The 72,089-nt window shown below is 45.0% G+C and overlaps 1 protein-coding gene across 1 annotated transcript; it reads right to left on the bottom strand.

Annotated features, from left to right (window-relative positions):
* Positions 1–24,377: 24,377 nt before the first annotated feature.
* LOC143934487 (indolethylamine N-methyltransferase-like) lies at positions 24,378–38,936 on the bottom strand. Its single transcript, XM_077458145.1, has 3 exons — positions 38,730–38,936; positions 28,501–28,708; positions 24,378–25,047 (listed from the first exon to the last, which is right to left on the bottom strand). Exons 1-3 carry the CDS (start codon positions 38,881–38,883, stop codon positions 24,600–24,602), a joined length of 810 nt encoding a protein of 269 aa, XP_077314271.1. The 5' UTR covers positions 38,884–38,936; the 3' UTR covers positions 24,378–24,599.
* Between the last annotated feature and the right edge of the window lie 33,153 nt (positions 38,937–72,089).

The following is a 72,089-nucleotide window of genomic DNA, read 5'->3' as shown; positions in this document are numbered from 1 at the left end:
AAGATGATCAGTGATGTCACACGCCAAGCCACACCCCCTACAGTAAAAAAAAACACACATACACTTAACCCCTACACGGCCCCCTAGTGGTTAACCCCTTCACTGCCAGTGACATTTTTACAGTAATCGGTGCATTTTTAATCGCACTGATCGCTGTATTAATGCCAATTGTCCCAAAAATGTTGCAAAATTGTCCGATGTGTCCGCCATAATGTTGCAGTCACAATAAAAATTGCTGATCGCTGCCATTACTAGTAAATAAAAATTATTAATAAAAATGCCCTAAAACTATCCCCTATTTTGTAGACGCTATAACTTCAATATCAATATTCAATAACCGCTTATTGCGTTTTTTTTTACCAAAAATATATAGAAGAATACGTATCGGCCTAAACTGAGAAAAATAAATGTTCTTTTTATATATTTTTGGGGGATATTTATTATAGCAAAAAGTAGAAAATATTGAATTTTTTTTCAAAATTGACACTCTATTTTTGTTTATAGCACAAAAAAAAAAAAAAAAACACAGATCAACTACCACCAAAAGAAAGCTCTATTTGTGGGAAAAAAAGGACACCAATTTTGTTTGGGAGTCACGTCGCATGACCGCGCAATTGTCAGTTAAAGCGACGCAGTGCCGAATCGCAAAAAGGGGCTTGGTCCTTTAGCTTCATATTGGTCTGGGGCTTAAGTGGTTAAAAATCGCAGATTTTTTTTTTTTTTTTTTTTGAGAAAATCGCCCAGTTCTAACTGGAGGGTTATAGACAAAGGTCCAAAAACCTACTCAGCAGGAGCCAAACGGGTGGGTTGGGGAAAGCAACGTGTTCCTGGGTGAATATTCTCCTTTGTCAAGCTTCTGTACAGATGTACTGATCACATGAAAAAATGAACTGCTTGTCGACTGTATAACCTAGATATTTACGGTGGCAAGGCGGCTTGGCCGTGCCAGATCACGTACCTAGTACTTGTCCTGACACTTCTGGGTAGGGCTGGTCATGAAGGGTAAATCTTCCAGAACTCAAGTTGTTAATAAATGTACATTTTTACCTTGTAAAAATATATTATTTTATTCTTTTTTTCTTAAAGGTAAACTTAAACTGACCATAGATAGTTTATTATTATTTTTTATCATCCAGCTAACCAACTTGTTTAAAAAAAAATAAAAATGAATTCCCCCATCCACATATTCAAGGTAGATGAAGGATTCCGTCCCACTGCCCTATTTTATTCTGAGAGGGGGACCCCTCTAATGTCAGAATACATTCATCAGCACTGTAGCAGGCACTGATCAAATGAAACATTTCCAAATTCTGGTTCAAGAGAAGTCGATCTTTAGATCTCTCTCTCTCTAGTGGGAAGAGATGGATCAAAATTCAAGCAGCTGAATTCTTAACCATATATGCCCAGCTTTAGCCTTTACATAGTTGCCAACGTTGTGAAAAAATGTATAGGGGGGAATTCTTATTATTATTCGTTTTTTTTATAGAAGGAAAATATGGGGGGTGTATAGTAGGAATATATGGGGGTGTGTATAGAAGGAATATATGGGGGGTGTGTATAGAAGGAATATATGGGGGGTGTATAGTAGGAATATATGGGGGGTGTGTATAGAAGGAATATATGGGGGGGGGGAGTGTATAGTAGGAATATATGGGGGGGTGTGTATAGTAGGAATATATGGGGGGTGTATAGTAGGAATATATGGGGGGTGTATAGTAGGAATATATGGGGGGTGTGTATAGTAGGAATATATGGGGGGTGTATAGTAGGAATATATGGGGGGTGTGTATAGTAGGAATATATGGGGGGTGTGTATAGAAGGAATATATGGGGGTGTATAGTAGGAATATATGAGGGGTGTATAGTAGGAATATATGGGGGGTGTATAGTGGGAATATATGGGGGGTGTATAGTAGGAATATATGGGGGGTGTATAGTAGGAATATATGGGGGGTGTATAGTGGGAATATATGGGGGGTGTAACTTGAGAGACCATCTGTGAGCTGGTGTACTAACATAGCCTTCAGTTGTTTGTATAGTAGGAATATATGGGGGGGGGGGTGGTATATAGCAGGAATATATGGGGGGTGTATAGTAGGAATATATATGGGGTGGTGTATAGTAGGACTATATGGGGGGTGGTGTATAGTATGAATATATGGGGGGGGGGTTTATAGTAGGAATATATATGGGGGGGTTATAGTAGGAATATATATGGGGGTGTGTATAGTAGGAATATATATGGGGGGTGTATAGTAGGAATATATGGGGGGGGCAAAAAGCCATGTGGGGGACACAGCAAACATGTGGAAGAAGGTGCTCTGGTCAGATGAGTTCAAAATTGAACTTTTTGGCCTAAAAGCAAAATGCTATGTGTGGTGGAAAACAGACTGCACATCACCCGGAACACACCATCCCCACCATGAAACATGGTGGTGGCAGCATCATGTGGTGGGGATGCTTTTCTTCAGCAGGGACAGGGAAGCTGGTCAGAGTTGATGGGAAGATGGATGGAGCCAAATACAGGGCAATCTTAGAAGAAAACCTGTTAGAGTCTGCAAAAGATTTGAGACCGGGGCGGAGGTTCATCTTCCAGCAGGACAACGACCCCAAACATCCAGCCAGAGCTACAATGGAATGGTTTAGATCAAAGCATATTCATGTGTTAGAATGGCCCAGTCACAGTCCAGGCAAATCTAATTGAGAATCTGTGGCAACACTTGAAAATTGCTGTTCACAGACGCTCTCCATCCAATCTGACAGAGCTTGAGCCATTTTGCAAAGAAGAATGAGCAAAAATGTCCCTCTCTAGATGTGCAAAGCTGGTAGAGACATCCCCAAAAAGACTTGCTGTGAAAGGTGGTTCTACAAAGTATTGACTCAGGGCGGCTGAATACATATGCATGCCACACTTTTCACATATTTATTTGTAAAAAAAAAAAATTGAAAACCATTTATCATGTTCCTTCCACGCCACAATTATGTGCCACGTTGTGTTGGTTTATCAAATAAAATCCCAATAAAATACATTTACGTTTTTGATTGTAATATAACAAACTGTGGAAAATTTCAAGGGGAATGAATACTTTTTCAAGGCCGCTCAGGTCCACTCACGTGATCTCTCCTCAGCAGCTTCAGAAGAATAGAGAGAACCTACTACAATAACTGGTAATCTTGCACAAAAAATAGGGACAGAGCTAGGGTCTCTCTCACCCCCTGGGGTAGGTCTGTGTATTATGCCCTGTACCTGATGGCCAGCAGAGGCAGCGCCCAGTTTCCTTCTTGATCGGAGGTGCTCTTCCCCTTCCAGTGGCTCCCTGACAGCCTCCTCCTCCTGCCCGTCCTCATCTTCCAGGCCCCCAGTCAGCATGGCCTCACTGTTGATATTGGGGTGGAGAGAAAATTTGAGGAGTCCAGGTTCTGTGATTCTAAGCCAGCTGCTGCTCGAATCTTCAGAGGTCATGGAGAGTGGTGGAGCTCTTTTCCTTCCCAGGCTCTTACAGGCCTAGCTGCCCTCACTGTACACCTTCCCTGTGGCCTCCATCTGCAGGGCCGCCAGGCGCCCGCATTCTGAGGATGTCACTGTTTGCTGCAACCGAACTCTCCATGACAACAAGGGGCTGTGCACTTGGCAAATTAGGTCGGCTGCAAGGCCCCTGTGAGTGCAAGGCCCTAGGCGACCGCCTAACATTCCTAATTAAAGAGCCTCTTCTGAGAATATCTTGTGGTGGAACAGAGGTACTGTCGAGGAAAGCTCCGAATTAATGGAGAGTATTGAAGCTTGAGACCCTTTTTAATCCCACCTAAGGGACCTTAAACGAAAAAAAAATAGCTTACATTTGGCTTTGGTTTAGACAAAATCATGAGAAATGCATGCCATCCCTCCATGGTAAAAATTAACAACCTGCATACATTTACACAACATAAAGTTTAAATAATACGTTTATGTAAGTTGAACTGACAAATCTGGTCTGCCTGTAAATTATCTCCGGACATTAAGAAATTAAATCTTGTGCAACACACTACAGGCTTTTGTGCCAGTTATATGAGTGTTGTTATTTGTTCCCTGAACAGCAGCCAAACCCTGGAGTTCATTTGGCAGTAGTTTACATTTCAGAACTATAGCAGTCAGATTTGTACTTTTTGAGCTATCTCAGATTGATCATATTTCACAGAGTAAACAAGCACTAATAAGCTGGATTTTGTTTTGTATGGCATATTGCTCAATGCTGTGTTTGAACATTTTATTCTTTCTTGCCCTGTATTTAAAGTGGTCCTAAAGCCTAAATATTTTCGCCTTAACGCATTCCTTACATCAGGGCAAAAAATGTTTAGGTACCAGTATACCCCCTCATCATACTTACCTAAAGTCGTCACTTGATCCAGTGCTGTGCCCATCTATAGCGGCTCTTTTCCTACTCCTTGTTCTTGAGAGCAGCAGAAGTTATTGGCTCTCGTTGCTGCCAGTCAAATCCTGTGAGAGGGGGCGGGGCCAAGTCACAATATCTGTGTCTGTAGATGTAGGCAACTTGGCTCCGGAGTGAGCCCACATGTATGCCATGATACGGAAGAGGCTTCCTATGGGGGTGCATCAAGAGGAGGAGGAGGCAGGAGCACCAGCGGGGGACCAGAGTGGAGGAGGATCAGGGCCACTCTGTGCAAATCTATTGCACAAAGCAGGTAGATATAAGCCTGTTTGTTATATAAAATAAAATGAAAAAAACTCAATTTACAAGCAATTTAATTCATATAAAATGGCTGATCATTGAACAGCGTATCACATACATATTATACATTTCAAAACACATATATTATCCAATCATTTAAAGCAAAACTCTAGGATATTAGCAACCCCCCCAGTTTACACTTCCCCAGTTGAAAAGATTAGGGTTAAATATGTTTCCCGGTTCTTTTCTTGGCGGGATTTCATGGGTTCTGTGTATTAGGCCGGGTTCACACCGCTGCGATGCGGGAACGCCGCGAATCCGCGGCGTTTTCCCGCATCGCATTACTCCCGCCGGCAGTTCACACTGCCCTATGCGGACGGCTGGGAGTGTCAATGATATGTTAATGACACCCCCAGATCCGTCCGCATATCGCAGTGCGATCTGCCGACTCGCACAGGAATCGGATCGCATGGTGTGAACCCCCATGCGATCCGATTCTGTTGCGGACCAAAAAAAGGGTCCCGTGCGAGTTTGCTGCGGGAGCGATGCGAATTCAGCCATACTATCTGTATGGCTGAACTCGCATCGCTACGGAGATCGGATGTGATTTGCGGTGCGAATCACATCCGGATCTCCCCCCGCAGCAGTGTGAACCCAGCCTTATAAAAGGGACAGGGGTCCATACCCAGAGGGCTGAGAGCTGAGGGGGTTTGGGCATCCTCACGCACATGTGAAATTGTTGGTACCTTTACTGCCCTCCGTCCTATTACCCTGCTGGTCCATCTGGGCTCGCCAGGTAAGCTGACTCTTTCCATTGGTTGTGAGATATATCTTTTTTAACCCCAAGTTATAATATGATTTTTTATAACATATCATATATACTGTATTATTTTATATCTACTGTCTTTTACAGATACAGTACTATCTCAAATACTCCTGAAGAAGCGGCAGAACCGCAAAACATGTTGAGAAGAACTGGCTAATCCAAGATTGTACCATCTGAATTGTGGTGCTTACTAGTACCAACTATTGATGATAATAATAGTTCAATTTTGAAAACAACAAAAAAAAAGGAATAAAGCAAAGTACTGGCACTTACGATTGTCAACTATAATCCTAGATAAGAAAGATGAATACATAAAGTATAATAAAAGAGCATGCAAAATGTAATTTCACTACATTGTTAAAATCTTGAAATAAAAAGACATATTGAAAGTACATTGAGTCAAGTGTATATTACATTCCCTGTAGGCTGACAGCTGATATTGTGCATACATATACATTGAGACCTGTCTACATGACCCAGTCTGTTAGGGAGGTAGTAGTAGAGGAGTGAATGAGAAAGGGTCTTCCTTTTGCAGGGCAAGATGCAGGAATCAATCAGGGCCGTTTTTAAGGCAGGGCAAAAGGGGCAGCTGCCCTGGGCCCTGTCATTGTTGTGGGGCCCAGAGCAGCTGCTTCATACTTGCCAACTATCCTGGTTTAAATTCCCTCATCCCTTGAGGTTTTAGTCCTGTGCCGTGTCCCAATATCTCAGTGTGAAGTGCTGCTACTAATGATGCCCAGCTCTTCCCTATTGTTGTGTAAAGATGACTCAACTGTGGAACCTGTGTTTACATGTACATTACCGGCATTCATATGTAAATAGGGGCGGCCGGCGGCATTGATATGTATATTATGCCCCCCTGAGGTCACATCCACAGTAATCTCTAGCAACCAATCAACAAGCAGAAATCATGTGCTGTAACCTCTAGCAACTAATCAGTGAGCCGCAATGTGTGCTGTAACCTCTAGCAACCAGTCAGTGAGTGGTAATGATAAAATGTAACCTCTAGTCTAGCTGCTATTTATTGTATGTCTCAGAGCAGATGGAGAGCAAAACTGCATGGGGGGGCCCCAAGAAAAGCTTTGCCCAGGATCCAATCAATATTAAAGAGGGGCCTGGAAAGTTAAAAAGCCGGGATAAAAAGCCCTAGAGGGGTCTATAGTGAGAGAGGAGGAGAGGGGAGGGCACACACATCCATTTCAGCAAGGGAAGACACCGCATCAGGATCAATGCAGCTTGAGAGGATCTTCACTGAGGCAAAACCTTACTTTAGAAAGGGTGAAAATAGTAAGCTCCTGGATCCAAAGATTAAGAGATCACTATGTATCCACAGGTGGACAGATTGTCCAAACATAAGATTTTCCATTCAAATGCTCAGGAAAGAAACTCCTCCGAACTGGTCCTGGTCGTTGTCTCCATCATCTCAAAAAAAGGGGTGTGATAGTCCAGTTTTGTGAGAGTTATTAATGTGAATTTTTTTGGATATACTAATTTGTCTATAAAAAAAATATTAAAAATTACATTAAAAAAAAATATTGTGTTTATCAATCTACAGAATCTCACAAAAGTGAGTACATCCCTTACATTTTTTTTTACATATTTTATTATATCTTTTCATGTGACAACACTGAAGAAAGGACACTTTGCTATAATGTAAAGTAAGTGAGTGTACAGCTTGTATAACAGTGTAAATTTGCTGTCCCCTCAAAATAACTCAAAAGTGAGTACACCTGTAAGTGAAAATGTCCGAATTGGGCCCAATTAGCCATTTTCCCTTCCTGGTGTCATGTGACTCATTAGTGTTACAAGGTTTCAGGTGTGAATGGGGAGCAGGTGTGTTAATTTTGGTGTTATCGCTCTCAATCTCTCATACTGGTCACTGGAAGTTCAACATGGCACCTCATGGCAAAGAACTCTCTGAAGATCTGAAAAAAAAAGAATTGTTGCTCTACATAAAGATGGCCTAGGCTATAAGAAGATTGCCAAGACGCTGAAACTGAGCTGCAGCACGGTGGCCAAGACCATACAGCGGTTTAACAGGACAGGTTTCACTCAGAACAGGTCTCACCATCAGGGCCGCTGATAGGCCAGTACAACTGGCCCTGCTGTACCGGGCCTGACCAGCAGGGGGGGCCCGGGCAACCTGAACTGCAAAGTAAATAAAAAAAATAAAAAAAAAAAGATTCTCCTCCACCGATCATCGTCCGCACAACCCCACCCCCGTTCGGTAAGGTTTTTTTTTTTATTAGATGTGATTAGTCTGTGCTGTATGAGGCTGCAGGGGAGGGACTATTTGTTGTATTTCGGGCGCGGAAGAATACGCCTTCTGCGCCCGCTCCTCCTGCTCCGCACACAGCACAAGTCCAGGCCAGCATATCCTATGGTGTTGCGGAGTGATATTCCTCTCTCTCTCTCTCCGCGTGAGAAGAAGTAGCAGAGTGAGAGGAGCAGAGAGTGCAGTGGCCGGGCGATCGAGCTATTGTGGACACTCAAGAAGAGGGAGGAAGTGATCTCTGCTGCCCTGCTGGAGCTAACAATTACACAGGTGAGGTGTATGCTTGAAGTTCAACATCTACTACTACTCTGCAAATACTCTGCAATACATACTCTGCAATACTCTGCAATATATACTCTGCAATACATACTCTGCAATACTCTGCAATATATACTCTGCAATATATACTCTGCAATACATACTCTGCAATATATACTCTGCAATATATACTCTGCAATATATACTCTGCAATATATACTCTGCAATATATTCTCTGCAATACATACTCTGCAATACATACTCTGCAATATATACTCTGCAATACATACTCTGCAATATATACTCTGCAATACATACTCTGCAATATATACTCTGCAATACATACTCTGCAATATATACTCTGCAATATATACTCTGCAATACATACTCTGCAATACATACTCTGCAATACATACTCTGCAATACATACTCTGCAATACATACCCTGCCAATACATACCCTGCCAATACTCTGCAATACATACTCTGCCAATACTCTGCAAGACTTTATACCTACCCTGCCAATACTCTGCAATACTTACCCTGCCAATACTCTGCCAATGCTCTGCAATACTTACTCTGCCAATACCCTGCAATACTTACCCTGCCAATACTCTGCAATACTTACCCTGCCAATACTCTGCCAATGCTCTGCAATACTTACTCTGCCAATACCCTGCAATACTTACCCTGCCAATACTCTGCAATACTTACCCTGCCAATACTCTGCAATACTTACCCCGCCAATACTCTGCAATACATACCCCGCCAATACTCTGCAATACTTACCCCGCCAATACTCTGCAATACTTACCCCGCCAATACTCTGCAATACATACCCCGCCAATACTCTGCAATACATACCCCGCCAATACCCCGCCAATACCCTGGCAATACTCTGCAATACTTACCCTGCCAATACTCTGCAATACATACCCCGCCAATACTCTGCAATACATACCCCGCCAATACCCTGGCAATACTCTGCAATACTTACCCTGCCAATACTCTGCAATACTTACCCTGCCAATACTCTGCAATACTTACCCTGCCAATACTCTGCAATTAATACCCTGCCAATACTCTCCAAAATACCATTTTATTTATTCATTAATGGTTTGTATTACATATAGATATTAAAGAGGTATGTTCTCATCTGAAAACAGTATTTCTTTTGGATAATCAAACCTATAACTGACTGGAGAAAAACAAATATCACTTGTAGACAAACCTACACTTTGTTTCAAGGCGGGGTCTGGGGAGGGGCAATGGGTGGGGCCAGGGGTGGGGCTAAAGGAGGGACCAGGGGCGGGGCCAGGGTGGAGCTGAAGGGGGCCCCGTCAGATAGGCTGTACGGGGCCCCATGATTTCTATCAGCGGCCCTGCTCACCATGGTCGACCAAAGAAGTTGAGTGCACGTGCTCAGCCTCATATCCAGAGGTCGTCTTTGGGAAATAGACGTATGAGTGCTGTCAGCATTGCTGCAGAGGTTGAATGGGTGGGGGGGGGGTCAGCCTTTCAGTGCCCAGATCATACGCTGCACACTGCATCAAATTGGTCTGCGTGGCTGTAGTCCCAGAAGGAAGCCTCTTCTAAAGATGATGCACAAGAAAGCCCACAAACAGTTTGCTGAAGACAAGCAGACTAAGGGCATGGATTACTGGAACCATGTCCTGTGGTCTGATGAGACCAAGATAAACTTATTTGGTTCAGATGGTGTCAAGCGTGTGTGGCTGCAACCAGTACAAAGACAAGTGTGTCTTGCCTACAGTCAAGCATGGTGTTGGGAGTGTCATGCATAGTTGCCAATAGTCCTGAAAATCACGGGACAATCCCAAATTTTCGAGACTTGTCCCGATTTTAATTTGTCCCGTTAATTGTCCCGAATTTTGCCGCTTGTCCCGGGCATCTGAAATTTCAGGCAATCAAGTGTTAAAGTTTTGCCGCTTTTAGAACAGCCTGGGTCCTCCCTCTACCCTAGAGTGTCCCCTCTTGCCTTATTTTGTCCTCCTTGTCTCTATTGGACAAGGAGGACACATGCTATTGTCATCATGTCATTTATTTGTCAAAACTGCAAGTGGGGGAGTGGCGGGGGCGTGGCTAGCTAAGTGACTACGCCGGCCCGCCCAAATGAGGAGGAGGACGAGGAACGAGAACGACTGTGTGTTACTAACTAGCCAGGCTGCAGAGACTCAGGCTGGACCACAGACACTCGGCCGTCGCCGTGGACGACTGGAGGGACGAGGGAGCGAGCGAGGAGACAGTGACTCTGACTCTAAACTGGGCAGGTAAGTGCTCGGCTCTGCCTCAGAAACTGTGTGTTCTCTAGGGATCATTTTTTATAAGTAATCAAAAATTGAGCAGGCGGCTCCTCCCTTGAATCATGTCTGTGTATGTGGGGGCCAGTCTGGAGATGTGGGGGCCAGTCTGTGTATGTGGGGGCCTGTCTGTGTATGTGGGGGCCAGTCTGTGTATGTGGGGGCCAGTCTGTGGATTTCGGGGGCCAGTCTGGAGATGTGGAGGGCCAGTCTGGAGATGTGGAGGGCCGGTCTGTGTATGTGGGGGCCAGTCTGTGTATGTGGGGGCCAGTCTGTGTATGTGGGGGCCAGTCTGTGGATTTCGGGGGGGGGGGGGGGCGGTCTGTGGATGTCAGGGGGGGGGGCTGTGGATGTGCGGGGCCAGTCTGGATGTCAGAGGGCGCAGTCTGGATGTCAGAGGGGCACCAGATGTAAGGAGGGGCTCCGCTGATGGACACAGATGTGAGGAAGGTACCTCTGATGGGGCACCTGATGTAAGGAGGGACTCTGCTGGGGGCACCTGATGGCATCTGGTGGCAGGCAACGTGGCTAGTGACGTGCTCATAGCTCCCACTGATTCTGCATTATGGTGAGTTGAATGATTTAATTTCATATTACAATGTAATAATAGAAATAATGCGCTTCAAACATCCTGACTCCATAACAATCATGGCGCCGGGATGATTGAAGCGCCAACACCAGGTATTTGGAGTATCTTTATCTGCTGATTGTCAAACTCTGGAAAACACATATTGCTATTGTGGTGTAGGATCGGGGGGGGGGCTCCCCCTCCTTCCCCCCCCCTCCTTTCCCTCCCCCCTCCTTTCCCTCCCTCCATCCCCCTCCTTTCCCTCTCTCCACCCCCCTCCTTTCCCTCTCTCCATCCCCCTCCTTTCCCTCTCCATCCCGCATTAATCTCAGACTCTAACCACACCCCTTTGAGCCACACCCCATGTAAGCCACGCCCACTATTTTACGTAAACCACGCCCATAATTCGCCGCAACGCAATTTTTACCTTTTCTTGTGCCACACCTATAAACACATGCCCCGCCCCCTAATTATACCATGACTACGCCCACTGCCAAAGAAGTGTCCCGATTTTTTTTTTTACAATGTTGGCAACTATGGTCATGGTCAGTGGGTGCATGAGTGTTGCCAGCCCTGGGGAGCTACAGTTCATTAAGGGAACCATGAATGTCAACAGGTTCTCTCTGCTGATGCCTGCTGAGTAGGTAGAGGGTAGGTCCGTGTCTGCTCCACTGATGCAGAGCAGACAACCTGAATCCCCACAGCGGAGCCAAGTACTGGAATAAGTTGTGGTACTTAATGTCACTAATCCCCCTGTTTGGTGTGCGTTGCTCCACGCTGCAGCTGGCAAGGCTGAGGCTTGCTCAGTGCACAGCCCGCCCATTCAGCTGCCCATCGGCTCTACATACACTACATGTACAAGGAGGGAGGAGAAGGTAGGCTAGTTCTCCTCCACCTCCTCCCTATTTACCCCTGTGCTCTCCCTTAACCAACGGCGTGCAGCCAATGCTGTGTTGTGAAGGGGTTGTGTGGGTGGGAACTTTAGAGCAGCCAGTGTATACAATGCCAGCCTGAGTCTGGGGAGAGTGTACAGAGTGCAGGGTTGATGATTGCGCAACATACTCTATGGACTGCAGGGTTTAGGGGTGTGCTATGCACAGTGTGCAGGTTTCTGGCTGAAAAAAAGCCCTAGGTGCGACAGCCACACAAAATTGTCTGGTGGGCCGGATTTGGCCCCCGGGCCATGTGTTTGACACATGTGCCCCAAAGCTTGGACCAGTGGCGTAGCGTGGGGGGGTGCAAGTGGTGCCGTGGCCCCAGGCCCGACATTTAGGGGGGTGCCAGTATGTGTCACTGGCTGCCTACTCCTAATTTTAAATTCCTGTGTCCCCACGCTCTGGCCGCCATGTTCAGTGTCCAGCTCCCTGTGATTGGGCGTATGGGGGTCATGTGAGGCATAGGGCTGGCCTGTCTGCGATCGCTCCTGAAGTCCCGCCTCCGCACATGACCCCCCATACGCCCAATCACAGTGCGCTGCGCCGGACACTGAACATGGCAACTAGAACGCGGGGGAGTGAAGCAATGTGAGCCGCCGCTGTCTTCTCCTCCTATCCTCCGGACTGATGCAGGCCAGCCAGACAAGAAGGGGAGTGAGTGAGACTCCCCCGTGAGAGTCGTATTACTGGGCCGGGGGGGGGGGGGGGGAGAGAAGGTCAATGTAGTGTAGTATGGTGGTCTGTCAGTGTAGTGTAGTATGGTGGTCAGTGTAGTGTAGTATGGTGGTTAGTGTAGTGGCCAGTGTAGTGTAGTATGGTCGTCAGTATAGTGGTCAGTGTAGTGTAGTATGGTGGTTAGTGTAGTGGCCAGTGTAGTGTAGTATGGTCGTCAGTATAGTGGTCAGTGTAGTGTAGTGTGGTGGTCGGTGTAGTGTAGTGTGGTGGTCGGTGTAGTGTAGTGTGGTGGTCGGTGTAGTGTAGTGTGGTGGTCGGTGTAGTGTAGTGTGGTGGTCGGTGTAGTGTAGTGTGGTGGTCGGTGTAGTGTAGTATAGTGGACAGTGTAGTATGGTGGTTAGTGTAGTATAGTGGACAGTGTAGTATGGTGGTTAGTGTAGTATAGTGGACAGTGTAGTATGGTGGTGCTGGGGAACCCATAGAGTTTCGGGGATTCCAATAACATGTTGACTGCTGAACCACATTATAAAAGATGTATTTAATATTCAAGCCTATGGTTTTAGCCATAGGCAGGGGAGCAAGCATATACAGTACATACAGTACATGGTGAAGTCATTGCTCTACCTGAGGCAGGGAGCCTTAAAACATTTATACAATTCTAAAAGGGGGGTGGAAATCTTGTGAGTCTTCTTTGAAGGTCTGATCAAGTTGTAATTATATTTATATTCACAAAGGGATGGTCACTTCGCACCTAGGTGTCACTTCCAGATTCTCTGGGAAAATACCCCTCACAGCTGGAGGTGTGAATGGCATTTGGACACTCTCAAGACAGCTATGAAAACACATCCTGTGTATTTGAAACAAATACACTTGCTTAATCAGAATACATGTTTTTGATAATCATGACAAAATTGTTTATAAATAAATGGCGATTCCATTTACCCGCTCAGTGGTTAGTGTAGTATAGTGGTCAGTGTAGTGTAGTATGGTGGTCAGTGTAGTGTAGTGTGGTGGTCAGTGTAGTGTAGTGTGGTGGTCAGTGTAGTATGGTGGTTAGTGTAGTATAGTGGTCAATGTAGTGTAGTATGGTGGTCAGTGTAGTGTAGTATGGTGGTTAGTGTAGTATAGTGGTCAATGTAGTGTAGTGTGGTGGTCGGTGTAGTGTAGTGTGGTGGTCAGTGTAGTGTAATGTGGTGGTCAGTGTAGTGTAGTGTGGTGGTCAGTGTAGTATGGTGGTTAGTGTAGTATAGTGGTCAATGTAGTGTAGTATGGTGGTCAGTGTAGTGTAGTATGGTGGTCAGTGTAGTGTAATGTGGTGGTCAGTGTAGTGTAGTGTGGTGGTCAGTGTAGTATGGTGGTTATGTGTAGTATAGTGGTCAGTGTAGTGTAGTATGGTGGAGAGTGTAGTGGTCAGTGTAGTGTAGTATGGTGGTCAGTGTAGTGGTCAGTGTAGTGTAGTATGGTGGTCAGTCAGTGTAGTGTAGTATGGTGGTCAGTGTAGTGGTCATTGTAGTGTAGTATGGTGGTCAGTGTAGTGTAGTATAGTGGTCAGTGTAGCAGAGTGGTCAGTGTAGTATGGTGGCTAGTGTAGTTTAGTGTCAGTATAGTATAGTGGTTAGTGTAGTGGACAATATAGTGGACAGTGTATGGTAGTTCTCAGTGTAGTGTAGTGGTCAATATAGTGTAGTTGACATTGTATTTCTCAGTGTAGTTGTCATTGTAGTGGTCAATGTATTGTAGTAGGGTGGTCAGTGTAGTGTAGTGTAGTGTAGTATAGTGGTCAGTGTAGTGTAGGATGGTGGTTAGTGTAGTATAGTGGTCAGTGTAGTGTAGTATGGTGGTCAGTGTAGTGTAGTATAGTGGACAGTGTAGTGTAGGATGGTGGTTAGTGTAGTATAGTGGTCAGTGTAGTATAGTGGTCAGTGTAGTGTAGTATGGTGGTTAGTGTAGTATGGTGGTTAGTGTAGTATGGTGGTCAGTGTAGTATAGTGGTCAGTGTAGTATAGTGGTCAGTGTAGTGTAGGATGGTGGTTAGTGTAGTATGGTGGTCAGTGTAGTATAGTGGTCAGTGTAGTGTAGTGTAGTGTAGTATGGTGGTCAGTGTAGTAGCCAGTATAGTGTAGTGAACAGTGTATTTCTCAGTGTAGTGGTCAGTATAGTGGACAGTGTAGTGTAGTGGACATTATAGTGGTCAGTGTAGTGGACAGTACAGTATAGTGGTCAGTGTAGTGGACAGTACAGTATAGTGGTCAGTGTAGTGGACAGTATAGTGGACAATATAGTGGTCAGTGTAGTATAGGGGTCAGTGTAGTGGACAGTATAGTGTAGTGGACAGTATAGTGTAGTAGACAGTATAGTGGTCAGTGTAGTGTAGTGGACAGTATAGTATAGAGGTCAGTGTAGTTCTCAGTGTAGTGGACAGTACAGTATAATGGTCAGTGTAGTGTGTAATGGTCAGTAAAGGAATCAGGTTGGTCAGTGTTGAAATCAAGTAGGTTAGTGTAGTGGTCAGTATAGGAATCAGGTAGGTCAGTACTATTGTATTGGAAGGGACTCGGGGGAGCGCTAAAAGTCTGCAGGTTAGGGGGCACAAATTACTTGCCTTGCCCCGGGTGCTGACAGCCCACGCTACGCCACTGGCTTGGACTCAACTGATTTGAAACAATTAGTACTATTGATTGTGATTAGTACAACGTATGTAGATCAAGAATTATGTACTGTATTTCCTTTGACTTTGCTAGTTGCATGCGTGTTTTTGTGTCAGTAACTAAGAATATATTGAGGCCGGAGACAGCCGGACAACTAGCATTTTCTGGAGTAAATTGGCGATGGCGGCCTCCATAATTCTCTCAGTACTGGCTTTCTTTAAAGTGATATCAAACCTTGAGCTTTAAACACTTTCAGCAGCTGATTTAAGTACTAACTAAGCAGGCCGCGTACACACCATCGGACTTTCCGACGGGAAATGTTCGATGTCAGGCTGTTGGCGGTAAATCTGACCGTGTGTACGCTCCATGGGACATTTGTTGTCGGACTTTCCGCGGACAAATGTCTGTTGTCGGATTTTCCGAGCGTGTGTACACAAGTCCGTCGGACAAAAGTCCAAAGTACAAACACGCATGCTCGGAAGCAAGGACGAGCCGGAAGCAGTCGGTCTTGTAAACTAGCGCTCGTAATGGAGAATTAATATTTGTGACCGGCCAAATTATGAAATCTGGAAATGCAGCGCACACTTCTCTTCTTCTTTAATGGGATAATAATGAAGCTGCTTTGCTGGTGATACCGATGGAGTTATTGCAAACAAATTTCCAAAGGTTTTTTTTTCTAGTGATATCAAGAATAATATTATTATGCTTTTTTCTTTTTGTTTGGGCAAGTTACCACAACACCATTATCCCGTAGTTTTTAAGATCTAAGATACAACTATGTTGGTGTCCCTTGTCAAATTTACATTGTATTTTCTAAAATGTAACTGCCTACTCCCAAACTGTCATTTGAAGTAAAACACATAGCCAAATATTATTCTACACAATTTTTTTTATTGTGCATTAAAAAAAAAAGAAAACAAATACAATTAGACACACTATCTGCCAATAGAACTTAACCAAAAAGTGCATTCTATGCATCCAAAAATATAGAAAATATAACAAATCAAATCATTATTATTCAACCAAAAAAAGAATGTCAAAGCAAAAACTCCAAGGCCAATAATAAATAACATGTTAGCGCCTGCGATTCCGCAACATGGCTGGTTGACGAACGGCCGTTCAGAAACGAACTGAAAAGTGCGAAATGAAAAGCGCAAATCAACACTCACCAAACTTCTACTAACATGAAATTAGCAGAAGGAGCCCAAAGGGTGGTGCTAAAGGGCTGAAAAACAGTGTAGTACATAACTACGTTTGTAATTGTTGGCCAACAATTATGTGGCCGTGTGTATGCAAGATAAGTTTGGGCCAATGCCCTTCGGACAAAATTCTACGGTTTTGTTAGCCAACAATCCGATCGTGTGTACGAGGCTTCAATCCTTGCCTATATTTCACTTTAAAGCGGGAGTCTGCCGGGACTCCGCGTTTTTTTTTTTTTTAAAAGCCAGCAGCTACAAATACTGCAGCTGCTGACTTTTAAAATAGTGACACTTACCTGTCCAGCGCGCCCGCGATGTCGGCACCCGAAGCCGATCTCTAGATCGTCTGTCGGGTGCTGCCGCCGCCATCTTGGGTATGGGAATCAGGAAATGGAGCCTTTCAGGTTCATTTCCCGGTTCCCTACTGCGCATGCGCGAGCCACGCTGCGCAATAAGGACGGTCCCCACTGCCTCTGGGATCTGTGTGTTTCCCAGCAGGCAGCTGGGCACTTGCGGAAAGGGGCGTAATCTACGCCCCTTTCCGCAGAGAGCTATCCCGGAAGTGGGTGCAGAATACCTGTACTGTACAGGTATCTGCACCCCCCTCCCCCCTGAAAGGTGCCAATTGTGGCGCCGGAGGGGGGGAGGGTTCCGATGAGCGGAAGGTCCACTTTAGGGTGGACCTCCGCTTTAAGCTGATACCATGAGCACTGCACCAGATTCCCATTTCCGTACACTGTGTGCATCAATAAAAACATACAGCCCTGGAGCCAGGGGAATTGCTAGATGCATACTAGCACATTATGGCTTTATGTTGCAGGCCAGGAAAAAAATGAACCCTGCGGTTTACTTCCTCTTTAAAGGGGTTGTAAAGGTTTGTTTTTTTATTTTCTAAATAGGTTTCTTTAAGCTAGTGCATTGTTGGTTCACTTACCTTTTCCTTCGATTTCCCTTCTAAATGTTTTTTTTCTTTGTTTTCTTTGTCTGAATTTCTCACTTCCTGTTCCTCCTCCGTAAGCTGTTCTGGCTGACTAAACACCGCTCGGATGATGGTGAGAAAGTTTACTGAGGAGAAACAGGAAGTGAGAAATTCAGACAAAGAAAAAAAACATTTAGAAGGGAAATCAAAGGAAAAGGTAAGTGAACCAACAATGCACTAGCTTAAAGGAACCTATTTAGAAAATAAAAAATTAAGCTTTACAACCCCTTTAAGTAGGAAAGTTAATCGGACATAAGAAAACTCAGAGCTCCCTCTTGTGGTTAATCCCCAAAGCTTTCTATTTATTTTTAATTTTTTTTAGTTCTATTTAAACATTTGGTCTCTGCTCTTTAACATTGTTAGGACTTGTGTAGACGGGCATCATTTTCCCACATTTGACATGCATTTAAAATTCACATCAAACATGGGTGAGCTGATTTACTTTAACCCCGGAAGCTTTTAACTCCTTCCTGACCAGAGCACTTTTTGCGATTCAGCACTGCGTCACTTTAACTGACAATTGCGCGGTCGTGCGGCGTTGCACCCAAACAAAGTTTATATACTTTTTTTTTATCACAAATAGAGCTTTCTTTTGGTGGTATTTCATCACCACTGCGGTTTTTATTTTTTGCGCTATAAACAAAAAAGGAGCAACAATTTTGAAAAAAACACATTATTTTTTACTTTTTGCTATAATAAATATCCCCAAAAATATGTAAAAATTTTTTTTTTTCCTCAGTTTAGGCCGATACGTATTCTACATGGTTTTGGTAAAAAAAAAAAACGCAATAAGCGTATATTGATTGGTTTGCGCAAAAGTTATAGCGTCTACAAAATAGGGCATAGTTTTATGGCATTTTTATTATTATTTTTTTTTTGTACTAGCAATGGCTGTGATCTGCGAATTTTATCGGGACTGTGACATTATGGCAGAAACGTCGGACAATTTTGACTCATTTTTGGGACCATTGGCATTTTTACAGCGATCAGTGCTATAAAATTGCATTGATTACTGTAAAAATGTCACTGGCATGGAAGGGGTTAACCACTAGGGGGCAGTGAAGGGGTTAAGTGTGTCCTAGTTTGTGTTTTAACTGAAGGAGGGAGGGGACTGTACAGGGGAGATGACAGATCACTGTTCATACTCTGTATGAACAGATAATCTGCCTGTTCTCCCCTCAGAGAACCGGAATCTGTGTGTTTACACACACAGATCCCGGTTCTCTGTGTGCCCCAAGCGATCGCAGGAGCCCGGCTGGGATCGCGACTGCCGGGCCTTTGCATTGGTTCCATGGGCGAGCAGGGGGCCACATGGCAAAGTGACGTTACACAACGCAGTTTTCACCCAGCGTCACACACGCTTCTCTGCTGGGTCCCTAGCTTGGCACTTCAGATACTTATCAAGCTTCACCCCAGCCAACCGGTTCGGTCCCTGGCTTCACTCACAAAGCTGCTCTGCAAGCGTCACCTTCGCTGGTTGGGTCCCTGACTTGATCACCGCCTGAAGTTTCCAGATTCTCCACCGTGCCCGTTCGGTGAGAATGCTGCTCTGGTACTTGCTTCAGTTACTCACTGTGGTCCCTGGTAAAGGTGATTGGTCTCTTTGTGGCGACAGCTTCCCTTCTGCCTCCGACCACTGACAGGTTCTCCAGTCAGCAGGACCGTCCCTTAGGCTGGGTTCACACTGCTGCGGCTACGAGAACCGGATGTGATTCGCACCGCACTGCAGTGCAAATCACATCCGATCTCTGTGCGATGCGAGTTCAGCCATACAGATAGTATGGCTGAATTCGCATCGCACCCGCCACAAACTCGCACAGGACCCTTTTTTTGGTCCGCAGCAGAATCGGATCGCATGGGTGTTCACACCATGCGATCCGATTCCTGTCCGAGTTTGCAGATCGCACTGCTACATGCGAACTGATCTGGGGGTGTCATTAAGGTTTCACTGACACTTCCAGCAGTTCGCATAGGGCAGTGTGAACTGCTGGCGGGAGGCATGCGATGCGGGAACCCGCCGCGGATTCGCGGCGTTCCCGCATCGCTTCAGTGTGAACCCAGCCTTATGGTTGGACTGCAAGCCGCAATCCCAACTCTGCGCTGCTCTCTTACTTCTGGATAGGCTCTCACACAGCCTAGCAGCCAGATGCCCCAATCTCCGACCTAGCAGCCCAGGGCGTACAACACCCATCCACCCAGACAGCCGTCCAGGTGGCACAGAACACAGATCACCTGACCTCACCCGAATATATAGGCTCTCCCAGCAGGCCAAGGGATTCAAGAAAACCCCTGCCCATTGGCTGAGATACCCCATATACCCATAACCTGACCTTGTGTTGCCCTTCTCGTATTTAGTCCCACCAAGTACCCGGTCACCTAGCGGTAGAAGAGAAAAGTACAACAAGGCCAAACTTAGGGAGAAATCAATGGATCTCTAATGCCGCGTACACACGATCGGAATTTCGGCCAGCAAAAGACCGATGAGAGCTTTTCATCGGAAAATGGGACTGTGTGTATGCTCCATCGGAATTTAGCTGTCCGAATTTCCGCCAGCAAAAAATTTATAGCACGTTCTCAATTTTCCAGACGGAAAAACTTTCTATCGGAAATTCCGATCATGTGTAAAAACTCACACATGCTCAGATTCAGCTACGAGATGGAAGCTATTGGCTACTGGGTATTGAATTTCCTTTTTCTAGTCCCGACGTACTTGTACGTCACCGTGCTCTTGAGGGTTGGAATTTGGTGTGACCGTGTGTATGCAAGACAGCTTGAGCGAAATCCTGTTGGAAGTCCGTCGAGAAAACCATCAGCTCTTTTTCCGATGAGAATTCCGATCGTGTGTACGCGGCATAACAATCATCCAGGATAACTTCTCCTGGAAAGTAAATTTGCGAGGAGCTCCCCGACTAAACCCCAGGCCGCTACAAACATAAAACAAGCTATAAGAAGTGATAGGCCAAACCATCTATTGGAGGCTGTATGTACCAATGTCATAGGGCTCATTAACTGCTTGCTGTGGTGCAGCTCTTGTCTTCACCATGGCTGTCATCAGTGCCCTGATTATCGGTGCCCTGATTTCAATAAAGAAATACAGTGTCACAATACAGTGCCCACCTTTGCCCACCAATGCCAGCATACAGTGCCCACCAGTGGTAGCCATCAGTGCCCACCACTGCCAACAAGTGCCACCAATCAGTGCCCATTAGCCATGTCCTTCAATGCAGGCAATCAGTGCCACCTATTAGTGCTGCCCATCAACTCCTATCACTGCTGTCCATCAATGCCCATCAATGTCGCCCATCAGTGCCATCCATCAATGCCCATATGTACCGCCTATCTGTGCTGACTATCCATGACCACTAGTGCTGCCTACCAGTGCCCGCCACTGCTGCCTATCAGTGCCCACCAGTGCTGCCAATTAGTGGCCATCAGTGCCACCTAACAGTGCCCATCAGTGCCACCTATCAAAGCTCATTAGTGCCACATATCAGTTCCCATAAGTGCACCATTTTAGTGCCTCCTCATCAGTGCCGCCTCCTCAATGTCTATAAGTGCCGACTCACCAGTGTACATCAGTGAAGGCTGAGTTCCATCCAATTTTGAGAGGTGGTCTTAAATGAAAGACCACCTCTCCACCCCTTGTTTTTGGATATTTAAAAAATGTTTTCTTTCTCTAGTACCTTTTTTGGAAGTACTAAGAGTACTTCCGATCTAGCCGAGCTGCAGCCCAGGGCGTCACATCCTCTTATGCGGTGAGCCCCCTGTTGTCTTTTGGGACCTGTGTGTGTCCCAGAAGACAAGCTGGTCATTCACAAAGCGCCGCGCGACTCGCACATGCGCAGTCAGAAACCGGCAGTGACTCCACTGCCAGTTTCCCTTAGTTGGAATGGCAGCGCCTGCACCCGATCCGATGGACGGATTGGCCTCAGGGGGGCTGCATCGTGGGCCAAAATCAATAGAAATCCATTCGCCCGGCTCTCTGAGTGTAGGTTAGGGGGCCAGGTGCATGGATTAGGGGGACGGCACCCATGCACCCCTAATGAGTGGCCGCCACTGCTTCACTTTAAAGAGAAGTATGGGATACCCTCCCCCCCCCCAAAAAAAACACCTTATATGCACCTAGGTAGATGCAGCATTGATCCAATACTGGATCTGTCGTCCCCCACATCTGTATTGAGAACTGAGAGATTAAACACTGCTGATCACTCAGTTCTCCCCAAGACTCTCAGTCACTGGCTCTCTGCTCTGCCCCTCCAGGGCTCAGTGGAGTGCCGGACTGGATAGGGAGCAGCTGGCTCAGTCTCTATGTAGTGCAGCTTAGAGGCTTAGCAGGCTACTAGTCCAGGCACCTCAGTGAATTCGGACTGTAAAGCCAGGATTTTTCCCCAGCTTGGACCGGCGGAGTGACATCAGCCAACAATTGGTCACAGGACTTTAGAACAAAATACACTCCTGTGATCCATAGGAGAAGTATGGCCAGAAAAGCTTTGGCCATACCTCACCTTTAGTGACTCTAGCCAAACCTGCCAGGCAGCTTGTATTTTCAGAAGGGTCTCAGCAATGTTAACCTCTAAATTTCTCCTAGTGCAGACCTCTTTGTAGTGCTAAGAGTATGTCTTTGCTAACCCAGAACTCCTTGGTGACGGTTATGCAAAAGAATATAATACAACCTTCAACTTGCTTTGTATGCAGTCTCTGTTCATTTCTATAGCTTTCCTGGCTGGACTTCACCTCCTTGGAGAGCCTGGATAGTAATCCGCCCAGTGTGAGAGAAAGCTGATTTGCTTTGACATAGGTATATTAAGGCTAGGTTCATAGCTACAGTTTGTGGTTTGCGCGGGCATGACAGCCCATTCATTTGGGCTGCCATGCCCTGGGAAAAGCAGGAAAAAAGTCCCTGCGCGACTTTGGAAATCGCAGCCTGCATGGGAACCGCGAGTACAGCGCAGTTCCCAGTGCTGCTGTTATTTCCAGTGCAGGCCTTGTGCCATAAGGATTAAAGTGGATGTAAACCTGATATATGTGCTTAGGTCAAATTTCATGTATCTTTAGTGTTTTCTTATCTCTCTCCAAAGCCCTGAGTCCTGTGTCTTTCTGCTATTTCGTTGTTCTGTTATCGGCCTGATAACTTCTAAAAAGTTCTCTGTCAACCAAGATAAAACCAGTCGGAAATGTGTCGAGTGGGTGCTGTAAATAGATTAGCAGAGAGCTGGTCTATTCACAGCACAGCTCTGCAAGGTTCTGCATGTGGAGAGGGTGCGTGCCTTTCCTCCAATCAGCTGTCTTGGCTGTATGCCAAGAATCTATTCCCAGTGCTGAACAGGAAGAGAAGATCTCTAGCATGATCTGCACTTTCTAAAGACTATATAAAGATAGACATGTAAAACTTATGTAGGGAGATTTATTTCATCTCTGTGTATCATCTGGGGCTGTTCACTTCCCTGCTTATTGGAGAGGGTTTACATACACATTAACCACTTGCTGACTGCCTAACGTACATTTACTGCAGCAGGGTGGCCGCTCTGTGCCAGATCCCGTACCTAGCACAGGATCTGACACCTCCGGGTCCTGGGTGCAAGCACCGTCAAAAACTTGCTCCCGCTGTGTGTGCCAGCGTGAGCTCAGTGGCGGGTACCGCAGAGTCGATGTCAGCCAGCACACGCCCATTACACAGGACACAGGCAGAAAGACAACCTGCCCATATAAACAAGGCAGATTGTCGTGCTGTCAGTAGGGAACATATCGATCCTGTATTTCTGCAAGACAGGAACATGGATCAATGCCTTCCCCTAGCCAGTTCCCGACCGGCGCACGCTGATGTACGTCAGCAGAATGGCACGGGCAGGCATAATGGTGTACAGGTACGTCCATTTCTACATGCTGCCCTGCCATCCTGTGCCGGTTGGGACCCCCGTGAGTCCGGTCGCGGATCCCGCGGACTTGATCGCCGTGGGGATACCCGCGATCGTCTCATGGGGAGATGCCGTTGTAAACAGCATCTCCCCGTTCTGCCTAGCAACAAGTGACGCTGATCTCTGCTCCATGTGATTGGAGCAGAGATCAGTGTTTACTAACACAAAGCCCAGCCCCCCACAGTTAGTAACACACCCCTAGGAAAACTTAACCCCTACACTGCCACCCCCTGGTTAACCACTTCACTGTCAGTGTCATTTACACAGGAATCAGTGCATTTGTATAGCACTGATTGCTGTATAAATGACAATGGTCCCAAAAATGTGTCAAAAATGTTCGATGTGTCCGCCATAATGTCGCAGTCACAAAAAATAAATAAATAAATCGCTGATCGCCGCCATTACTAGTAAAAAAACAAATTATTAATAAAAATGCCATAAAATTATCCCCTATTTTGTAAACACTATAAATTTTGCGCAAACTAATCAATAATCGCTTATTGCATTTTTTTTTTACCAAAAATATGTAGAAGAATACGTATCGGCCTAAACTGAGGAAAAAAATTTTTTTTATATATTTTTGGGGGATATTTAACAAAAAGTAAAAAATAATGCATTTTTTTCAAAATTGTCGCTCTGTTTTTGTTTATAGCGCAAAAAATAAAAACCGCAGGGGTGATCAAATACCACCAAAAGAAAGCTCTATTTGTGGGAAAAAAAAGACGTCAATTTTGTTTGGGAGCCACGTCGCACGACCGCGCAATTGTCAGTTAAAGTGACGCAGTGCCGAATTGCAAAAAGTGGTCTGGTCTTAAGCCAGCAAAATGGTCCGGGGCTGAAAGTGGCCATTCAAAGCACTTCATACACAGTGAGTAAGCACAGGTTAGGCACACAGTTAACCCCTTTGATCGCCCCTGATCTTAACCCCTTCCCAGCCAATATTCCTTCTTTTATATATTGTGAAAATCACTCTATTGTATTTGGTCTGACCAGCTGCATACATTGTGTCCAGCTTAACATGTGGCCAACTAAAAATTGTAGTTTGTTAGTGCACCATGATGAACCGCTTTTATGTAGCATATGTATTTTTTTTTTATAGAAGAAAAACTACAGGACATTGTAGATTATAATGTTTATTACAAGATCAAATCATCAATATTTATTAAACCAAGATTAAAAATTAGTAGTACATTTTGCCATAACACGATTTGTTTTACAATTTTGTAAATTCTTTTTAATATTTAATTTCAAAATTACTTAGAAACTTATTCAATTTCCAGTTTCAAATCAGAGCTTTGCTTCCACCTTGTGGTAAATAATAAGTATTGACCTGCCGGTTATGCTTTCCCTACGTCTTTGACCTTGCGTGCCAGGATAAAAATGCCAGAGGTGTGATTGCAGATATCAAACATGGGTTTGTCGAACTCTCTAGGCAGAACTTCTAAGTCCTCAATAACAAAGCCTGTATCAGTTATGACTTTCCTAAGGAAAGCTTCGCTCAGATTTATGAGAGAGAACTGCATGTTTCCACATCTGAATATGGTGCTCCCTAATATACTACCAATGATTAGGTGGCCCCCTACTTTAATCAAGGAGGAGAGGTTTTTGATAACATTTCCATAAGCCGCCTCATCTTTACAGGCACATTCCAGGCAGCCAACGGTCAGGACACAATCCACTTTAGGCAGAAGGAGTGGATGGAGAGGATTACTTTTGGTGACATCACAAGGTACCACTTTTTTTAGTGTCTTCCTCAGCTTTTCCTCCTTCTCAGCCAGCTTTCCACTACAGAAATAAAAAGTGAGATAGCCTGTAAGAAACAAGTCTGCTGTGTTGCACAAACCAACTTGCTATGAATTCTGTTAAACTGTCTTCAAAGGCAAAAAAACTTTTTTTTTTTAATTTTGGATATTGTAAGGAGGATTAGATCCCCTGTCAGTTTTTTTGCCCTTTGTGTCCCACTGAGGAGATTTCGCTTCACTTCCTGTCCCATAGCTGAAACAGGAAGGAAGAGGAAATAGTGTTGCCACCTGTCCGAGATTCACACGGACAGTCCAGATTTTGAATCATGTGCCCAGGTTTCAGTCCGACTGAAAACTGGACACAATATAGATGAGGTGTCACTGATGGGCTGCACTGGTGGGCACTGATGAGGTGGCACCGATGGGCACAAATGGGCTGCACTGATAGACACCGATAGGCTGCATTGGTGGGCACTGATGAGGTGGCACTGAAGGACACTAATTGACACTGATAGGCTGCACTGATGGACACTAATGGGCTGCACTGGTAGTCACTATTGAGGTGGTATTACTTGACACTGATGGTCACTGATAGGCTGTACTGATGGACATTGATGGGCTGCACTGGTGGGCACTGAAGGACACTAATTGACACTGATAGGCTGCACTGATGGACACTAATGGGCTGCACTGGTAGTCACTATTGAGGTGGCATTACTTGACACTGATGGTCACTGATAGGCTGCACTGATGGACATTGATGGGCTGTGCTGGTAGGCACTAATGATGTGGCACTGGACAAATAGATGGGGGCACCGACAGCATTAAAAAACTGACAGGTGCTCTAATCCCTCTTCACTCCATCTAAAACTAAAATAAAATTGACTTTATGCTCTTAACTGGCCATTCGAACTACGCAAATAATTGAAGATTCATTCCATCACTCATTTAGCTCCAACAAACCCAGTACTTTAGGCTTATGCTACCCCCTGCTATGGTAATACCAGTTTATAAGTCCTTCTGTTCTGGGTGAGTGTTCCAAAAAGTGGCAAAAAAAGGGGAAAAATAAAGACTTTTTGTACAAGGGAATTAGTAAATAGAATCTTTAGATCTCTTACCTGTTCATCATAAAAAAAAAGTAAAAAGCAAAAGTTATAAAAACAGATTTATTCGCTACCTACTTTATTAAAATGACTACATGTAGGTCTTCTAGATCTCTGTTCAGCACCAAGTCTCCTTGACAATGACAACCACGTCCAAGGTTCATTTTGGGGGACAAAACTTTCCCAACCGCTTTAGTTTGGCGTCCTAGACTTCAGCATGAGTGAATCTTAAAGCTGAGCTTCACCTAAAGGGAAAACTATAATGTCCCTCTCCCCCGCCTCTTTCAGAAATGGCACTTTTGGGAGGTGGGTCCCCGATTTTGACAGGTACCCGCTCCCACTTCTGCTCCAATTGCCTAGGAGATCAGAAACGGAAGTTCTCCTCCCCGCAGTCTTCTGGGACACGTGACGGGTCCCAGAAGACTATGGGGGCATTCGCAATTTGCAACTCGCGCTTACTCAGCAGGCACCCGGCTTTGAAGTCGTAATCTGTCACAGCCAGGTGCCCACACTTAGGATGCCGGCTCCGAACATAGAAGATGAGATGAGATCAACGTTGATTCGTGGAAAAAAAAAAGGTAAGTGGCTGTTTATTAAAAGTCAGTAGCTACAGTTTTTGTAGCTGCTGTCTTTTAATTTTTACATAGGAGCATTGGAATTTAAATTTAACACAAACTATTCTTAATCACTTTCATGACCAGGCCATTTTTTGCTATTTAGCACTGCGCTACTTTAACTAGTAATTGCACAGTCATGCAATGCTGTACCGAAACTAAATTTAGTTAATTTTATTTTTTTATACAAATAGAGCTTTTTTTTAAATGTGTGCCTAACAATGTGTAATGTGTGCTGCTTTTTACTACAGAACTCTTTGTTTCCTATCTTCTGCTTTGTAGGGATGAGAAACAGAGAGATGGTTTCCTCTGTACAGATCCCTGTGTTGACACAGGGCCCTGGGCTGTGATTGCACACCGCCAGGGGTGTAATTATAGGGGGTGCAGCAGTCGCTACCGCAACTGGGCCCTGTGCTGCAGGGGGCCCATGCAGCCCCCTCTACATATGGCCGGCAGCAGCATAGGCAGCTAGGGGTACCAGTGCACCATGCACACGGGTGGCTGGAGGATGACTATCAGAGCTCCATGCTCGACTATCGCACTGGCTGCTCTTTAGTTGTGCATTCCCCGCATGGCCTGTGTCCCCCCGGAGGACACTGCAGGCATGTCTGCCAGCCCCCCTCCTCCCCCGTCATACACAAATGATGAAAGGTCTTTCTGAGAGATATCGCACTGGCTGCTCTTTAGTTGTGCATTCCCCGCATGACCTGTGCCCTCGGCCGGCTCCTCAGAGTACCCCTCTCCTGCTCCATGCATTGCCGCTCAGTCCGATGTCTGTTCTCCCCAGCCAGAGTCCCGCCCCCCCCCCCAAGTCCGGCCCACACTGCACTGCATACTTCTCCCGGGTAAACAAACTTTAAGCACACAGATGCAGTGCAGCCCTATGAGAGCCCCCCAGAGGACACTGCAGGCTTGTCTGCCAGCCCCCCTCCTCCCCCGTCATACACAGATGATGAAAGGTCTTTCTGGTAGATATGCTGATCACCCGTCCAGCACACTGGATGGAGCCCAGGCCAACATGGATGAGTGCGTGGCCTACAGCTTGGTCATGGCGAGTGAGAGGACCCCCTCCATCTCCCCCTGGGGACAGGGGCCCCTTCTCACGTGGGGACAGGGACCCCCATCTCCCCTGGGGACAGGGACCCCTTCTCACCTGGGGGCAGTAACTTCATATGTCCTGGAGAAAAGGACCTAATCTCTTCTGGGGACAGGGACCCCATCCTGCCTAGGGACAGTCCCCCAATGGGGCACCTAAAAATAAAAAAAAATTAAAATAATAAAAAAAACTACTGATGCCAGTGGTGGAACTACAGGGCTCACAAAGGCCATACCTGTGACCACTCCCTGGAGTTCCACCGGCGGACTCGGAGGGAAGGGCCCTGGCTGGGGTTCAGGGGGGCCCTTCATGGTTTCTTGCATCAGGGCCCTGAAGGTTCTAGTTACACCACTGCACACCGCCGATCAGCAGGTAACAGCCATGAATCATTGGCCAGAACTTGCTGAAAAGTTCCCGTTTAATACAATCACAGTGGGTGTCGGCAGGGGGGCTTGCACTCGCTCTATACCCTGAAGCAGGCGGTAACATATGGGTACATCGCTTTGCCCACTTTGTCAGTCCTGTCACCTGATCCTGCACCTTCAGCTTTCCTATTTCAATGACCAGAGCTGCAGATAAAACAAAAGGTTCTGAATGATAAATTTACCGGACCAAAAGGAACTCATTGAGAGAAGTTCACTGTTAGGATTTACATATATCTTAAACTACATTTACTTTCATACCTGCGACCTTCTAGATCACAAACAAGCTTCAAAGCCGGTGTCCAGTCGAATAGCCCTGGCTCGTTTTTCCTCCATTTCTCTAGGTATTCTCTGTTGCGGTCAGTGAAATCAGCTGCAGTGATCTCCTTAAAAGCCTCACATGCGGACAACTCTTGGTAAATAGCAGGGCCAGGACCAATATCAATCATCATCTCCCCTCTAACACCACCTTGTGCAACAGAACAAAACATGAATGTGGAACACAAATGAAATGATGGAAATATAAACATAAGTCATTCGATATAGTTTGGGGTTAATGAAAAATCATTGGGGGTCCATTTCTAAAACATTTGTTGGGCAAGTATCAGAAGCATTCAGGCAAGTTGGCTGAATTGTTCCTGTAATTTTTCTAATAATTACTTTGTCAGCTCCATCTGGTGACCATCTAGTACAGTGATTCTCAACCAAGATTCCATGGAACCCTAGGGTTCCTCCAGAGGTTGCTAGGGGTTCCTTCAGCATTGGGTAATTTCTGCCTCTCAGATAGGTTCCCACAGACACCATTGATCTTTTTAGCTATCTGTAAAGAGGTAATTCTTTCCAATGACCACAAGTGTAAGGACCATTCTTCCCACTGACCACAATTGTAAGGACCATTATTCCCAATGACCACAAGTGTAAGGACCATTCTTCCCAATGACCACAAGTGTAAGGACCATTCTTCCCACTGACCACAAGTGTAAGAACCATTCTTCCCAAATGACCACAAGTGTAAGGACCATTCTTCCCACTGACCACAAGTGTAAGAACCATTCTTCCCAAATGACCACAAGTGTGAGGACGATGTGGTCATATCTAATCACCTGCCCATGCGGCAAGCAATATGTAGGAAGGACAATCAGGACATTTGCAATCAGGGTAGGCGAACATATATCTCTTATCAAGAGTAAAGATTCAAAACACACTGTTCCTAGACACTATAAGCAGTGTCATAACAGTGATCCTACCGGAACAGAGTTTTTGATTATTGATAAGTACACGCCACCCTGGAGGGGGGGGGGGTGCCATGGCCAGGGGCGTATCCAGGTTAGAGACCTATTGGATATACACCATCAAGTCCTACTTCCCGTTTGGTCTAAACGTGGAGTGGGACATCAATGCATTCATCAACGATGGTTGACACATGGCGTTGGGTCCCACTCCCCGTTTGGCTTGGGCGTGGTGTGAGATATGGATGCATTTATTGATGATGGCTGAGGTCTGTCTATCTCTTACATCTATATCTTTATTTTATTTTATTCTCCTCTTTTCCTCTCTTTTGGTTATACATGGTAGGAATATGTGGGGAAAATGTACTTTGTGAGTATTAGTAGATGGTTAAAGGCGATTTGGGTTTGGTCCATCTAATATGTCAACACATATGGCTTTCGGTCTCTTTTTGATTGGGCCATAATATCAATAGAGCGCCATTCTTGAGTATATATATATATATTTTTTTTGGTTAAGTCTCTTTATATATATTTCAAAACTTATGACTACATTTGATTTTTATAAGTTTTATATTTTTAATTTTTTTTCAATTTTTAAAAAATTTTTTGGATTAAAAATCTTTTTGGATTGATATTGCGTAGGTCATTATCTATATAGGGTGTCACGATGTAATAATCGCCCACCCGAATAGATTCGGTCATATTTATTTTCCTTTTCATTTTTCAGTTGATATCTCTAGGTAGATGATAATAACTCCTTTGGGTAAAATTACTGGAAAAAACTTTTTCGAAATTTGCCTTCTTAATTTACTATTCCTGTGAAATATGGCTAGATAAGCTAATATGAAATTATAGGCACTGTGTTCTTATTGGATGCAGTGTCCGAGCATTTAATGTTTTTTATTTTATATATTTTCTATATATTTTATCAATTTTTGCTATTAGATATATCCCTCAGCTCAGAGTATATACTCTATTTTTCCTTATTTAATATATATAGGAGATTCGTTCTACTCTGTACCGATCTGTATTTCACCCTAGAGATGGCGTTTTTTGTTACACGTTCATTTATTTTTTGAGTACGGGGACACGGAAGTGACGTTATGGCGCCGAGATGTTGATATACGTCCGCAGTCCATTGGATAAAGATGGTGCGTTCCAGGCTGCCCACTTCCGTTCGTGAGATACGCGGAGGTCACGTTTACCTTACTTCCGCTGAGGTTAAAAGATCGGCTGAACATTTTTAGTGTTTACACCTGCGTTCCATTTGGACGTTGATGGCGCACATTAGGACGTTCGCTTTCGTCGTTGAGATACACGGAAGTGATTCGTCCAACACATATAAGAGTATGGGATGTACCAGTTATTTGACTAGACCCTTCACATTATTAAAAAGAGGCGTGGAACACACGCCGGCGGCCATATTGGATACCGGAAGTGATGTGTGGTGACACTGATGGACGAAATCTAGGCCTGATTGGGGGTCTGGCTATATAAACTGGAGGGCTGCCTTGAAGTTGTACCCCAGATGATGTCTGCTTAAGACGAAACGCGTCGGGACTTCACTGCAGCCTGAGATTTTATTGAAAAAGCGCTTATGTTCTTTGTACACGTGAGTTTGATAATTTTTTATTAAATTACTTGAAACGAAAAACTGAGTTACACTATTGTGGTCCCTGCTTTCTTCCTTTATATCTATCCCATTACCTATGATGATTTATGTGGATGGAGACATACTGTAGAGGAAATAGCCACACTTGAAAGTCTCCCAGAAAAGGACAACACCGAAAAAGCATATGTATATCTACAAGCATATATGATCCTCCAAATATAATTTTGAGTAGGATCCATTAAATCTGGTAAGCCCCCATTTCATGTGGTGGAGGGTTCACGCGGTGATTGTGCGATCATTCCTTGGAGAAGGTGTAGGACTGTTTTCACTTCATCATATCATACACAGAAAATTTGGAAAATTTGGAGAACTTTTCACTTGTTTCCACGTTGTTTTTCTATTTTTGATATATTTTTTCATATATTTGTTTGGACATTCTAGCTTTGTTTATCATATACAACAAAGAGTGTTTAAATGTATTTATTTGTTTGCACAGTCTAATGTATGCACTGATTACATTGGTCACATTGTAATGTGGTAAAAACAAATAAGCGCTACACTGTTTTTCACAAAATTTAAGAACCATTCTTCCCAAATGACCACAAGTGTGAGGACAATTCTTTCCAATGACCACAAGTGTAAGGACCATTCTTCCCACTGACCACAAGTGTAAGGACCATTCTTCCCACTGACCACAAGTGTAAGAACCATTCTTCCCGATGACCACAAGTGTAAGGACCATTCTTCCCAAATGACCACAAGTGTGAGGACGATTCTTCCCAATAACCACAAGTGTGAGGACGATTCTTCCCAATGACCACAAGTGTGAGGACCATTCTTCCCACTGACCACAAGTGTAAGGACCATTCTTCCCAATGACCACAAGTGTAAGGACCATTCTTCCCAATGACCACAAGTGTAAGGACGATTCTTCCCGATGACCACAAGTGTAAGGACCATTCTTCCCAATGACCACAAGTGTAAGGACCATTCTTCCCAATGACCACAAGTGTAAGGACCATTCTTCCCAATGACCACAAGTGTAAGGACCATTCTTCCCACTGACCACAAGTGTAAGAACCATTCTTCCCAATGACCACAAGTGTGAGGACGATTCTTCCCAATGACCACAAGTGTAAGGACCATTCTTCCCACTGACCACAAGTGTAAGGACCATTCTTCCCACTGACCACAAGTGTAAGGACCATTCTTCCCAATGACCACAAGTGTAAGGACCATTCTTCCCAATGACCACAAGTGTAAGGACCATTCTTCCCACTGACCACAAGTGTAAGGACCATTCTTCCCACTGACCACAAGTGTAAGGACCATTCTTCCCAATGACCACAAGTGTAAGGACGATTCTTCCCGATGACCACAAGTGTAAGGACCATTCTTCCCACTGACCATCACACTAATGTATCATGAGTTGTAGATTTCTATTTTTTAGCAGTGGTTCCCAGAGACCGGAGAACTATTTCAAGGGTTCCTCTCTGTTGAAAAGGTTGAGCAAGGCTGATCTAGTAGCTTTCTAAAATACCTCAATGAGAAAATAAACTGCTTTTTATCCACTTGATGGAACTGACGATATAGGAATTAATCAGATGTTAAATCGTAGAAATGACAGTACAGTTTTGGTCAGTTGGCACGAATGCTTCCAATATTTGTCCAACAAACGTATTTTAGGCAATCCAAAAGCAGGGCATGATGAGCACTTACCTAAATAGGTTGTCCAGATCAGTAGTCTCAAAACTTTCCAAACAAAGGGCCAGTTTACTGTCCTTCAGACTTTAGGCAGACCACAATGTTGCCAGTGGGAGTAGAAAATCCGGCGGCTTCAGCTGCAGTAAACAATGCCTCGTGATTGGTATCAGTGGGAAGAACAGTTCCATATTGATGGTGTAAGTTGGAAGAATGCTGCCCCATTGATGGTGTCAGTGGGAGGAATACTGCCCCATCATTGGTGTCAGAGGGAGGAATAGTGCCCCATCATTGGTGTCAGAGGGAGCAATAGAGTTTCATCATTGTTGTCAGTGCGAGGAATGGAGCACCATCATTGGTATCAGTGGGAGGAATAGTGCCCCACCGTTGGTGTCAGTGGGAGGAATGGAGACCTATCACTGGTGTCAGTGGGGGGAATAGTGCCCCATCATTGGTGTCAGAGGGAGGAATAGTGTTTTATCATTGGTGTTAGCGGGAGGAATAGTGTTTCATCATTGTTGTCAGTGGGAGGAATGGTGCCCCATCATTGGTATCAGTGGGAGGAAGAGTGTCCTATCACTGGTGTCAGTGGGAGCAATAGAGTTTCATCATTGGTGTTAGTGGGAGCAATAGTGCTCCACAATTGTTGTCAGTGGGAGGAATGGAGCCCCATCATTGGGTATCAGTGGGAGGAATAGTGCCCTATCACTGGTGTCAGTGGGAGGAATAGTGCCCCATCATTGGTATCAGTGGGAGGAATAGTGCCCCATCATTGGTGTCAGTGGGAGCAATAGTGTTTCATCATTGGTGTTAATGGGAGCAATAGAGTTTCATCATTGGTGTTAGTGGGAGCAATAGTGCTCCACAATTGTTGTCAGTGGGAGGAATGGAGCCCCATCATTGGATATCAGTGGGAGGAATAGTGCCCTATCACTGGTGTCAGTGGGAGGAATAGTGCCCCATCATTGGTATCAGTGGGAGGAATAGTGCCCTATCACTGGTGTCAGTGGGAGGAATAGTGCCCCATCATTGGTGTTAGTGGGAGCAATAGTGTTTCATCATTGTTATCAGTGGGAAGAATGGTGCCCCATCATTGTTATCAGTGGGAAGAATGGTGCCCCATCATTGTTATCAGTGGGAGGAATAGTGCCCTATCACTGGTGTCAGTGAGGGGAATAGTGCCCCATCATTGGTGTCAGTGGGAGAAATAGTGTTTTATCATTGGTGTCAGTGGGAGAAATAGTGTTTTATCATTGGTGTCAGTGGGAGAAATAGTGTTTTATCATTGGTGTCAGTGGCAGGAATGGTGCCCTATCACTGGTTTCAGTGGGAGGAATAGAGCCCTATAATTGGTATCAGTGGGGGAAATAGTACCCCACCATTAATGTCAGTGGAGTGAATAGTGTCTCAAAAGCCAGATAAAGGCACGCAAAGGGCTGCATCCGGTCCCTGGGCCACAGTTTGGAGACCACTGGTATACATGATAATTTTTTTCACCCATACTTTTTACAGTTCTGATTCTGATTATAACTTCTGACCAGTAGGGATAACTGTGCCCAAGCAGTCAGGACTTGCATAAATCCTTAAAACTCATCTCCAGTTCTCCACATAGGCAGACAAATCCCCAAATGAAATTTATATAAGCGACCGAGCTGACGAGGTAAAAGGTTTGTGATCTTGTTCAGCCATTTTTGTGAACTACGCAGTAAAGCCAGGTCATTGATCTTGCTTTTCTCCATTGCATTTAACTAATACAGCTAGGAGACCAACCTCCCCTGGCATGTCAATGAACAAGTAGCGGTTCACCGATGAGGATATCTCCATCATGTGTTTTATGCCAGTCAGCAAACCCCTAATATTAAACTGGCAGCACAGTGCAATGCAGAAGAGCACAGTTCTGCCCCTATCTTTGCCTGTTGGTGTCTTGCTGTATGTTGGATAACTGGAATCAAAGACAGAATTAGTGGCTAGTTCTAAAATTCCAATTAAGGAATTCTTTTTAATGATACATAAATGAAAAAAAAAGAAATCTGCCTGCAGTTTTGCTTTGAAGAGATGATCTGGTCACCCTGCTTTGATGGTTCTCCATAATGACAACATCCTAGGACATTTCTGACCTAATGTGCCTGCAGATGGATGGGAACATTCAAATTATCAACACTTTATGCTCCCAGTCCCAAGGACGTGTCTTTCACACAGCTGACTCCTATTACGGTCGCTATCAACACAAAAAAAGAATGTTGCAGAGAAATGTTCAGCTCCAGCCAAACTTTAGATTTATTTTTCTGTAGTTAATGGTTTGGTCACGGAAAATGCTCACTTAGCTTTGTAAATAGATTTAATGTTATGCTCACTTTGAATTATTCAACCGTGAAATAAAAGAAAGAAACACTTTTTTTTTTTTGCTTGCACACAATTGGATTTTTGAAGAAAACAAAGCTTATTTCTCCAGTATTTACTAAGCTAATTAAACAATCTCTATTATTTAGTAAATCAACCCCATGAGAATGACTGTTTCCTGCATTTATATGGAGCTGCCTTATTATGCTGCATAGAACTGTTCATAGTTTTCCCTGCCTTTATGGAGCTTTCAGTTAGTGGCTCCCCTCACATTTTTACACGCCCTTAAAGCGGAGGTCCACCCTAAAGTGGACCTTCCGCTCATTGGAATCATTGGAATCCCCCCCTCTGCACCCACTTCCAGCATAGCTATCTGCGGAAAGGGGCGTAGATTACGCCCCTTTCCGAAAGTCCCCCGCTGCCTGCTGGGAAACACACGGATCCCAGAGGCAGCGGGACCATCCTTATTGCGCATGCGCAGTAGGGAACCAGGAAATGAAGCCAAAAGGCTCCTCTTCCTGTTTCCCATACCCAAGATGGCGGCGGCAGCACCCGAGAGATGATCGAGAGATCGGCTTCGGGTGCCGACATCGCGGGCGCGCTGGGCGGGTAAGTGTCCTTATTTTAAAAGTCAGCAGCTGCAGTATTTGTAGCTGCTGGCTTTAAAAAAAAAATAAAAAACGGCGGACTCCCGCTTTAAAGCTTAATTCCAGGTATGGCAAATTTTACATCCAACAGACGAAAAAACAAGCTCTGGACTGCCGCACTCTTCAGAAAACCACATCACAGCTCAACAAACACAGCGAACAAGGAAAAATTGCTGACGTTTCGCACTAGCTGTAGTGCTTAATCATAGCCATAGCAATGGCTATGATTAAGCACTACAGCTAGTGCGAAACGTCAGCAATTTTTCCTTGTTCGCTGTGTTTGTTAAGCTGTGATGTGATTTTCCAATAAAAGAAAGTGGTTTTCTGAAGAGTGCGGCAGTCCAGAGCTTGTTTTTCATCTGTTGCTAGTGGTAATAGCCAGTACCTGTGGCTTCCCAGCCAAAGGGAACAGTGTACAGCCTGCATGTGTGCTCCTGGAGCGGCAAGATCCCTTCTCCTTAAAATTTTACATCCAGTCTAGACCAGTGAAAGTATGTATGGCCAACCCTGTGGGATCCCCGTGGAAGCTGGAAATCACTGTAATAGGCACTGCTACTACAGGGATCGCTGTTAGCTTTCAGGTCCTGTGCCCAGCAGCTTCACTGCTGCATTGTCAATATAGGAGTTTGCGCGCTTGACATGGGGGCCAATCAGGAAACACTTCACATTTATTCAGTGAATGCAAAGCATTCCCTGATTGGATGAGGTGGATCAGTGGGAATCTTCAACTCTTCCAAACAGAGAACACTTTGCATTCATTGAGAAAATGTAAAGTGTTCTTTGAAAGGCACTCATGCTGAACGGGTGACCTCCTGTATTCAGTATGCAACAGGGTAGGCAGAAAGGATGAACTTCAAAGTAATCTTCGAGGACTGAAGCTCTGTCTCCTATTGATGAGCCCCAGGTGCTGACCATTACACACACCATGAGCAAACAAGCAGGACAAAACTCTGGATAGCTGCACACTGGAAAAAGACTTGAAAGCCCATCTTTAAAGGAATTGTAAAGTGAATAAAAAATAAATAAAAAAAATAACAAACATGTTATACTTACCTCCACTGTGCAGCTCGTTTTGCACAGAGTGGCCCCGAACCTGCTCTTCTGGGGTCCCTCGGTGGCTGTCTCGGCTTCCTCCCGCAGGTGCTTCTCACGTTCATGTGTGCTCCCTTGCATGGTGAGAAGCATCTGCGGGCGCGCTCCCGTGATGTAGCCGGTGGCTATAGCGGCTCGCTGTATCACGCGGCCCTGCCCCCCGGCACTCCGCGTCAGTGGATGTGATTGACAGAAGCGCGAGCCAATGGCTGCACTGCTTTCCATCCATCCACTCCAGCCAATCAGCGTCCAGGCTGAACGGTGGAAAGGACGTCGGGGGACGAGCGCGGGACTTTCGAGGGGTGAGGTAAGTAAAACGGGGGGGGGGGCAGGCACTGTCAGATGTTTTTTCACCTTAATGCATAGAATGCATTAAGGTGAAAAAACATTTACCTTTACAACCCCTTTAATTAAAACAACGTGGGTCACATCAAAACGAGATCAAAAACAAAATAAAATAAAAGAGTATGCAACAGGGCAGGCAGTCGATACAGGACTTAGAAGCTGGTGGAGTTCACTGTAGTAGTAAAGCACAGGGATCCCACAGGTATGGCACTTAAATACTTGCATTGGCTCAAGCTGGACCATGCAACTATGTAAAATGGAAATCAGCCTTACACCCCTTTCACACTTGTATGACTTTGTCATGTGACTTTGGACAACAAAGTCATATGACAAGTCATACCCCATATTTTCTATTAATAACCACTCATATATGTGCAACTTAATGTCACAAGGACTTCAAAGTAGTTCATTCACTGCTTTGGTTCGACTTTAATGCAACTTGAGGGCCATAGACTTCAATGTTAACCCTCAAAAGCTGCATGAAACTCATACCTCAATGTTTCACATCCAACCGTGGTGCAACAGTAGGTCCGACTTTACAGAGGGACAACAAGTCACATGCAAGTCGCATCCATCCAAAGTTGTATCAAAGTTTCATCAAAGGTTCACCAAAGTTGCACTCCAAAGTAATATGACTTTGGAGTTGTACAAGTTTCAATGGACTATTATAGTCAATTAACTTACCTTCTACTGGTATGTTTTTGGTTTTCTTAGTGGAAACCCACGCAAGCGTACTGTACTACCTTCAGGCCAGGTTCACACTGCTGCGATGCGGGAACGCCGCGAATTCGCGGCGTTTTCCCGCATCGCATTACTCCCGCCGGCAGTTCACACTGCCCTATGCGAACGGCTGGGAGTGTCAATGATATGTTAATGACACCCCCAGATCCGATCGCATATCGCAGTGCGATATGCCGACTCGCACAGGAATCGGATCGCATGGTGTGAACGCCCATGCGATCCGATTCTGCTGCGGACCAAAAAAAGGGTCCTGTGCGAGTTTGCTGCGGGAGCGATGCGAATTCAGCCATACTATCTGTATGGCTGAACTCGCATCGCTACGGAGGTCCGACGTGATTTGCACTGCAGTGCGGTGCGAATTACGTCCGGATCTCCCGTTCGCAGCAGTGTGAACCTGGCCTCATACAGATAGGGTCCCTGGTAGGATTCAAATCAAGAGCCCAAAACTACAAAGCAAGGCTGCTTTCCATTTATCCCCCATGTTACCCATGCATATGTTATCAATGCTTCACTCTCTCAATAGTTGCACCAGATCAGTCACTGATAAAATTGTGGGGCAATGCTGTCTAATATATTTGATAACTAAATATAAGCTACTAAATCACACCTTAGCTTACACTAACAGACGTTTTATACTTACCATATAAAGACAAACTATACAAAATATCAAAACAATACAATGTGGTCAACAATACTTACAGAAATCTTGATTGAACTGACACAAAATAATTTGTAGTATAAATATTATAACGCACGTTTAAAATTGCACCTGAAATGCATTACCTGTGGTGAAAGTTTTATGCAGTTTTTTCAAAATAAAGTCCATGTAGCCATCTTTAATGAAGACTCCTGTAACAGCACCATAATACGTTTCTAAATAGACCTGAGGATCAAAGTTTTGTTGGTAGACCTGAGGACCAGTGAAGCCAGATGCCATTGTTCTGTAGTTGTGTTCTGGTAGTATGTCTCATGATATATCCTGGACTGTTCCTTTTATTCACCTCTTCCAGCTGCTATCAAATGGGCTGGTCCTAGTAAAGCTGTTAATAAGTAAAAACAGCGACACATATCTTAGCACTTTATTGGTATCCATAGAAGGCAACGAGTACTCTCTACAGAAAGAGAGAGCAACCTCCAACCAATCCTACTCTTTTACCTGCTATCTATAACCATTGTTGTAGTCATAAGTACTAGTTACACACACAGTATATTTTTGTATCTGTTTAATATAATAGGATGTACATAGAGGAAATGAACCAAAGCTCAAACATATGAACTGAACTTGCATTAGGCTCGGTTCACACAGTACGCGGCACGACTTGCAGCGCCGCGACCTGCCGCGACCTCAGCGGCGACTTGCAAAATGACTTCTGTATAGAAGTCAATGCAAGTCGCCCGAAGTCATGCCAAAAGTAGTACAGGAACCTTTTTTCTAAGTCGGAGCGACTTGAGTCGCTCCTATTAGAACGGTTCCGTAGTACAGAACGGGGGCGACTTGTCAGGCGGCGAAGTCGCCTGGACAAGTCGCGCCTGTGTGAACCGAGCCTTAATGTTCAAGAACTGTTATGCCTCGTACACATGATTGGACTTTCCGACAACAAAACCATGGATTTTTGTTCGAAGGTTGTTGGCCCCAACTTGTCTTGCATACACATGGTCACACAAATGTTGGCCAACAATTATGAACGTAGTGACGTACAAGACATAAGGCGAGACGATAAAATGGAAGTTCAATATTCATGTGATATCTCCATTACTAGTTTTACAAGATCGAGCGCTTCCGGCTCGTACTTGATTCCGAGCATTCGTGAACTTTTGTGCGACAGACTTTGAGAACCTGTTAGCCAACATTTTTTGGCGGAAAGTCTGACAACAAATGTTCGATGGAGCATACACACAGTCGGTCTTTCAGCCAACAAGCTCACATCCAACATTTTCCTTCGGAAAGTCTGATCGTGTGTACGTGGCATTAGGTAAAAATATGTTAACTGATGTTAATAAGATGTTTATTAACCGGTTCCCGACCAGCGCATGCCGATGTACGTCAGCAGAATGGCACGGTCAGGCATATTGGCGTAAAGGTACGTCCAATCTTCAATGCCGCCCTGCCATCGCGAGCAGGGCGGCATGCCGTGAGTCCGGTCGTGGGTCCCGCGGACTCGATCGCCGCGGGCATACCCGCGATCGTCTCACGGGACGGCTGAATGGAGGAAATGCCGTGTAAACAGCATTTCTCCATTCTGCCTAGCAACTGGTGACGCTGATCTCTGCTCCATGTGATTGGAGCAGAGATCAGTGTTTACTAAATGAAAGCCCAACCCCCCCACAGTTAGTAACACACCCCTAGGAACACTTAACCCCTACACTGCCACCCACTGGTTAACCCCTTCACTGCCAGTGCCATTTACACAGGAATCACTGCATTTATGTAGCAGTGACTACTGTATAAATGACAATGGTCCCAAAAATGTGTCAAAAATGTCCGATGTGTCTGCCACAATGTCGCAGTCACAATAAAAATCGCTGATCGTCGCCATTACTAGTAAAAAAAACATAAAACTATCCCCTATTTTGTAAACGCTATAACTTTTGCGCAAACCAATCAATAATCGCTTATTGCGATTTTTTTTTATCAAAAATATGTAGAAAAATACGTATCGGCCTAAACTGAGGGGAAAAAAAACGGAAAATTGTATACTCACCTTTCCGTAATTTTCCTTTCCTGACGCATCCCATGGCAGCACACACAATGGGTTGTGACTCCGCCTCCACAACCTGATAGGACTGGTTAGCTATAAGATTTGAAGAGGAGTCCACCGTTGCATTCTCAGTAACTATCACCTTAGAGGGGTGGGATCCTGTGTGCTGCCATGGGATGCGTCAGGAAAGGAAAATTACGGAAAGGTGAGTATACAATTTTCCGTTTTCCTGACGCATCATGGCAGCACACACAATGGGAAATAACTCGCTAAATGGGAGGGTGCCTTTCAGAAGTTTTTTATTTACTCAAGTACAAGGTATGGATGAATTTGATTGAATAATTGATCTCCCGAACTCAACCGTAGTTAGTTGAGTCGGGTCTATTCTGTAGTGCGACATGAATGTGGTTTTTGACGCCCAAGTTGCTGCCTTGCATATAGTCTCTGGTGATACTCTACAGTGCGCTGCCCATGAGGCCATCATCGCCCTCGTTGAATGCGCTTTCAGGTTTTCCAGTATTGAAAGATGTTGAACTAGATATGCTTTCTTGATAATTTTAATTAACCATGAAGCTATTGTCCTTGAAGAAGCCGCTTGACCTTTTTTAGCGCCATGCGGAATGACCAGGAGGTTTTCTGACTCTCTAAATGGAGCGGTGACTTCCAGATAGGTAGAGATTGCAGACTTCACGTCCAGAGGATGCGGATTTCCGTCTGTGTTGAGAAAAACAGGAAGATTGATCTCCGGATTGAAGTGGAAGCTAGATGCTACCTTCGGCACGAACCGGTCCGAAGGTTTGAGTACGACCCTGTCTGGGTAAAAAAACTAGGTGTGGTTCTTTGATTAACAGAGCTTGCAGCCCGGAGACCCTCTTGGCCGGTGTGATTGCAACTAGAAATGATAGTTTTAGTGTCAAGTCCCATAGGGATATTGATCCCGCCGGCGTGAAAGGTTCTTTTGTTAAAGCTTCCAGAACGATCGATAGATCCCAGGTCGGAAAAGTTGGTTTTCTGGGAGGCCTTATTTTTAGGCATTCCTTCTGAAACTGAATGATGAGGGGATTTAAAGCCTATTTGATTCCTGTCATTGCAGGTATGGCAGAGACGTGAACTTTTAAGGTGCTTGGCCTTAATCCTTTCTCTAGGCCTAGTTGTAGGAATTCTAACATCTGAGAGACTGATGGAGAAGGAAGGGTTCCAGGACTGCTGTTGGGCTATTGCGGAAAATTCTTCCCAAATCTTATTGTATATGTTGTTTGTCGATTTCTTCCTTGCTTGTTGTAAGGTAGATACTACTCTTAATGAACAACCCTGTTCTAGCAACCTTTCCCTTTCAGTTTCCAAGCCGTCAGGTGTAATCGCTCTGGTGACGGGTGTAGGAATTGCCCTTGCGAGAGCAGGTCTGGGAACAGCGGAAGTGGGAGAGGCTCCTCTGTGTTCAATTGCAGGATGGTCGGAAACCACGGTTTTCTGGACTCAAAGGGCAACACTGCTATTACTGTGGAAGACAAACTCCTCAGTCTGGCCAGAAATCTGGCTAAACCGGGGCACCGGAGGGAATATGTAACCTAGGCGAAATACCCAAGGATGGTGAAGACAGTCGATCCCCGTTGCTGGATAGGCTGTCCTTGCTAAGAAGCGAGTGCATTTGCGGTTCGCTGGGGTTGCTGCCAGATCTATATCGGGAACGCCCCATTTGCGTGTCAGAAGAGTAAAGGCCTTGTGACTGAAAGACCACTCGTTGTTTGATATAAACATTCGACTTAGGTCGTCCGCGAGTTGGTTGTGAATCGCGGGTACATATACTGTCCTCAAAACCGTCAGGTGAACTTGAGCCCACTCGATTATAGGTCGAACTTCCCGCATTAGGACTTTGCTTCTGGTGCCCCCTTGCTTGTGGACATAATTCACAGTCGCTGTATTGTCCATGCGTAGTAGGACACTCTTCCCTGAAAGAAGGGGACTGAAAGTTAGGAGTGCTTGCCATGCGGCTCTGAGCTCCAGAACGTTTGAGACTATCCCTTGTGGACAGAAGGGCCAGCGGCCCTGTGCTCCCCGGTCTAGATGATACGCTCCCCACCCAAGATGACTGGCGTCTGACGTTACTATTTCTGGGAGTGGGTGAACGATAGGACGACGGCGTGCTAAATTGCTGGTTTGAGTCCACCATCGTACTGATTCCTTGACTGCCCTGGTGATCGATATTTGTTGTGACATTGATACCCCATTCCATTGTTTTTAGGAACGAATTCTGGAGTATCCTCGAATTCCATTGGGACCACTGAACCATTAGAAAGGTTAATGACATTGAGCCCAGAACGCTTAAGCACTTTCTTGCAGACAGGTAGTCTGCTGACAGTAGCCTTTTTACTTTGCGGATGAGTGGATAAAGTTTTCCCTGGGGAAGCTCTACTGTGTTGGATCTGGTGTCTAATTCGACTCCTAGGAAGACCATCTTCTGTACTGGGACCAGGCTGCTCTTCCTCCAATTCACTATCCACCCGAATTGCTGGAGTGTGGAAATCAGGATTGAACGATGTTGTGGAAGTGTTTCTCGACTGTCTGCTAGAAGAAGAATATCATCGAGATAGTGTAGGACCCTTAGTCCCCTCTCTCTCAATAGTGCTATGACTGGAAGTAAGACCTTTGTGAAGGTCCTGGGTGCCGTCGATATCCCGAATGGGAGGCTTTGAATTGAAAGTGTTGCTTATCTATCGCGAAGCGCAGGTATTTTTGAAAGGTTTGATGCACTGGAATGTGTAGATAAGCGTCAGACAAATCGACTGAGAGCATCCAGTCTTGCTCTCCTACTGTTAGTAATATTGATTGGAGACTCTCCATCCTGAATGATTCGACTAGAATCATTTGGTTCAACCTTTTCAAGTCCAACACAGGCCTCAGGTCTCCTGCTTTCTTTAACACTAAGAAAAAGGGGGGAGTAAAGACCTTCTCCTCTCTGCTCCTGTGGAACGTCTATGATTGCTTGCTTTTGGAGCAACTGCATGATGTATTTGACTAAAAGCTTCCTTTTCCGACGCGAAAATGGTAGTTTGGTAGGCCTGTAGTGTTTTTTTTTTTTTTGGTGGTTTTTGCTTGAACTTCCACCTGTGACCTTGCTGAATGGTGGATATCGTCCAGGGATCTTTTATTCTGTCTATCCATACTTGGGCAAATAACCTCAGCCTCGCACCTACTATTGCGGGCTGGGCATGCATGGCATCAAAAAGATTTTTGTTGGTCTCCCGGAATGGTTGTCTTTGATTTTTGGACTCTCACAAAAGAGAGTTGTGTGTTTCGCCAATACCGTTTGAATTCTTTCCCGGGTCTATAAGATCTTACGTCCCGGTACCTTTCGGGCAAGTGTCGTCTGAAGGACGGATTTATCTGTTGTTTGGGTCTTCTGTCCGACGGTTTTAGACCCGATTTTCCTCCCGTGACGTTTGATATTACGGGATCTAATTTTAAACCGAAAAGGTTAGTGCCATCGTAAGGGATCTTACACCAGCTGGATTTGGAAGTTGCATCAGCACCCCAAGGTTTCAGGCAGAGCGCCCTCCTGGAAGTTACTGAGGCCAGCATCGCTCTTGCTGAAGATCGTATAACGTCCACCGCCGCCTCTGCTACAAAATCGCCCGCTAGGCTGAGTTCCTGCAGCGCTGAAATAATCTTGTCTTCTATTGGTAGGGTTACATGGCGTGCTAAACGCATCAGTAAGGAGTTTACCACAGGAGCGGAGATAAGAGGGTTCACTGCTGGCTCTTTTAGGGGATAGAGCTTTGCTAATCTGTTATTCAAACCGGATTTTTTATTTTTTTTGGCCTTTGCCATTCATCTTTTATGAGCTCCTCTAGCTCTTCAATAAAGGGAAGGACCTCCGGGTCCTTTTTCAGATTAGGGAAATATTTTCCTAACTTAGGGGGGGCGTCTTTCTCTTCTTCCCAACCGATCGCCTCCTTAACTGTTTTTGCAATGGGTTTATCAATGCAAAATCGAAAATTGTAGGGGCCAAGGGTTCCTCTTCCTCCGGGGAGTCGTCTGGATCCTGAGAGGTGTGTGAAGTTGAGGCTGAGTTAGATGATCTGATTGGATCGTATGCTGTCACCTGCAAAATCGTTTCTTTAACCGAGTCTCTTATGATATTGGAAGCTTCTCTTGCGTCAGCTTCTTTGTCTCGAGTTGCTTCCTCCAGACAGATTTGGCAAACAAGCTTACTAGGTAATGCTTGCGCTCCACAGACCCAGCAGGTATTAACCGCAGGACGGGTATGGTGCCATGACTGGAAGTAAAACCTTGACCGACTACGCCGAGAGTGCGAGTGTCTTGAGGGGAAACGTTCCTTTCGTTTAGAATAGGATGACCCCGATGACCTGCCAGAGCTACCAAAATGAAAGGTATTAATGGCAGTGCTCTCTTTTTCTCCTCTTCACTACTTACCAATCCATACGTCCCCTTACCTTGTAGTTCTTGGATGGTCTACTAAGGCAGCGGTCTCCATAGGGAAGGATAGAGTACACCTGTGACCAGAGGTTTTCAGTGTAAAAGCTCATGCAGAGTATAGGCAGAAGGAGCTGACACAGAAATTAATGGTACGCAACATAAAGATGATAGAAAAAACACTTACCAGAGATCAAGGAGGACTTGTCTTGCAAGGTAGCAGGCTGTGTGCAGAGACCAGGATGACAGGTGGTGTAGAAACACAAGCAGCACATCAAAAATGAAAAAGGCAGTTTTTAAATAGACCGCCGTCGCCGGAGGAGTGACGTCACCGCCGCGCATGCGCACTGGCCGCCCGCGCCGCCCCGCGCCATCTTGGATGCTGGCAAATGCAGAGGGCAGGGGGAAATGTCACTTCCTGAGCGCCGAGCGTCCAAACACGGCCGCCATGTTGGAAAGGGTATACCGCTGTGGAAGTACAGGGCTCAGCATGCCCAGAGAAAGTAAAGAAGGAAAAGAAAAGGGAAAAAAGAGAAAAAACGAAAATGAGATTAAGGATAAAGGTATGCCTGGGGAAGTAAGAGGGAGAGCAGTAGCTAGAACAAAATAGGTAGAGGGAGACCGCTGCATAACATTAAAACCTCTTTAAGGTTTTTTTTTTTTTGCTTACTTGATTTTTTGCCCCTGAGACCACCAGAGTGGGGCCCCCTGCGTTATAGCTCATTTAGAGACCGTACGGACAGGAGCTTCCAGGTAGGAGAGGCTGAACCTAGCTGGGGTAGTGCGGTAAGGGGCTCCATTGCTAACCGATCGAATAGATGATGTCCCATTCAGGTGAGGAAAAAAAGGTGGACTCCTCTTCAAATCTTATAGCTAACCAGTCCTATCAGGTTGTGGAGGCGGAGTCACAACCCATTGTGTGTGCTGCCATGATGCGTCAGGAAATGTTTTTTTATATATTTTTGGGGGATATTTATTATAACAAAAAGTAAAAAAAGAATGCGTTTTTTTCAAAATTGTCGCTCTATTTTTGTTTATAGCGCAAAAAATAAAAACCGCAGGGGTGATCAAATACCACCATAAGAAAGCTCTATTTATGGGAAAAAAAGGACGTCAATTTTGTTTGGGAGCCACGACGCACGACCGCGCAATTGTCAGTTAAAGCGACGCAGTGCCGAATCGCAAAAAGTGGTCTGGTCTTTGACCAGCAAAATGGTCCGGTCTGTAAGTGGTTAAGATAAGATATAATACGATTTTTGCAAGTTGAACATAGTTGCAAGAAAAGGAAGATGTAGGACTTTAAATGAGGCACATATAATAATGTGCCTCCATCCCTATTTGTATAGGAAGAAGAGGAGGTTTGGGACTCTAAATGAGGTGAGTAACTAACAGTTGGTATGTTACATTTAAACAAAGCCTAAATTCATATGCAAAGAAATGATATGATTAAGAACAATTTTTTTTTTTTATAAATGTGTTTGTGTGGGTGGATATGTACACATGGCTGTGCGTATGGATCGCCTCAGGTATTGATTGTATATCTTAGGTCTATGCATGGCATATATAGGTGTGTACGCTTCAATAGTTGCCCTGTGAGCTTTGACTGCCCGCTGATCTTTTGAATGCATATTGGATATATGTTGGTTAATCTACTAGGGACCCACTAGATTATACGGTGATGGAATTCTGCATCTTAGTAAAACTTTGATATTGTAGGCTTTTTACCAGGAGACGTTTGCCTTTTTGCCTCGGTCGCGATCCACTACTTACCATTTTCCGGATGATGGTCTGATTTTTCTTGTGATGCTGTGGGCCACATACAGTTAATATTTTGTAATTGGTGAGCACTATTACTAATGTTGACATAATATTTATGTATTTTGAGAAATGTAATTGAAAACGACAGAAATGTGATTATAATGATGTTTTTTGTAATCTGATTGACAGAACTAGATGCATGTAGAGTTGCCCAGAAGAAGCAGACTCGTAGTTCTGTGAAACGTGTCAGAGCACTCCATGCACCAGCATCCTTCAAGTTTTAATAGAATCTAATGCTGGTCATACACGGTTCGAATTTCGAAAGAATTTTCTTTCGAAAATTGTATCTAAGAATTTTCGTATGAATTTCGCACCATTAGCGGGCTGCAGCAACAGCCGATTTTCGTTCAGAAATAAAATTTGAGGAATCGGACATGTTGGAAATTTTTAGAAAAACGAACAATTTTCTAATCAATGATGGGAGAATCGTGCGAGAAACGTAATAAGAAAAGAAAATGTACGGAGATAAAAGAAAATTTACGGAGAGAAAAGAAGATTCCCAGCCAAGATAATTCTTTTCTGTAGCAACATGAGGTGAAATTGAAGGCTAGTTCGGCCGAATTTCGAAAATCAATGGTGGCGCCATCGGATCACAAAAAAACCGAATTTTCTGATTTTGAAAAGAAAATTTGTTCAAAATTCGACCGTGTATGGCCTGCATAAGTATTGCTAATGGTTATTCCCATATGCAGCTTAGTGTATTTTGTGAATTTTGATGTTATTTATGTGATTTGGAATAAACAATTTTATCATTATATTTGTGTGTGCTTATCTCAGTGACAACCTCACATCCTTTAACCCCCCTGGTGGTATTCCCGAGTCTGGCTCGGGGTAAAAATTCAGTACCATTAGCGGTAACCCCGAGCCAGACTCGTGGTCGCATGGCTGAATCCAGGATGAGTATACTTAAGTTACCCCCTGGATTCAGCAATGTCGCCCCGCTGTGTGAGTGGCTCATCATCCGCTCAATCTATCAAGGAGCCGGGCTCCGTTCGCTGCGAGCGTTGCGCCGCACAGGGATGGAGAACGGCGCCAAATTCAAAAACTAAAACACACACATTACATACAGTATAATGTAATCTTACAGATTACATTGCTGTCTGTAATTATTTCACATCCCTTTTGTCCCTAGTGGTCTGCCCAGTGCCCTGCATACAGTTTTATATTATAAAATTTTTTCTTTCTGCCTGGAAACTGGAGATTGTCCATAGCAACCAAAACCGTCCCTCCACATCAAAAGTGGTTTTAGACCAGCTAGAAAACAGCGATAATAAATTGGAATCACTCGCAGAATTGAGCGATAGAGATTTGTGGGGAGATCTATCATCAAATACTGAAAAGTAATGACAGCGACAATTCTGCAACTGAGCAAATTTCAGTGTTTTTGATTTGATTACATTATTGAATAATTTTTATTATTATTTGTATAATTCCTTATAGTTATTTATTATATTTTAATTTATGATTTTGTTTTTAAAATTTTATCATACCCGGGATGTCTGCTAGACTCTGGTTTGAACAGATTTAAGTGAGTTATTCCTAAGAATTGCAGGCCTACAATATAAAACGCCAAATTTCCATGCAAAATAATTGTACCGCTTTCAGCACCAAAAATCTGAAATAATCATACCGCCAGGGAGGTTAAAGTCCCATCATCCTATGGGAGAGTGGGTTCTCCAAATTCTCATTTCTCTTTTTTCAATATACATTTAGGGATGTGGATGTGATCAGTTGTCCCTAGAACAGGGCCGACAATTGTATACAAGTATTTTATTAAATAGCCTCATCATCAGATTTTGTATAGATCGTAGTAAAGTATACATCATGATTACAGCAATTCATAGGGCAACATATATACATCAATAGTACAATTGAGCCATAGTGTGCTAACATTAGGATGTGGAAAAGAGAGATGATTGCGTGGAAAATCACAGTGGTATTTCAATGTTGGTCCATATTTAACTTACCTTAACGTGATATTAAAGCTTTTTTTACATTAATATAATAAACATGTTATACTTACCTGCTCTGTGCAACCGTTTTTCACAGAGCAGCCCAGATCCTCCTCTTTTTAGGTTTCCCCCGTCTGCGCTCCTGGCCCCTCCCTCCTGCTGTGTGCCCCCCAGAGCAAACAGCATGCTATAAGGGCATCCAGGCAGGCTCGGTGCCAAGCTACTGCTCTGTGTGTCCATTCACACCCACAGCCATGGCTCGGCCCTGTCCCACTATCACCTCATTGGCTCACCGGCCAATGGCTCCTGCTGCTGTCTCAGTCAATGAGGAGGGAGAGTCACTGGAGAAATGCAGAAAAAATTATCCGCACTCCGGTTGTTGCTCTTAAAATTTCTTAATTTTATTGAATAGCCACAGTGAACAAACGCAGATTAAGTCAGTTGACGCGTTTCAGCCTATAAGGCCTTAGTCTTATCCAACAGTCCCTGGAGAGCCAAGGATCGCTGGAGGAAGATCGGGTTTAGGCAAGTATTGGTGCCCCCCACACTGGAATAGAATGCATGAAGGTAAAAAAAAATCTTGAGCCTTTACAACCACTTCAAGGATTTAGAACCACTTTAAAGTATATGTAAAGCCAAAGGGGATTAAACCCCTATAAAAATTATTTTTTTGCAGTTTCCCGCTGGGGAGATTTAATTTTCTGTTGCTGAGACTTATGCCGCGTACACACAATCGGAATTTCGGTCGTAAAAAAGCTCTGATGGTTTTCCAGACAGAATTCCGACGGGATTTCGCTCAAGCTGTCTTGCATACACACGGCCACACCAAATTCCGACCGCCAAGAACGCGTTGACGTACAACGCGCACAACGGGACTAGAAAAAGGAAGTTCAATACCCAGTAGCCAATAGCTGCCATCTCCTAGTTGGATCTAAGCATGTGTGAGTGTTTGCGCGTCGCAATTGCATTCACACGATCGGAATTTCCGATAGAACGTTTTTTCATCGGAAAAATTGAGAACATGCTCTCAAATTTTTGCTTGCGGGAATTCCGCCAGCTAAATTCTGATGGAGCATACGCACGGTCACATTTTCTGATGAAAACCTCTCATCAGTCTTTTGCTGGCTGAAATTCCGATCGGGTGTATGCGGCATTAAAGTGGAACTAAAACTGCTATTGTTGAAGAGACATGCTCGCACAAAAGCGACATCATCCCATGCCGGCCATTTAAAACCACCGAAGGCTGGCACCCGTAAGAACCCAGGGAGAAATGCCAGCAATGGCGAGGGACCTTGTAGGCATCAGACCACTGGAACAAAGGTATATAAACAAGCATTTGAGCCTTTGGCGCCGCTTTAACAGGAGATAAGAGGAAAGTGACGCCCAGTTCAAATCTAACAACTTGGGATCACAGGGGGAATCGCCGCGATTCTGCCTGCGATTCCAAATCGCACTGCAATGCCGGCAAAATACAGCATGCATGTTTGTATGTCATTCATTTTCAATGGCACCTAAAACGCGGTGAGGATTTATCGTGTGGGACTCACAGCAAATTCCATTGTGCAAGGTTTTTCGCTCAAAAGAAGTTCCTGCTTCATAATGGGCAACAAGCTTTGCCCACTGCAGTTTGCTGGGATTGCTGCAAAATCGAGGCAAAACCGTACCGCATTTTACGTGCCATTAAAAATGAATGGCACACAAACATGTGTGCTGCATTTTGCCAGCATTGCAGAGCGATTTGGAATCCTAGGCAGAATCGCGGCAATTCCACCTACGATCCCAAAAAGCTACATATGACCAGATCCTGACTGAAAGCCCATCAACTGTCATCAACTGTTATATGAACATGTTGTCCCTATTGGAGAATTTGGAGAACTTTATCTTACTTTTTTCTCTTCTGATCTTTCCATTGCTTTTTGTCTAGGTGACAAGTAGAGAAGAGAATCTACTTATTATAGACACAGACAGCTAAAAAAAATTAAAAATCTTGACAGAGGGTGACCTTTCCCTGCAAAAACTTTTGCTTTCACATACTCTATAAAGACCAGTTGACACCACATGCAGTCTAGTGTGTTTTTGTTTTTCTGCATCAAAAATGCATGGAAAGTAGGTTATATGGTTTCCAATGGCATAGTTCACACCAGTGTGGTCAGTTCCAGGGTTTTCCAATTCCAGCAAAAAAAAAAAAAAAGTGTAACATGCTGCATTTTTCCTGCACTGGAATGCAGTAAAATGCATAAAAAACGCACATTAAGGCATCCAAAACGCACCAGACCCCAGTACAGTGGGGGGAAAAAAACCGCACCAGACCCCAGTACAATGAGGGAAAAAAAAAAACACACCAGACCCCAGTACAGTGGGGAAAAAAAAGCACCAGACCCCAGTACAGTGGGGGGGGGGGGGAAGCACCAGACCCCAGTACAGTGGGGAAAAAAACGCACCAGACCCCAGTACAGTGGGAAAAAAAACGCACCAGACCCCAGTACAGTGGGGAAAAAAACGCACCAGACCCCAGTACAGTGGGGAAAAAAACGCACCAGACCCCAGTACAGTGGGGAAAAAAACGCACCAGACCCCAGTACAGTGGGGAAAAGAAACGCACACAAACCCCAGTTCAGTGGGGGAAAAAAACGCACCAGACCCCAGTTCAGTGGGGAAAAAAAACGCACCAGACCCCAGTACAGTGGGGGAAAAAAAATGCACCAGACCCCAGTACAGTGGGGGAAAAAAAAAATGCACCAGACCCCAGTACAGTGGGAAAAAAGCGCACCAGACCCCAGTACAGTGGGAAAAAAAGTGCACCAGACCCCAGTACAGTGAGAAAAAAAGCGCACCAGATCCCAGTACAGTGGGAAAAAAAATGCACCAGACCCCAGTACAGTGGGAAAAAAAACACACCAGACCCCAGTACAGTGGGGGGAAAAAAACGCACCAGACCCCAGTACAGTGGGGGGAAAAAAAACGCACCAGACCCCAGTACAGTGGGGAAAAAAATACGCACCAGACCCCAGTACAGTGGGGAAAAAAACGCCAGACCCCATTACAGTGGGGAAGAAAAAAAACGCACCAGACCCCAGTACAGGGGAAAAAAAAAGCACCAGACCCCAGTACAGTGGAAAAAAAACAAGAAAGAGAAGAAAAATAAAGAATCTGGAATGCATCCGGAAACACGTTAAAAATGCATCAAAAACGCACCGGAACATGCCAAAAGGGCATTAAAGCGTGCAAAAGTGCATCCAGTACGGATCTGGAGTGCAGTTTTGTAGTGTGAACCAGCCCTAAATGTATTTGAGTCATACGTATGTTTAGTTCTTAATTAAATTTTTGCAATGTGTTTTGTATTGTATAAACCCACTACAAAATAAAGGAAAAAAAAAAACACACCAGACCCCAGTACAGTGGGGAAAAAAAACGCACCAGACCCCAGTACAGTGGGGGGGGGGGGGGGGGGGAAAGCACCAGACCCCAGTACAGTGGGAAAAAAAACGCACCAGACCCCAGTACAGTGGGGAAAAAAACGCACCAGACCCCAGTACAGTGGGGAAAAAAACGCACCAGACCCCAGTACAGTGGGGAAAAGAAACGCACACAAACCCCAGTTCAGTGGGGAAAAAAAACGCACCAGACCCCAGTTCAGTGGGGAAAAAAAACGCACCAGACCCCAGTACAGTGGGGGAAAAAAAATGCACCAGACCCCAGTACAGTGGGGGAAAAAAAAAATGCACCAGACCCCAGTACAGTGGGAAAAAAGCGCACCAGACCCTAGTTCAGTGGGAAAAAAAAAACCGCACCAGACCCCAGTACAGTGGGAAAAAAGCGCACCAGACCCCAGTACAGTGGGAAAAAAAGTGCACCAGACCCCAGTACAGTGAGAAAAAAAGCGCACCAGATCCCAGTACAGTGGGAAAAAAAATGCACCAGACCCCAGTACAGTGGGAAAAAAAACACACCAGACCCCAGTACAGTGGGGGGAAAAAAACGCACCAGACCCCAGTACAGTGGGGGGAAAAAAAACGCACCAGACCCCAGTACAGTGGGGAAAAAAATACGCACCAGACCCCAGTACAGTGGGGAAAAAAACGCCAGACCCCATTACAGTGGGGAAGAAAAAAAACGCACCAGACCCCAGTACAGTGGGGAAAAAAAAAGCACCAGACCCCAGTACAGTGGAAAAAAAACAAGAAAGAGAAGAAAAATAAAGAATCTGGAATGCATCCGGAAACACGTTAAAAATGCATCAAAAACGCACCAGAACATGCCAAAAGGGCATTAAAGCGTGCAAAAGTGCATCCAGTACGGATCTGGAGTGCAGTTTTGTAGTGTGAACCAGCCCTAAATGTATTTGAGTCATACGTATGTTTAGTTCTTAATTAAATTTTTGCAATGTGTTTTGTATTGTATAAACCCACTACAAAATAAAGGAACAGAAAAAAAGAAACAAAGAAAAACAACAACAAAAAAAGAGTGATGGGGAGTTGGGGACCAAACCAAAAAGACTGTTTTAGTTTATATACCAGCGACCGACTTTTATCATTTTTGCTTTTCTCCCTTTTTTCTATGCTATCTACCGAAACAATAGGGGGTTCCCATGTGGGCATGCTCCCGAGCAGGGCTGTGTGCATCCATAGATAGACACAGAGCCAGTAAACCTTGCCCCAGCTCCCTCCTCATAGGAGTTTGACTGACAGCAAGCAGAGCTTCCACTTTTGGATGGAACTCCGCTTCAATGCAAGGAATGCATTAAGGTAAAAACCGGGTTTAGGATTAGAACCACTTTAAGGCTGCTGGTGCATCCAGGGACAATTGATTTCACAAGAAGCTTATTATCTAAAACTTTAACTTGCTGCAACTATATTTTTGGCCTATTAGAGATTAGTCAATCATTGCACACTTTGTCTGTGCACATCTTTATCTTTTGGCTTACATTAGCGCCTAGTGTCCTGTAGACCAAAATCAATACTAGCCTGGGTGAGAGCCCATTCAGCACTTGTCAGGTGATTTCGTGAGTTAATTAAAGCGGTATTAACGGCTTCAGCCCCGGAAGATTTTACCCCCTTCCTGACCAGAGCACTTTTTGCGTTTCGGCACTGCGTCGCTTTGACTGACAATTGCGCGGTCGTTCGACGCTGTACCCAAGTGAAATTTGCGTCCTTTTTTCCCCACAAATAGAACTTTCTTTTGGTGGTATTTGATCACCTCTGTAATTTTTATTTTTTGCGATATAAACAAAAAAAGAGCGACAATTTTGAAAAAAAAAAACGAATTTTTTACTTTTTGCTATAAATATCCCCTAAAAAAAAAAAAAAAAAATTTCTTCATCAGTTAAGGCCGATATATAGTCTTCTACATATTTTTGGTAAAAAAAAAAAAAAAAATATCACAATACGCATATATTCATTGGTTTGTGCAAAAATTATTGCGTCTACAAGCTATGGGAAAGATTTGTGGCATGTTGATTATTATTTTTTTACTAGTAATGGTGGTGATCTGCGAGTTTTAGTGGTATTGCATCGGACACATCAGACAATTTTGACACATTTTTGGGACTATTGACATTTATACAGCGATCAGTGCTATAAAAATGCACTGATTACTGTTTAAATGACACCAGTAGGGAAGGGGTTAACACTAGGGGGTGATCAAGGGGTTAATTGTGTGTTCCCTCAGCGTGTTCTAATGCCTCGTACACATGATCGAATTGTTGGACAACAAAACCGTGGAATTTTGTCCAAAGGGCGTTGGCCCAAACTTGTCTTGCATACACACGGCCACACAAATGTTGGCCAACAATTATGAACGTAGTGACGTACTACATGGTTTTTCAGCTCTTTAGCGACACCCTCTGGGCTCCTTCTGCTAATTTTGTGTTAGTAGAAGTTTGCTGAGTCGCACTTTTCTTTTCACGTCTTTCAGCTCGTTTCTGAACGGCCGTTCGTCAACCAGACATGTTGTGGAATCGGAGGAGATAACACGTTATTTATTATTGGCCTTGGAGTTATTGCTTTGACATTATTATTTTGGTTGAATAATAATGATTTGGTATATTTTCAATATTTTTGGATGCATAGAATGCACTTTTTGGTTCAGTTCTATTGGCAGGTAGCATGTCTAAATGTATTTGTTTTCTTTTTCTAGTGCACAATAAAATAATTGTGTATAATAATGAAAGAGAGGGGCTGAGAGATAGAGGGGATGAGGGGGCAAAAGAGAGAAAGAGAGGGGGGTGAGAGTGAGGGGGTGAGTCTGTGGGGGGGGGCAGCACGGCATAGTACATTACACTGGGGGGGGGGGATAGCACAGTACATTACATAGTTGACACAACACATTACATGGTGGATACATGGACACATTTAATGGTGGGCAAAGCACAGCAAATTACATAGTGGGCACAGCACATTACATGGTTGGTACTGCCCAATACATCACATTACAAGGTAGGCACAGTACATTATATGGTGGGCACAGCTGAGCACATTACATGGTGGGCACTGCACATTACAAGTGGGCATTGCACATTATATGGTGGGCACAGCATATTATATGTTGGGTACTGCACATGGCATAGTGGGCACTGCACAGCACATGACAAGGTGGGCACTGCATGACACCACATGACCACGTGGGCACGGGGTACAAGACAGCATATTACATGGGGGGCACGGGGTACAAGAGAGCACATTACATGGGGGCATGGGGCACAAAAGAGCACATTACATGGGGGGCACTGGGTACAAGAGAGCACATTACATGGGGGGCACAAGAGAGCACATTACATGGGGGTCACTGGGTACAAGAGAGCATATTTCATGGGGGGCACTGGGTACAAGAGAGCACATTACATGGGGGGCACAAGAGAGCACATTACATGGGGGTCACTGGGTACAAGAGAGCACATTACATGGGGGGCACAAGACAGCACATTACATGGGGGTCACTGGGTACAAGAGAGCACATTACATGGGGGGCGCTGGGCACAAAAGAGCACATTACATGGGGGGCTCTGGGCACAAGAGAGCACATTACATGGGGGGCACAAGAGAGCCCATTACATGAGGGGAAGCAGCAGTGTATCCCCCAGCACCATAATTACACAACACCTCCTTAACAAATTTACTAACCTTATGTCAACATCAGCGCCCCTCCCCCAGACACTGAGGATCTGTGTGAGGAGAACAGATCCTGTGATAGGAGCAGGGCCTGATTAATATAGGGGCTTATGGAGGCGAAGCTCCTGGCCCCTCCCCCAATATAAGCCCATGCCAGTGGCTTATCAATATCTGTGTGTCTTCTTGAAGGAAGAGGAGCCCTCTGTGCCCTGCACACATGGAGGAGACAAGTATAGTCACTGCAGCCAAGTCTTGTCTCTGCAGATGTCTGACTCCTATCACAGGATCTGTTCCCCTCACACAGATTCTCAGGGTCTGGGGGAGGGGCGCTGATGTTCTCCCCAGCAGGAGCCCGGGAGGAAGGAAGGACATCTACCATGATGTTGACAACTTGACATGAGGTTAGTACATTTGTCAGGGAGGTGTTGTGTAATTATTTTGCTGGGGGACACACTGCTGCTTCCCCCCATGTAATGGGCTCTCTTGTGCCCCACATGTAATGTGCTTTCTTGTGCCCAGTGCCCCCCATGTAATGTGCTCTATTGTACCCAGTGCCCATCATGTAATGTGCTCTCTTGTACCCAGTGCCCATCATGTAATGTGCTCTCTTGTACCCAGTGCCCATCATGTAATGTGCTCTCTTGTACCCAGTGCCCATCATGTAATGTGCTCTCTTGTACCCAGTGGCCATCATGTAATGTGCTCTCTTGTACCCAGTGCCCCCCCATGTAATGTGCTCTCTTGTACCCAGTGCCCATCATGTAATGTGCTCTCTTGTACCCAGTGGCCATCATGTAATGTGCTCTCTTGTACCCAGTGCCCCCCCATGTAATGTGCTCTCTTGTACCCAGTGCCCATCATGTAATGTGCTCTCTTGTACCCAGTGGCCATCATGTAATGTGCTCTCTTGTACCCAGTGCCCCCCCCATGTAATGTGCTCTCTTGTACCCAGTGCCCCCCATGTAATGTGCTCTCTTGTACCCAGTGCCCCCCATGTAATGTGCTCTATTGTACCCAGTGCCCCCCATGTAATGTGCTCTATTGTACCCAGTGCCCCCTATGAAATGTGCTCTCTTGTACCCAGTGTCCCCCCCCATGTTATGTGCTCTATTGTACCCAGTGCACCCCCCATGTAATGTGCTCTCTTGTACCCAGTGCCCCCCCCCCATGCAATGTGCTCTCTTGTACCCAGTGCACCCCCCATGTAATGTGCTCTCTTGTACCCAGTGCCCCCCCCCCATGCAATGTGCTCTCTTGTACCCAGTGCCCCCCCATGTAATGTGCTCTCTTGTACCCAGTGTCCCCCCCCCCATGTAATGTGCTCTCTTGTAGCCAGTGCCCCCCATGTAATGTGGTCTATTGTACCCAGTGCCCCCCATGTAATGTGCTCTATTGTACCCAGTGCCCCCCATGAAATATGCTCTCTTGTACCCAGTGTCCCCCCATGTAATGTGCTCTCTTGTACCCAGTGCCCCCCATGTAATGTGCTCTATTGTACCCAGTGCCCCCCCCCATGTAATGTGCTCTCTTGTACCCAGTGACCCCCCCCCATGCAATGTGCTCTCTTGTACCCAGTGCCCCCCCATGTAATGTGCTCTCTTGTACCCAGTGCCCATCATGTAATGTGCTCTCTTGTACCCAGTGCCCATCATGTAATGTGCTCTCTTGTACCCAGTGCCCATCATGTAATGTGCTCTCTTGTACCCAGTGCCCATCATGTAATGTGCTCTCTTGTACCCAGTGCCCATCATGTAATGTGCTCTCTTGTACCCAGTGCCCATCATGTAATGTGCTCTCTTGTACCCAGTGCCCCCCCATGTAATGTGCTCTCTTGTACCCAGTGCCCATCATGTAATGTGCTCTCTTGTACCCAGTGGCCATCATGTAATGTGCTCTCTTGTACCCAGTGCCCCCCCCATGTAATGTGCTCTCTTGTACCCAGTGCCCCCCATGTAATGTGCTCTCTTGTACCCAGTGCCCCCCATGTAATGTGCTCTATTGTACCCAGTGCCCCCCATGTAATGTGCTCTATTGTACCCAGTGCCCCCTATGAAATGTGCTCTCTTGTACCCAGTGTCCCCCCCATGTAATGTGCTCTCTTGTAGCCAGTGCCCCCCATGTAATGTGCTCTATTGTACCCAGTGCCCCCCCCCATGTAATGTGCTCTCTTGTACCCAGTGCCCCCCCCCCCCCCCCATGCAATGTGCTCTCTTGTACCCAGTGCCCCCCCATGTAATGTGCTCTCTTGTACCCAGTGTCCCCCCCCCCATGTAATGTGCTCTCTTGTAGCCAGTGCCCCCCATGTAATGTGGTCTATTGTACCCAGTGCCCCCCATGTAATGTGCTCTATTGTACCCAGTGCCCCCCATGAAATATGCTCTCTTGTACCCAGTGTCCCCCCATGTAATGTGCTCTCTTGTACCCAGTGCCCCCCATGTAATGTGCTCTATTGTACCCAGTGCCCCCCCCATGTAATGTGCTCTCTTGTACCCAGTGACCCCCCCCATGCAATGTGCTCTCTTGTACCCAGTGCCCCCCCATGTAATGTGCTCTCTTGTACCCAGTTCCCCCCCATGTAATGTGCTCTCTTGTACCCAGTGCCCCCATGTAATGTGCTCTCTTGTACCCAGTGCCTCCCCATGTAATGTGCTCTCTTGTACCCAGTCCCCCCCCCATGTAATGTGCTCTCTTGTACCCAGTGCCCCCATGTAATGTGCTCTCTTGTACCCAGTGCCTCCCCATGTAATGTGCTCTCTTGTACCCAGTGCCCCCATGTAATGTGCTCTCTTGTACCCAGTGCCCATCATGTCATGTGCTCTCTTGTGCCCAGTGCCCACCATGTCATGTGCTGTGCAGTGCCCACCATGCAATGTGCTATGCCCACCATGTCATGTGCTGTGTAATGCAGTGCCCACAATGTCGTGCAGTGCCCACCATGTCATGTGAAGTGCCCACTATGTCGTGCTGTGCCCACTATATCATGTCATTTGCATTGCAATGCCCCCATGTAATGTGCTGTGCCCACTATGTCATGTGCTGTGCATTGCAGTGCCCCCATGCAATGTGCTGTGCCCAGGATGTCATTTGCTGTGCATTGCAGTGCTCACTATGTAATGTGCAGTGCCCATCATGTCATGTGCTGTACATTGCAGTGCCCACCATGTAATGCGCTGTGTCATGCAGTGCCCCCCATGTTATGCGCAGTGCCCACCATGTCATGTGATGTGTTGTGCACACCATGTCAGGTGCTGCGCCATGCAGTGCCTACCATGTAATGTGCTGTACCCACTATGTAATGTGCTGTACATTGTCCACCATGGCATGTGTCGTGCAGTACCCACAATGGAATGTGCTGTGCTGGGCTCACCATATCATGTGCGGTGTCCACTATTTAATGTGCTGTGCTCACAATGTAATTGCCTGTGCTGTGTCGTGCAGTGCCCACCAATGTGCCCAATGGAATGTGGTGTGCAGTGTTCACCATGTCATATGCGGTGTCCACCATTTAATGTGCTGTGCTCACAATGTAATGTGCTGTGCTGTGTCGTGCAGTGCCCACCATGTTATGTGGTGTCATGCAGTGCCCACTATGCCATGTGCAGTACCCAACATGCTTGTGCCCACCATATAATGTGCTGTGCAGTGCCCACTTGTAATGTGCAGTGCTCACTATGTAATGTGCCCACCATGTCATGTGCTGTGCCCACCATATAAGGTCCTGTGCCCACCTTGTGCATGTGCTGTGTTGTGCCCACCATGCAATGTGCTGTATTGTGCAGGGCTCACCATGTCGTGTGCGGTGTCCACCATTTAACCTCCCCGGCGGTACGATTATTTCTGATTTTAGGTGCTGAAAGCGGTACAATTATTTTGCATGGAAATTTGGTGTTTTCTATTGTAGGCCTGCAATTCTTAGGAATAACTCACTTAAAGGGGTTGTAAAGGTAAATGTTTTTTCACCTTAATGCATTCTATGCATTAAGGTGAAAAAACATCTCACACTGCCGGCGCCCCCAGTCCCCCCGTTTTACTTACCTGACCCCTCGAAAATCCCGCGCTCGCCCCCGCCGTCCTCTTCGCCGCTCAGCCTGGCCGCTGATTGGCTGGAGTGGATGGATTGAAAGCAGCGCAGCCATTGGCTCGCGCTGCTGTCAATCACATCCAATGACGCAGCGCGCCGGGGGGCGGGGCCTTGTGATACAGCGAGCGGCTATAGCCGCCGGCTGTATCACGGGAGCGCGCCCGCAGTGCTTCTCACCAATGCGAGGGAGCTCACATTAACGTGAGAAGCACCTGCGGGAGGAAGCAGAGACAGCCGCCGAGGGACCCCTGAAGAGCAGGTTCGGGGCCACTCTGTGCAAAACGAGCTGCACAGTGGAGGTAAGTATAACATGTTTGTTATTTTAAAAAAATAAAAAATTTTACTTTACAACCCCTTTAAATATGTCCAAACCAGAGTCTAGCAGACATCCCGGGTATGATAAAATTTATAATATAATAAATAACTATAAATAATGATAATAAATAATAATAAAAATGATTCAATAATGCAACCAAATCCAAAAACACTGAAATTTTCAGAATTGTCGCTGTCATTAGATTTAGTATTTGATGACAGATCTCCCCACAAATCGCTATCGCTCAATTCTGCGAGTGATTACAATTTATTATCGCTGTTTTCTAGTTGGTCTAAAATCACTTTTGACATAGAGGGACACTTTTTGGTTGCTATGGACAATCTCCAAATTCCAGGCAGAAAAAACAGTATTTATAATATAAAAGTGCATGCAGGGCACTGGACAGACCACTAGGGACAAAGGGGGTGTGTCATTTTTTTTATACAGTACTGTTATCTGTAAGATTACAGTTCTGTATGTGTATTGTGTGTTTTTACTTTTTTGAATTTGGCGCCAATCTCCGCTCCCGTGCTCCGTAACGTCGCAGGGAACGGAGCTCGGCGGCACTCGGGCGCTGTGTGAATCGAGCGGAGGACAGCTCACACACACAGCGCGGAGGACATCACTGGATCCAGGGGACAAGGTAAGTAACCTCTCCCTGTATCCAGCGATGTGATCCCGAGTCTGGCTCTGGGTTACCGCTCGTGGTACTGAAATCCCAGCCCGAGCCAGGCTCGGGATTACCGCCAGGGAGGTTAATGTGCTGTGCTCACAATGTAATGTGCTGTGCTGTGTCGTGCAGTGCCCACCATGTCATGTGATGTGCAGTACCCAACATATAATATGCTGTGCCCACCATATAATGTGCAGTGCCCACTTGTAATGTGCAGTGCCCACCATGTAATGTGCTCAGCTGTGCCCGCCATGTCATGTGCTGTGCCCACCATATAAGGTCCTGTGCCCACCTTGTGCATGTGCTGTGTTGTGCCCACCATGCAATGTGCTGTGTTGTGCAGTACCAACCATGTCATGTGCTGTGCCCACCATATAATGTACTGTGCCTACCTTGTAATGTGCTGTATTGGGCAGTGCCAACCATGACATGTGCTGTGCCCACTATAATTTGCTGTGCTTTGCCCACCATTAAATGTGCTGTGTCCATGTATCCACCATGTAATGTGTTGTGCCAACTATGTAATGTACTGTGCTATCCTCCCCCCCCCTCCCCCTGTGTAATGTACTATGCTGTGCTGTGCTGCCTCCCCACAGACTCACTCCCTCGCTCTCACCCCCTCTCTTTCTCTCTTTTGCCCCCTCACCCCCTCTATCTCTCATCCCCTCTCTTTCACCCTGTTCTCTCTCTCTCTCGCCCCCTTCAACCCCCTCTTTCCCACCACCCTCTCTCTCTTTCACCCTCTCTCTCTTGTCCCCTCTCACCCTCTCTCTCTTTCACCTCCTTTCTCTCTCTTTTCCCCTCCCTCTCATCCCCTCTCTTTCAGCCCCCTATCTCGGTATCACCCCGCCCCTCTCTCTCTCTCTCGATTTAATTTATTTTAACAAAAAATTGTTTGCATTTTCATTTTATTTATTTTCATAAAAAGGCCCACCAAAATCCTTAGCACCAGGCCTATGATTCTCTTAATCTAGCCCTGCGTTTTGGACTTTTGTGCGACGGACTTGTGTACACAGGATCGGACAATCTGACAACAGACATTTGTTGGCGGAACATTTGAAAACCTGCTAGCCATCATTTGTTGGAGGAAAGTCTGACAACCATTGTCCGATGGAGCGTACAAACAAATTGTACTCAAATTGTCCAACGCCACCTCCAGTTTGCGTGATGATTTCACTGCCTCCGTCTTGATTCCTTCCTTATGTTATTCTGAAGAAATTCCTGAGTGTTTCTCTGTGTCCATGTGTGGAGTGAGCCTAATGGGAGTAGTTACATAATTATCAACCAGCTGCAGAACCTGCAGGCCTCTAATGAGGAAAAATTGCAGGGTCTGCATGCCTTTAGCTGTGATTTCCTATGGGGAGTATTTCTCCAAAAATGAAATTTTTGCTGTGGGGATGACGGATATCTGATTTGCATCCTAGTGCAGACTTCTAGGAAAACAACGTTTCTCCTTTTTTTTTAAATTCCAATGCTATGACTTATTTGTCAAGTATCTGAAAAAGCTTTAAAGAAGTTAAAGCGGAGGTCCACCTTAAAGTGGAGCTTCCGCTCATTGGAACCCTCCCCCCCTCCGGCGCCACAATTGGCACCTTTCAGGGGGGAGGGGGGTGCAGGTACCTGTACAGTACAGGTATCTGCACCCACTTCGGGCATAGATATCTGAAGAAGGTACGCCCCTTTCCGCAGAATCGATGTCCCTTTCCGAAGGTCCCCTGCTGCCTGCTGGGAAACACACGGATCCCAGAGACAGCGGGGACCATGCTTATTGCGCAGCGCGACTCGCGCATGCGCAGTAGGGAACTGGGAAATGAAGCCGAAAGGCTCCACTTCCTGATTCCCATACCCAAGATGGCGGCGGCAGCACCCGAGAGACGATCGAGAGATCGGCTTCGGGTGCCGACATTGCGGGTGCGTTGGGCGGGTAAGTGTCATTATTTTAAAAGTCAGCAGCTGCAGTATTTGTAGCTGCTGGCTTTTTAAAAAAAACAAAAAACGGCGGAACTCCCGGCAGACTCCCGCTTTAAGTCATCCGAGGAAAGATTTGGAAGGGTGGGCATAGGAACCTGCACTTTGCACAGTGTACTTTGCCTTGATAAGCTTGCTTGTATTTTTCATATTTTATGGTGAAGGTATCAATAAGAACTTTGAAGACAGAGCCAAGTCAGTATATCAAATTATTTTAATGTTTGCAATACTGAATGCTATTCAGAATTTACTAGACAGCGGTTATAAAATAACATAGTTATTTGCTACTATTTGCTTCTCATAAAAAAGCCAAGCAGGTAAAGGGTAGAATCCAACTGCTGGAAAGATCAGACATCGACCTGCAAAACTAGCAGACCATTCCGTTCTTCCAGGTTACAAGCAGGGGCGGACTGACAACTCATGGGGCCCCCGGGCAATAGGAGATTATGGGGCCCCCCGGGCAATAGGAGAAGATTATGGGGACCCTGGGCAATAGGAGAAGATTATGGGGCCCCTGGGCAATAGGAGATTATGGGGCCCCCGGGCAATAGGAGATTATGGGGCCCCTGGGCAATAGGAGATTATGGGGCCCTTAGGCAATAGGAGATTATGGGACCACACATACACACACACACATATACTGTATACACACAGAGACACACAATATACACACACAGTATGCACACACAGAATACATACACACACACTGAAAAGGTACTGGAGAGGCGGGGTAGCTTTAATCTTGGGATTTTTTAAAAAACACAGATTTTTGCATACTGTCCCTGGTATTATTGAGGCTGGCAACCCTGATGGGGCCCCTTAGTGGTATGGGGCCCTCGGGCCGTGCCCGAGTGCCCAAATGGTCCGTCCACCCCTGGTCAGAAGTCTATCTGTGTAGCCAAAGACCTTCTGAAGTTAGGATAGGTTCGCACTATTGTAGGTGAACCTGCGGCTCATATTTGCATGGGCACAGCAGCCCAGTCATTGGAACGAGCTGCAGTATTTGCGGGAAACACCAAGAAAAAGTCATTTTTTTGGAAACACAGCCGCATGGAAGTACATCGTGCTTTGGCACCATGCGGTTTCACACATTCCACAAATGTGCCACGTTTTCCAATGAGTGAGGGTGCTATTAAGAATAATTGTCACCCTGTACATCTTCTAAATAGCAGTTGCGTTTAGACTGCGGGAAAACGCGTGATTTACACGTATTTGGGCACCCGCAAAAGTGTGAACCTAGCCTTAGCCCTTGTACACACGGTCGGAGATTCCATTGGAATGTGTCCGATCGTGTGTGGTCTGCATCGGACTGTTCCGACTGTTTCCGTCGAAATATCCGTCGGACCAAATTTTCCAACTTTCTGGAAATATTTTCCCTCAAACTGGTCCGATTGGACATACTCTGATCATGTGTAGAGAATTCCGATTGGACAAAGTGCCACGCATGCTGAGATCAAATTCCTACATCAAAGCTATTGGCTACTAACCTGAACGTAGTCCCGTCGTAACGAAATAACGTCATCACGTTCTGAAAGATCGGATTTTCCGACAACTTTGTCCGACCGTGTGTATGCAACAGTTTCGGACAAGATCCGTTGGACAAAATCCGACGGATTTGGTGCAGACATTTTTAGTCAAGCCAAATACACGCCTGACCATTAGACATTTGTGATACTTTTCGTTCCGAATAACTATTCTGACGAATATTTCCTTATTTGGAGATTCGGATATATCCGAATACCCGAATTACAATATAAATAAATTTTACTGAATGCTCAGAATAACATCTGAGTTTCTGAAATTCGTCTGAAATGCGGACCGAAATACTAATCAAATTTTACATCGAACTTCAGTCGAATTCTAACTGTACACATATTGCTGAAATCAAAGACTGTGGGTGTTATTAGAGTACCTTTTCGAAATAATCCTATTTTAATTAAGCCAATGGTGATTTAAAGAGTCATTGTAATCATTTGATGAAGATTTTTCTTTTGTTTGTTCACTTTGCCACATTTGAATTGAAAATTTTTTTTTTTTTTTTACTTTGTTTGCCGATTCAAAATTTATCGTTTCAAATGTTTTGAATCGAAAAAAATTGGTAAATTCAAAGAAAATGTAAAAAATTCCGAATAAGAATTCCGAATAAGAATTCCGAATATGAATTCTGAATACGAATTTCCGAATATGAGTTCCGAATACGAATTTCCGAATATGAATTCCGAATATGAATTCCGAATACGAATTCCGAATATGAATTCCGAATACGAATTTCCGAATATGATTTCCGAATACGAATTCCGAATATGAATTCCGAATATGAATTCCTAATACGAATTCCGAATACGAATTCCGAATATGAATTCCGAATATGAATTCCGAATATGAATTCCGAATATGAATTCCTAATACGAAATCCTAATACGAATTCCGAATATGAATTCCTAATACGAATTCCGAATATGAATTCCGAATACGAATTCCGAATATGAATTCCGAATATGAATTCCGAATATGAATTCCTAATACGAAATCCTAATACGAATTCCGAATATGAATTCCTAATACGAATTCCGAATATGAATTCCGAATACGAATTCCGAATATGAATTCCGAATACGAATTCCGAATATGAATTCCGAATACGAATTTTCCGAATATGAATTCCGAATACGAATTCCTAATACGAATTCCGAATATGAATTCCTAATACGAATTCCGAATATGAATTCCTAATACGAATTCCGAATATGAATTCCTAATACGAAATCCTAATACGAATTCCGAATATGAATTCCTAATACGAATTCCGAATATGAATTCCGAATACGAATTCCGAATATGAATTCCGAATACGAATTCCTAATACGAATTCCGAATACGAATTCCTAATACGAATTCCGAATACGAATTCCTAATACGAATTCCGAATACGAATTCCGAATACGAATTCCGAATACGAATTCCGAATACGAATTCCGAATACGAATTCCGAATACGAATTCCGAATATGAATTCCGAATATGAATTCCTAATACGAATTCCTAATACGAATTCCGAATATGAATTCCGAATACGGATTCCGAATATGAATTCCGAATATGAATTCCGAATATGAATTCCGAATATGAATTCCGAATACGAATTTCCGAATATGAATTCCGAATACGAATTCCGAATATGAATTCCGAATACGGATTCCGAATATGAATTCCTAATACGAATTCCGAATATGAATTCCGAATATGAATTCCGAATATGAATTCCGAATATGAATTCCTAATACGTATTCCGAATACGAATTCCGAATATGAAATCCTAATACGAATTCCGAATATGAATTCCTAATACGTATTCCGAATACGAATTCCGAATATGAATTCCAAATATTAAACCAGAATACGAATTGAACGAATCAACCAAATTTAACTAAACAAAATAACTCGATTAACAAATTGAAACTAAAGAAATGTAATTGTCATGCACATGTCTACTGACCATAAATACATTTTCGGGATGTTTGGTAGCATTAAATTTAGGGCACGGACAAAACAAGCCTGTGTCTGTTTGTGGGTTTGAGAAGATGAGGAATAATAAAATAAACAGATGATGGTGAATACATGTCAACAGCCTGCCAGTTGTGTCTAATTTCCTCCAAATATCAAATAAGTCTAGTGCTGGCAAATTCAGAAACTATTTACAAGATAAGAGATCTATATATAATTACAGTAAAATCTTGGATTGTGAGCAAAATTCATTACGGAAACATGCTTGTAATCCAAAGCACTTGTAGATCAAAGCGAATTTCCCCATAAGAAATAATGCAAACTCTGATGATTCGTTCCACAGCCATTTATTCATAGGTCCTTCAGTTTATGGTCCCTAAAAAAGGTTATAGCAATGTGATAGGTTGTGTAACCATAAAATGTCCATCCACAAATAGAAGCCTAATAGAAGCACAATGGGATTGGAAGCAAAATCCAGCAGGAGCTCCAGGAGTATAAAAGAGAAGAGAGGCGCCTCTAAGTGTAGCAATATGGATATATTTAATGAAGGTACAACATTTAGCAACTCACATGGTTGATGATTAAAAGAGACACATCTAAGAATGCAGGCATCCGGGGTAAAACCGTCCTCCATACCGCCGGCTCTCACCGCTGTCAGTCTGCAATCGTGACCGGGAAGACTACCCTGCAGTAGAGCGATCTGAAAGCGCAGCTTGAATCGCTCATGGAGCGCAGTGTGAAAGGGATGACATTGATGGCCTCTCTTCTCTTTTATACACAGTTGTGACGTGACACTACTCGTCTTATATCAAGACGTCGCTTGTGTATCAAGTCAAAATTTATTTAAAAAAAAATAGTTTGTCTTGCAAAACACTCTCAGACCAAGTTACTCTCAATCCAAGGTTTTACTGCACTTGTATTGCTTATGTACCACAATATTCACCCAATTAACAGCTTATAACCACTTCAGCCCCGGAGGATTTTACCCCCTTCCTTACCAGAGCACTTTTTGCGATCCGGCACTGCGTCGCTTTAACTGACAATTGCGCGGTCGTGTGACGTTGCACCCAAACAAAATTGACGTGCTTTTTTTCCCACAAATAGAGCTTTCTTTTGGCGGTATTTGATCACCTCTGCGGTTTTTATTTTTTGCGCTATAAACAAAAAAAGAGCGACAATTTTGAAAAAAAAAAACACAATATTTTTTACTTTTTGCTATAATAATAATAATAATAATAATAATAATATGCTAGTTATTATGTAATGTATGCCACATACATTATATAGTTTTAGTGTAAATAAATGTACATTTGTGAGTGTGTGTGTGTATATATATATATATATATACATACACATGCACACACACTATATTACCAAAAGTATTTGGACACCTGCCTTTACACACGCTTGAACTATAATGGCATCTCAGTCTTAGTCCGTAGGGTTCAATATTGAGTTGGCTCTCCCTTTGCAGCTATAACAGCTTCAATTCTTCCGGGAAGGCCGTACAAGAGTGTGTCTATGGGGATGTTTGACCATTCTTCCAGAAGCGCATTTGTGAGGTCAGGCACTGATGTTGGATGAGAAGGCCTGGCTCGCAGTCTCTGCTATAATTCATCCCAAAGGTGTTCTATCGGGTTGAGGTCAGGACTTTGTGCAGGCCAGACAAGTTCCTCCACCCCAAAAATCACTCATCCACGTCTTTATGGACCTTGCTCTAAACGAGGTCGTTCTTGAAGAATGGAAAAAGATATGTAGCACTGACCCCCGAAGGAGCTGCTGGTTTTGTTGGGCTTACCGTTACCTTCTTGACCTCGCCGCTGTCTAGGGGTTCCCGTGGTAGATGGCCCAAAGAAATGCAGAAACTGACACTGGATCCTCTTTTGGGTTATTCTCCCGAAGAGTCCTCCCCTGGATGCTTCTCCAGTTGCTGAGCCTCTCCCTGGATGAGACGGCACCGGACCAACTTTGAATCGTTATGGCCTCATATCCATTCAGGCCTGTCCCTGCAGTTGATGAGCCTCGGGCGATCCAGCCCTGGAGGTTCAGAATTGCATGGATCTGCACCCTATGCCAGGAGGGCCATGGGGGCTGGTCAGGAGGACCAGGACCAAACAGACAGAAAATCTCTTCTTGACCGGAACCCCGAAGCACGTGATCTCAGTACCTTAAATACCACCTCCCAGAATGCACAGCAGGAAAACACTCCCACTGGGCTGGTTCTGAGACAAGAATGGTACTCAATACACCCAACTAGACTGCGTTCTACCACTTGCTGGCGGTGACAGCGACACCTGCAGCCAAGGAGAACCCAGTGTAATCCAGCTAGACTGGTACTGAAACCATAATTTGGCAAAATGAGTCCTAAAACCCAACTGTGGCTTTAGGAATATTAATTTTCAAAGACATATATAGCCCGTGCTCGTCAGGAGCCGGTGCTACAGATAGATGTTGCAATATGTCTCCAATTTGTTCATTGCATGCCTAGAAGACTTGGTTCTGCCCTTACAAATCATGGAGGTCAAACAAAATACTAGGTGGAGTAGTTTTTTTTTTGTGGGGTGTATTCATTTTTACATCAACTAATTTCAGTAAAACTGACAATATTGTAATCTAAGTTATATTATTAACCTTACTTTCATGTAATGAGCTAAACAAATGTTCTATAAAACTCAGTTTTGTCAAAGATTTGGAAATTGTTCTTGTGTTCATTGAGATATTGATTAAAATCTTACTTTTCAAAAGGGGTGTACTTATTTATGCTGAGCTCTGTATGCTCTTGTTTGAGCTCAGTCTGTACCAAGGCATGTCATGTCTTCCCTCTCTTGTCCTGCCGATCATCAGTATGAAGGAACATTTATTCTCCCACTGAGCATCAATGCAACGAGGCATTCTTCTCCCTTTTACCAGGTTGGTATTTGTTATCTGACAACCAATGTAAGGGGAGCGCTTTCCCACTGACCACTTACGTAAGATAGGAAGTTCTCCAATGACAACCAATTTAAAGGGATACCTCCTTACCAAAAAGCAAAGTAAAAGTGGTGGTAGTGAGGGACATTTTTTAATTGGCCACTAATTTTTGGTGCAAACTTTTCCACTGATTACTATTGTTAGGGGGTACTTCTCCACTGATTATCAGTGTCAGGGGGTACTTCTCCACTGATTACTATTGTTAGGGGGTACTTCTCCACTGATTATCAGTGTCAGGGGGTACTTCTCCACTGATTACTATTGTTAGGGGGTACTTCTCCACTGATTATCAGTGTCAGGGGGTACTTCTCCACTGATTACTATTGTTAGGGGGTACTTCTCCACTGATTATCAGTGTCAGGGGGTACTTCTCCACTGATTACTATTGTTAGGGGGTACTTCTCCACTGATTATCAGTGTCAGGGGGTACTTCTCCACTGATTACTATTGTTAGGGGGTACTTCTCCACTGATTAGCATGGTTAGGGGGTACTTCTCCACTGATTACCATTGTTAGGGGGTACTTCTCCACTGACCACCAATGCAGAGAGAGGCTTTTTGACACCCTGGGCGAAACCTCATTTTGCCGCCCCATTGGCTCCGCCCATGACTCCACCCCCTTTGCAATATGTGACCCACCTGACCATTATACACACACTGACCCACCTGACCATTACACATACACTGACCTACCTACCTGACATACACTGACCTACCTACTTGACACACACTGACCTACCTGACCATTACACCTACACTGACCTACCTACCTGACACACACTGACCTACCTGACCATTACATCTACACTGACCTACCTACCTGACACACACTGACCTACCACACACTGACCCACCTGACCATTACACATACACTGACCTACCTACCTGACATACACTGACCTACCTACTTGACACACACTGACCCACCTGACCATTACACATACACTGACCTACCTAACTGACATACACTGACCTACCTACTTGACACACACTGACCTACCTGACCATTACACCTACACTGACCTACCTACCTGACACACACTGACCTACCTGACCATTACACATACACTGACCTACCTAACTGACATACACTGACCTACCTACCTGACACACACTGACCTACCTGACCATTACACATACACTGACCTACCTACCTGACACACACTGACCTACCTGACCATTGCACATTTACTGACCTACCTACTTGACACACACTGACCTACCTGACCATTACTCCTACACTGACCTATCTAACCATTACACACACACTACCTATCTGACACATACACTGACCTACCTGACACATACATTGACCTACCTGACCATTAAACATACATTGACCTACCTACCTGACACAAACTGAGCTACCTGACCATTACACACACACTGACCTACCTACCTGACACATACATTGACCTACCTGACCATTAAACATACATTGACCTACCTACCTGACACAAACTGAGCTACCTGACCAATACACATACACTGACCTACCTGACTTCTATTTCTTGCACTACTCACCCCCCATCCCCCACACACAGCTCGCTGTAGATAGGGAGGATCCAGCCTCCTCCTTACCTCTGCTTCATCGACCATTACATCTGGGGCTCTCCTCAGCGCTGGGCGGGCTCTGGTGTCTCCACCGGGAGGTCAGCTAACAGATGCTGCACTACTCAATGGTCCGATCTCCACCAAGCCCCTCCATTGCGCACACAGACACACACAGTGCCGCTCCAGAGGGACAGGCTGGAGCAAAGGAGTCCCGAAGCGGCTCTGTGAGCTTTTACTCTATGAAGAGAGGGAACAGCGTGGCACTCAGCGGGACAAATTGGGGGATTGGAGGCATGCAGATGTGTTCCCGGGACAGAGGCCATGGCTGCGCCCTGGGGGGTAGTGCGCCCTAGGCAGCTGCCTACTCCGCCTAGTGGTAGCACCGCGCCCTGTGAGCAGGGCACCAAGTGGTGGAGGAACTACATCAAAATGTAGTTATAGGATCCTGTGATATGTCATTACATCCCTGATATAAATGAATCTTGTTGTACATTTAGGGTTTGATTTACTAAAGGCAAAATGGCTGTGCACTCTGCAAGTGCAGTTGCTTAAAGAGGAAGTAAACCCTGATTTGTTTACTTCCTCTTTCATTCCCTGCAAAGGTAAAGCATAATGGACTACTATGCATCGCATACTACACCATTATGTGTCACTTACCTGACACAGGAGCCAGCGAAGTCACCGCTGTCCCCTGTAGTCCGCCGCATCCATCTTCTTGGTGGGGTAAAGAAGAGCGCTTTGAAAGATATGATAATTTGGTAATGGTATATGTGCACCCTCATCCCATTAGATTAGATTAAAGGAACAGTGGATGTCTCCTATCTCTCAAGGGGGACATCAACGGAGACAGAGGGGTGAGTATCGGGACTATTACGGGGCACATGAAGTATTTTTATATAAAAGATAAATGTCAGGACAATAGGTCATAAAAAACTATTTATTTAAAGAAAACAAATAAATAAGAAACATATAAAAGTATATACGAGATATCAAAGTACAGTTGGTAGAGACTCATGAGGTGTTTATTCAACTAGTTTCGCTTAATTGCTTCATCAGGACAACACCTAAGT

The sequence above is a fragment of the Lithobates pipiens genome, unplaced genomic scaffold, assembly GCF_037356315.1.
Source record: "Lithobates pipiens isolate NorthernLeopardFrog02 unplaced genomic scaffold, aLitPip1_a1.2 Scaffold_27, whole genome shotgun sequence".
Taxonomy (NCBI): Eukaryota; Metazoa; Chordata; class Amphibia; order Anura; family Ranidae; genus Lithobates; species Lithobates pipiens.
The sequence above is the reverse complement of the archived record's forward strand: the minus strand, read 5'-3'. Positions and strand labels throughout refer to the sequence as shown.

What these genes read in the sequence shown, in the direction of transcription:
- LOC143934487 (XM_077458145.1), bottom strand. Translation starts at nt 38,883, where the DNA reads ATGGCATCTGGCTTCACTGGTCCTCAGGTCTACCAACAAAACTTTGAT. An exon ending in GCATAAAACTTTCACCACAG is followed by an intron (nt 28,709 to 38,729) that starts GTAATGCATTTC and finishes CTGTTGCACAAG; the next exon opens with GTGGTGTTAGAGGGGAGATG. An exon ending in TGTGATCTAGAAGGTCGCAG is followed by an intron (nt 25,048 to 28,500) that starts GTATGAAAGTAA and finishes TTATTTCTGTAG; the next exon opens with TGGAAAGCTGGCTGAGAAGG.